Consider the following 72,089-nt stretch of genomic DNA (forward strand, 5'->3'; position numbering starts at 1 on the left):
CCTCTGCCCCTCCCCCTGCTCATGCTCTCTCTCTCTCTTTCTCTCAAATAAACAAATAAAATCTTAAAAAAAAACATTTTTGGAATTGATATATTTTGTATTTAGGAAAGAAAAATTTATTTTTTTTTCAAAATACTAGAAAAAAAAGTTTGACAAAATTAGCTTTGTCTGGGGTAAGCAGAATCAAGCAATGATTTACAACAGGTGCCATCAAGATTTCCCACGGCAGATATCTCTGGGTGTTTATCAATAGGGGGTGTGGGGTTCTACAAGATTGAGACCCACTGCTCTGTCCTTCCTGAGAAATCTCATCCATTAATCCGGCCTCGAATACCCCTGGTCTAGATCTAACTTTTTCCTTGGTTCCCGTATCCTTGAACGGTTCCCTAGTGCCTGTGCATTACCTGGCAGAATAGAAGCTAAATTCTTAGCTCAGTATTCAAGGCCCTCCTCCAACAAGGAAGGTGCTGTTCCCCACATGACCAAACTCTTCCCCATCCCACACCCATACATCATTTTTTCTACACAGCAGCACCAAACCGCAGTACTCTCAGAACACACTGCACACTTTCTCACCTTTAGTTCTGATCTCACTGTCCATCTGACAATGTCTTTCCGTCTCCCCTGCTTTCATTCAAATCTCATTCGAATGATTCACTTGAAGCTTCTTCAAAGCCCCACTCTCCACCCCTCACCCTCTTCAGGATGAATAGTCTCTCTTCTGCACTCTTATGGCATTTCTTTTTTTTTTTTTTCTTCTTTTAAGATTTTGTTTATTTATTTGAGAGAGAGAGAGCAATAGAGAGAGAGCACAAGCATGGAGGATAGGGATGCCCAGGTGGACCTCCGATCCCAGGACCCATAGCTCACGACCAAGCTGAAGGCAGCCACTTGACCGCCCTCCTACGACATTTCTAAGCGGAACTCTAGTGTCTCTAGTGTGGTACTTGTTTTCTGACACTTCACATTCCAGTTAACACGGATATTTTTCCCCACCCCAAAAGGAGCACCCAAAATATTTGATCACCCAAATAGGCAACCACAAGCATGTATACAAAGAAATTAACCAAGATTCATTTTTGTAATTGTAAATATCTCAAGCTAAAATTATACATCATTCGTATAAGAAATTATCTCTTATTTACCCACTGTCAGTCAGCTTCAGACCCATTCTTCTATCCTCTACTCTGTAACGCTGTGTGGCTGTGGGTCAAAAAACCATTTCCTAGACTTTTTTGCCAACTGTCTTCCAGTACATTCTGCAAATACGGCACACCACTAGCAAATCACAAGGCAGAGAGATAGGAGAAGCCAGTGTTTGTTCTCTCTACACCTATCTCTCCCCATCCTTCTTAGCTGCTCCTGGGGCTGAGTCCGTTCCAAGTAAGGCTGCCAGATTGAGTAAATAAATACAGGACACCCAACTCAGTTTTGAATTTAAGGTGAGTAAGCAATGAATAGTTTTTATACTATAGGTATATTTTACATAATATTTGGAATATACTAAAAAGTTATTTGTTGTTTATCTGAAGTTCACATTTAACTGGGTGTCCTGTATTTTCTCGGGCGTCACTAATTACAAGGTCTCAGCATTTTAATGACCTTCCCTTATGCCAGTGTCTGCTGGGTAGTGCCCATTTCTGAGTCTCTGAGGATTTGGCTGTGTCAATTAGGTTGATTTTTACTTCCCTGACTGACAGCTTAGGATTCAGCTTTCTCCAGTGTGCTGGTTACCACTTGCCGGATGCTTTTTGTTTAGTTTTGTTAAGTTTTGATTTAAATACCAGTTAGTTAACAGACAGTGTAATATTAGTTTCAGGTGCACTTGTTTCCAAAGTGTTGTTCCTGTTTTCTCTCTTTGCTCATTCCTGTCCCTGTGCTTTTATGGCTCAAACAATCAAAAACAATCCTATTGTCATGTTAATGCGGTTTTGAGAAGGAGCAAAAGCAGATGTGTATGTTCGATCAACCAACTTTAAAGAAGTCTATATACTCATTAAATACGTTCCCGCGAACTTTTTTTTTTCTATTTTGGCCATTTTTCTACATCAGCGTGTTCAAATTTACTGGGCTTTTTAAATGGCAACGTATTATTCCCTGTGCCACAGTATTCATGCACCATAACTTACTACTAAACTCATTTTTATTTAATAAATTATAAATTGTTGTCAGAGCTTGAGAACTGGAAGATAAAGACCAGCTTTTTTTTCATGAATGTGTCTGGATGTGAAACAGTGATGTATGGGTGAGGAAATAGCAAATAGATGTGATTAGCTGGGTGATATTTTCTATTTTGACTGCAAGTAGTTACTAGTTCCCAATGAAATGGAAAAGTAAAAGAGTTACTTTAACCTCTACCTTCATACTTGAGTCGGTATCCTTCTGGATCTGTATTAAAATAGATTTTTTTATTAAGATGATGCTATATATTCTGAATATTTTCCCCAATATTCTGTGGCTATCTTCCTACAGCAATGAAGTGTCTACTATATTCTTTTCAGAGAAGCATATTTTTACTGAAAAACATGTATCAACCAGTCCTCTATTCGTGGGGAGACGCTTTTATACCAAAAGGTGTACATTAAAAGGGTCTATCGTCTGGCATGATGATGGGATGATGGTGATAGTTTATACATATGAAGTGCTTAATATTCGTTGGGCACTGGAGTAAGCCTTTTTACATAGATTATGTCTTTTAATTCTCACAAGTATCTTATATATTAGGTAAATAATTTACACAAAGCCATATAGCTACTGTAACTGGGAACACAGAGACTGTGCCTTAACCAACATGCAGTACTACGTCTCTTAGAGAAGCCAATATATATGCAGAGTGAAAAGAACTATTAGCTCGATAATTTTCTCTTTTTTTTTAAGATTTTATTTATTTATTTGACAGTGATAGAGACAGCCAGCATAAGAGGGAACACAAGCAGGGGGAGTGGGAGAGGAAGAAGCAGGCACCCAGCAGAGGAGCCCGATGTGGGGCTCGATCCCAGGACTCTGGGATCACGCCCTGAGCTGAAGGCAGACGCTTAACGACTGAGCCACCCAGGCGCCCCAGCTCAATAATTTTCTGAAGTGGCTTTTGGCACGCATACAGCCAGCTCCTGTATCCTCAGAAATGTTTAGCCCTGGTGTACGACATAGCATTGCGTAGTAGCTTATTTCAGTTGTTTCTACTGGTTGGTTGGTTGGTTGGTTGGTTTTCTGTAATCACAGCCTAAAATAAAAATTTTAACCTATACCAAGGGGGTGAATTTTGCTTTCTTCGTAAAAATCATATCACAACCTAAATATTTGTAACAGTGATGAACTCTGATTAAATGCCAAATAGCATTTGCTCGTTTGCTGAATAATATTACCTCTCAGTTTAGTACCAGAATTTATCTGATAGGAGCTACATGAATTATGGTAAAGTGTCTAGAAGAATAAATCAGACTCTGTAAGGACTTTCTTTACCAAAATCATTAAATTGTTAGTTAGCCCCGAGAATTATGTATAGGTACCAAAGAATCTTTCCTAAGTAGTGGTTAAAGTCATTCTCTATAAAAACTTGTATGTTTTCCTTAATAAAGTTAGCCGTAGGCTTTAAAAATAAATAAATAATATAAAAGGGTCTATCACCTACCCAAGACCCTATCCCATTTCAAAGAGGTAGCAAGGTTATTTCTTATATGTCCTTCAACATACACCTACCCAGTGGTGTTTATACTGGTAAATTACACATTTAGATGAATCTAAATAAATGTTGCACTTAGACTAGCACACAGCTTTTCTATTTCAATATAATACTGAGATTTTCCATATCAGAGCCCAGACTAAATTTCCACATAATAACCATATCTGTTCCTGAGCTCTCTATTCTGTTCTGACTTAACTGTTTATCTCTACATGTACTTTATACCTGGTAGGATAGACACTTCCACCTCTCATGATTCTGCTTTCAAAGACTTCTTCAACATTTTGATATCTTTTATGATATAAATTTGATCACCAAATTGTAAACTTCTTCCGACAAAAGTCACTGAGAGTCTGATTGGGATGACATTAAACTTATATATTAATTTTTATGGAAATGGATATTTAAAATTTTGGTTTTTTTCTTCCAGGGGCACAGTGTGTCTTTCCATTTAATAAGACCTTGGATGGAGTTTTATGTATTTTGTTCATTTATATGGAGTTTGCGCATTTCCTTGTTTATACTATAGGCTGTGTTCATGGTGTGAAAGTAGTTGTTTTTTACACAACATACAACGTTTCCTTGCTGTTACCAAGGGAAACTATTAATTTTCGTGTACTTTATCTATCTTGTGTGGAATCATCTTACAGAGTACTTTCATTCGTGTCAACAGTTTTTCTGTTGCTTGTTTTATATGATTTATCTACATACCATTATTATTTGATTTTCCTTATTTCTTATTTTTTCTCATCCCATTAGTTCATTTAGTTCCCAGAACCACACTGAAATTTTAAAAATGAGTGCAGACATCCTTTGATTATTCCTGACTTTAATTATTCCTGTGCCTGCCTCTATGCTCCACTGTGAAGAATGATTTATTCTGCAAGAAATTATTGACGTATATCCTCCATTCTTTCTCTCAGAAGTCTGGCCTGACATTTTTCTTGAATTCTGTCAAATGATCTTTTGGCATATAATTAGCACGAGGATCTTGTTCATCTGAATTATTTGCAATAAAATGCTGCCTAACATTTAACCACTATTGCATTGCTGAAAATGGAATCATGCTAGGTCAAAGTCATGTTTTCCTATTTCTTTACAGGCAAATAATCTGAAATTTCCACATGTCCTGCTTCCTTTTCACACAGAGCTCAAGATTTCACTGCCACTGTGATGTCTAACCTTCGGCTCTGGGTCTGTGGGCAAGACGTGAGTCCCCACAGGCTGCAGGGAATGGCTGCCACTGCGTGAGCTCTCCCTCACGTAAGAGGCTAGCTCCGCAGTGAGGCGTGCGGAAGCTCCCAGCGCTTCTCATGCTTCCTTCACTCTGACTGGTCCTCATTTTGGGTGGGGATCTATTATGCAAAACCTTTTCATGATAAATGATCTTATCAAAATCATCTTGTCCAGGTTAACAGAAACCATTTTTTAAAAAGCTTATTTATATAAGTAATCTCTATACCCAGAGTGGGGCTCGAACCCAGGACCCGGAGATGAAGAGTCGCATGCTCTTCTGACTGAGCCAGCCAGGCGCACGTATTAGAAACCAAAGGGATCGAGTGTGTGCCTATACTATGTGCCCAGATGAAAATGATTGGTTTCTGGCTCTGAGCCAACTGCAGTCTCAGAGAATTTCACAGTATACCCTGGACTACGTTCTCCAGTTTCAGGTGCCGGACCAACCCTGTTGCAAGGTCAAGCCCTTTTTCATCTCCCGGAGTCCGAAGTAGGTGGGGTAACAGAAGCCTAAATTTAATTCCAGTCCGGCTTATCCAGTGACAACGTACGACCAGTTCGTCTATCCATTCCCCACTCGTCTGCCTAAATAGTCTCCACCCTTCCAAGGACAATCCAAAACTGAGTTCCTTCACAAAAATTGCCCTTCTGGAACACACTACCCTCCCCTTCCTGGAACATTCGCAGGATATAACACCCATTTAATACTTCATTTTATGATTCTGGTGGAAAGAAATCTCTTATGTTCTTATTCAGTCTTTCTATAAACATTTAATATTTTGTACCCTGATTATAATTCAGCTAGGAGAGTAGATACCACAACCATAATTTTGGTATTTTCTACACCACCTATGAAGTGTGTATGAACTAAAAAGAAAATGTTCAACAAATACGCAAGTATCCTCAAATCAGTAATTTTCTCTCCTCCTAAAATCTCCCAAACCTCCAAATCCTTAAAGACTTTAAGAATTTATAAGAATCCAAGTAACAGATATTAATCTATAAATATGCATTTCCTTAACTTTAAATTTAGACAGATGATGGATAGAAAAATGGAGGGCAGATGAATAGGTAGATACATAGATACATTTAAGAATATCTGCGTTAAGCACTGAATAGCCAGAAACGTATACTGACTGAGGCCACTGCTAGAACCAATGCTGTCAGTTCAGGAGAAACATAAATATTTGCTTTACTCTTACCCTAAAGTGCCCTTTAAATCAATGGAAAGTCAACCCCTATGGGAATTAATGAGAAATTATAAGCCAGTGTCATTTCCTAGCAAGAGAAATGGAACAGAGATTAAAAAAACCAAAACCAAAACCAAAACTAAAACAAAAAGAATCCTGGGCTCTCACACTGGCTTCCTGTTATCATGCTTTGAGCCCACTAGGCTGATTCTGCAACTGTAAAATGGGAATATTAGTCTAACTTACTTCTCCAAAGTCTTGAGGGATCATATGTAATCACAGAAAAGACAGCTCTGTGTAAAACATAAACATGCAAGGCGTCATTAACATGAGAGACTATGACTTTATCAGATCCACTTCTCTTCTTTAGCCTAGAGTTAAGTCCAGTAATGTCTCTGTTTTTCTATTGTAAACAATGCATACATACTTCTCACATACACGAGCACATTGATGGCATAAATTCTTAGAACTAGAATTTCTGGGTTAAAATTTGTGATTTTAAGTAGTATTGCTAATACTTAAAAAGTTCTCACCAATTATTCCTGTGGAATAATTCTGGACCAGCACAATAGAAAATTACTTCCTACACCACCTCTACATATATTATTACCACTTTTTTTTTTTAACTTTGACATTCTTATTGGTGAAAACCGTAGCTTTTATTGTAGTTTTAAACTTAAGTTTAAGTACGATTGAGCGTCTCATTTTAGGCTACCTGAATCATACATGTAATTATCATTTGTGTTTGGGTCTATTTCTGGACCCTTACTCCATTCCCTTGATCATGTAGCAATACAATATTAGTTCCCTCTCTCCCTTTTTGTGCTTTCAGGATTATCTTAGGTGTTGCTGCTTTTAAAATTTTCTATAAGACCTAAGAATCAGCTTGTCCAGTTCTGAAAAAACTACAATAGGTATATTGGGATTGAATAGAATTTAAAGGGAAAGGACACCATGAAGTTTCTAACCCAGTACTGTAATATGCTTTTCATTTAACCAAGGCTTCTTTTCTATCCCTAAAGGAGGATTTTGAAAATTTCTTCATACAGGACTTGCACACTTCTTTTTAATTTTATTCCAAGTCTTTTGGCCATTTTACATGAGGATTTTTTTAAATTTTTTCATTAGATCTCAGTGCTTATGGATTTCTGACTTGTCAGTTCTGTACCAAGCCCTTACTGAATATACCTACTGATTTTAATAGTCTTTCAATTCTCTTAAATTTTCCAGATGTATAATCAAATTATCTGTCAACAATGATCATGTTATTTCCCTGCTTTCCAATTATTATACCTCCACATCTTCTAAAAGACTTCCAGAAAAGTTAGAAAAGTCCAGAAGTCTTTAAAAACCTAGACACTGATTTGCACATCCCTGTCTTGTTTCTGATGTTAATAGGAATATCCCTAGTATTTCCCAATCAACAACTTACCATAGGGTAGAGTAGTTGTATTTAACCAAGTTTTAAAAATATCCATCTGTTCCTATGGTAATAGTTTTTGTTTTTATTTAATTAAGTATGGATTTCAAATTATATTGAAATGCCCTTTACCATCTATGAAGATGCTTTTTCTCCTCATATAAACCATTATGATGAATTATATTACTTCCTAATAATGAAACTTCCTTGCACTTTTAAACTTTAGATGAGTGATACTTGATTCTTTGCCTTTAGTAATGATTTTTCCATCAATATTCACAAGCAAGATGAAATCATTTCATTTGTGCATCATTGGACTTGGATATTTTTTATATACTCACATTTTAAAACACATAAAAGCTTTACTTAGACCCTATAAAAATTTATAGTGCATTGAAATTAGAATTCCACTTTGAAGTCTAATGCACTTAGTGATATGCGCGGGTGGTAGTGGTACGGGTTAATTCCTCTATGAACTATTTCATCTATGATATTTAACCTATTTAGGTTTTCTGTATCTTCTGGAATCTGCCATATATTTTTCTTTAAAATTAACCACTTTATTTTGCTTTTTAAATATAATGGCATGGAATTGGACATAATTGTCTCTACCCCTTTTGTTTTTGTTAGGACATTTATGATTCTTGTATTTGTTTCTTAATTTATCTACTTTCTATTTTTTGTACCAAAAAAAATCAACATTCAGGCTTACTATCATCTTTTTTATTGCATTAATTTATTTCCTATCAACTCCTTCATACTACTTAAATTTCTTCCATTTTTCTAAGAACAATGTTTAACATATCTATTTTTGGACTGAAATCAGTTGAGAGAATGGGAAGTGAGGAACATGGGAAGTTATGAACACTCGGAGTTTGTCTATAAAAGGGAATAGAGAAGTACGTGCATACTTAGAAGGGAACATTAGGTCCAGTGATACTGTACATTTGGAATTGTTTTTAGGTGGGTAGAGTTCACCCTTTGCAATAGGAGGCAGAGGCATTGACTGTACAAATATGTATTGGGTCACTACTAATGGCCCACTTGAGGTATGTGGTCATAAATAAAAAATGAGTCCCGTCAGCGCAGCGGTTTTCCTCTGGTAACATTCTAGAGCTTGAGTATGCATAAGACAGGCACAGTAAGAGAGCCGGGCTTATCCTGGGTTGGGGTTCTGTCAAGCAGGTTAAAAAAAAAAAAAAAAAGCATACACTTGAAATTCTGCCTAAAATTCCATGGGGTTCATGAACACATGGTAGATGAAATTTTTGCAAGAGAATCCAAGAACACCATAAAGAAGTTAGCATGAAGCAGGGAAACGGATTTCTTAAATGCTACTCAGAATCTGATGCTTGTGTATAATAAACAACAGCTGAAGCTCTGCTGGGCGGAATAAAAGCTGTCTTTCTCACCTCCTTGTACTAGCAGTAATTTCTCGTTGGCCTTTAGGAATGGGACCCTATTCACCTTTTTTTCCTCCTGTTAGAAGGTTGTATGAGAAGCTCTCAGGAATGCAAGTGCAGTGGATTTCTTTATTTAAGCTTACAAAATACATGCTTATAGAAAATTAAAACATTATAGAAATATATAAAGCCAATCATGAAAGTTCTCCCACAAGTTTACTCCCTCACAAAGCCACTGGTAACAACGTGGTACGACTATTCCGTTATTTTATAGCATTAACAAGTTATTCTACAAAAAAATGCTTCAACTTTTTTTTTTTACCTAAGAGCAAAGTTTGGACATCTTATTAGTCCAGAGACATTCCTCACTCTTAATGGATAGAAATAAATTGCATGAAGGTACCATAATCTATTAAACCAGTCCCTGACTGATAGGACATCTGAGCTAGTTTTCATAACTAAAGAACAAGGTGCAGTAACCTTGCTGGTGTACACTTGTCAGATGATCCCTAGTAGGCAATTTCCTAATCTTTTTAATGAAGAATCAGCCAAATGGTTTGAGCATTTTCATATACTCTGAAACCCCCCCCAAAAGGTTATAAAATTATACTCCCACCTACAGCATGCAAGATGGGATATGTGTGATTTAGAAATGCTTATTCAAAATTATGGTGTCATTTTTTAATTTGAAAAAAATCTGTATCAATTGTTCTTGTAACTGTGTTTTCTAACTACAGAAAGTGAAGGTGGACACATTTTCTTGACTGATAGGGAATCAAGATCAAGATCCTAAGGGCAGGGTTTAGAAAACTCATATTTACCACAAGGAATAGGTATCGGCAACTTAAATAACACTTTTCCAGAAAGTCTTCCAAGACCGCAGCCCTTCCTTGCCACAGCTTCAAATACCTCCACTGGTATCTCATTAATTCCTCCAGGTTTTGATGCCTTATGTTGGTACCCTACTGCTTGTGGAATAAAATCCGAACTCCAAATGAGCTTTCTCCACCACCAACCAGCTGTACACCTTAGTCCACTGCAGCAGACAGTTCTTGGCTCCCACAACACGTCCCAGTTTCACAGGTCTGGTTTCATTCACTGTATGCCTCATCCTAGAACACCAGTTTCCCTCTCTGCCCTCTCAAGCCTCAGCTCAAATACCCCGGGCTCTAGGAAGTCTTCCACAATGCTCTCTGGAAAAAAGCGATGGTCGTTCCCTCTGTACTATTTCAGCTCTTTGGCTGCGTCTCTATTACAGCATTTCCGTAATAAGCTACTTGGGTCCTGGAGGACAGAAACGTCTTGTTGGCAATCTCCTCAACAGTATCCAGTGCAGAACTCTGTAGGACATGCACTCAAACACTGTTTGTGGAATAACAAGACTTCAAATCCTTTAATCCCCAATTATTAGTCACAGATACTAGTTCTTAAAGGACTAAAACAAAAATAAAACAAAACCCCTTCAAAAATGCAATTGCTTCCCTTGAAACAAGTCCTTATTACAATAAGCAGTTTCATAAGTTTTTTTTTTTTTTTAAAGGTGTCTTTTAATAGAACTGCCATTCTATCTTTAGAATAGTCATGTTCAACAAACCTACATATGCTTGATATCTGCATCTAACTTCCTAGGATCTCTATTTATTTTGGAAATAACAACACGGGGGAGGCAGTTTATTGTAAAATATGAAGCAGGAATCAGGTAAGCATGTGAGTTTCTGCTTTATATTCCTAGCCTGAGCACAAAATGACTGGATATCCTCATCAACACCAAGCATTTTTTTTTTTTTTTAAAGGGGGGGTAGCCATCATGAAGATAATGCCATTAAAATCTCTTTCTCTTGATAATTTCTGGCTTCCAGCTGACTGGATGAGTTTCTTCTGTCTGGAAATAGAAAATTAAAGAAGTTAAAACAAAGTATTATTAATTTGCTTTATATTAATAATGCTCTTCCTAACAAAAATAAGGCATCTACTCTAAATTACATTGGTTGGCATTATGTATTTAGCAGTTCTTTAACAATTTTAGGAATAGCTGACAAACTTTTGACACCATCTGAACCTAATAAAGGATGAATGGGTTCACTACAAATTCAGCTCATGGTTTTTCAACTCAAGTAAAATTGCTATTTAGGTATCCTAATAATACCGAAGCTTATGATTGTAAAATTAATTTGCACAGCAATTTATTTGTTTGTGGTTATTCTTGATGTAAGATTTTCCCAATAACTGCAGTAAGTAGGGATAAAATTAAAACAGTCGATTTGCTGGCATCAATAAAACCTATACAGAAATCTATGAGGAGACATTATTTGAGATGAAAAATACTTTAATACTATGAAGATTATTTTCCCTTCTGATAATTTCAGTAACTTTAAAATAAGAACGCACTTGCAAAACTGGTATGGTTGATTTACTTTACTTCAAAATGTATGTGAAATAGAGAACTTACTGCTGTATCATCCTCTTTATATACTTTAATGGTTTTATCAGCTTCAGCTGTTAGTAACCGACTTTCAGATTGATCAAAAGCACAAGCAAATATTCCTGATTCACTGTCCAAAGATCCAGGCTGCACAGCTGCATGAACTCTCTGGAAATTGTAGCCAGTTCTCCAATCCCAAAGATGCATAGTGCCATTGTCAGCTTAAAGGAAAAAATCTAATTAAACGTGGTATCCTTTCAATAATTCAGCTTGGCAAAGATTTAAGCACCAACCATCAGTCAAGCACCGTGACCATAAAGACTAAACAAAGTTATAAAACACAGGCACTTAAGCTTCTCTTAATATTGGTTTGTCTAACTTTCATTTGTGCCTAATTCAGAATTTATTACAGAGCTCAAAAAGCACCACAAAATGCTATCTGGTTCCAGAATACACAAACCAAAATTTAGGTAATTCCCAGCATGAATAGGTTAGATTTATCATGTAGAAACTCAAAGACGACTCAACTATGAAATATGCTACATATATTACAAATATGCATTGAACACACATAGAACACCCAAATACACATTAATCAGGCAAGTTCTGCTATAATATTTAGGTGGGATGGCTTAGAAATTTTACAAATGACTCATTTACTAGAAGGAAAAATGACAGACTAAAACACATTTACTAAAATCTTATTTTACCTCCAGAAACAAGTACTCCATCAGAATTCACTGTCAATGTGTTAATAATAGCATTATGACCAGAAAGATTCTGAATAAAACTTCCATCAGGGAATTTCCACTGTTTTATATTATCTGGAGAGCCAGATGCAAACGTATAACTGAAATAAAATGAAAGAGAATTCGTGCCTAAGTAAACCAAGTTAAATAAAATGGTGAATTCAAAACAGCTTTTTATGGCTGTATCCTACATGTGTACTTATGGGTCTACAGAGTGGCAGCAAAATATTATTGTTGTACCAAGAGGTAGAAATATGAAGACATTTGTTCCAAGTCAAATCAGATCTTCAAATAATTTTCAATGTATTTTAAGTCCTAGATTAATGTTTCTCATTTCCCCAGTGCTCTCCACTGAGCTAAAAAACAAATGTACAAAGCCCTAAATTCACAGGAAGGGCAAGGGGTTATGAAACTATTCTGGACAGAGCAAGAGAGGGAGAGAGGGGGGACTATAGGAAGACAGGAAAAGAAGGAAAGAAAGAGAGGGCAAGAAGAAGATAGAGAAAAAGGCAGTGGCTGAGAGGAAGAAAGGGAGCGAGGAAGACAGAAAAAGGGAGGGAGGAGGAAGGAAATAATGGATAAGGGGGAGAGGGAGGACAGAAAAAAATATCCATGTGACCAGAAGTGTCAGGGAGATGTGATATAACAAACAGGTTGTGATCTTATGCTCCACCTCTATGAACACCCTGATTATAATGTTCAGAGTTCCTATTTTTTTTCTATGCATACTAACTTCCTCCTTAAGAATTAAACTATTCTATGTGCATCTCAGTATCCAGTAACATTTCTGTCAAACACTAAATCCATCTTCTATTAGCCTCTACTTTGATGTGCAGCTTTTAGCCATGGTTTATTCATATTGTCTCATCTGACACTATCATTTTTCACTGTGTGGAAAATTTTCCTCATCATATATATATAGGTCATGAAGCAAAATACTACATAGGGAAAATGAAAGAAATGCATGTTTGTAAGTGGCAAGGCCTAGAAATGACAATGGTTTAACAACTATCAAAGTAGCACTAATGTTGGTATTTCTATACTTATTCTAAAAATGGAAGAAAAAAGAGAAGTTAATTAAGAAAATACACTTACTGTCTTGGATGTAAAACCACAGCCCTGACTGATTTTTTGTGATTTGTTAATGTGACTCTTGTTTTTCCAGCCACCAAATCCCATAATCGTATTGTAGTATCATGGCTTCCTATAATGAAAACACGCATCCACAAAATACAGATCAGGAAAAATAATGCAAAAATTAAACATAACAATATAAAAATCAGTCTTCCATTGACACATATATAGTAAATGAAAGTCATACCAACTCCTGGCTAATTACTTTACAGCTCCAAACTTTTAGGTTGGTTTTAAATTAACGCTTAAAAAAATGCAGTAATGCCTGAAAGCACTGTCCACTGAACAGCCAGAACAAATGCTAAGAAATACAGCAAATACATGATGTTACCCCTCGTGGAGGGGAAGGAAAAAAACGAATGATTTTTAATTAACAAAATAGATCAAGTAAGGAAATTATTTTCTACTCTTAGAGTAAAGGTCCTTTATTAATCTTACCATTAGCAAAACAAGACTCAAACCAGCTCTAATGGTTATCGGTCTGCGGGTATTTTGCCTTTTGGCTTCAGTTTCCTAGACCAGTAATTTTGATACTATGAAACAATGTCTAGGGGCGCCTGGGTGGCACAGCGGTTAAGCGTCTGCCTTCGGCTCAGGGCGTGATCCCGGCCTTATGGGATCGAGCCCCACATCAGGCTCCTCTGCTATGAGCCTGCTTCTTCCTCTCCCACTCCCCCTGCTTGTGTTCCCTCTCTCGCTGGCTGTCTCTATCTCTGTCGAATAAATAAATAAAATCTTAAAAAAAAAAAAAACGAAACAATGTCTGAATGTATCTAACAGCACCATTTTCCAGTCAGACATTACATGATACACATGTGTATAATATATTCTATGATATGTAAATATATTCTATGATATGTAAAGAGTATAAGATAAAAACAGTCAAATGCAATGTTATCACACTAAGTTTCAAATGCACACAGAAACAATGTACCTCTGTAACAAAGCGAGAGTCATGGTGAATATGAAAAGTTTATGTAAAGTTCATGTATAATCATAATGCATTCTGCTCAAATATACTGTAAACTTAGGAAGTATCAATCATACCAGTAATAATTTGTGGTTCTGCAGCTTGACACCTCACTGTAGCAACCGCATTTGTATGTCCAGATAATGTATGTACACTGGCTTTAGTTCTCACATCCCAAATCTAGAAAAACATGAGACATACCGTCAGAGAGAACATGTATTCATCTCAGGCAGGTAACTAGACCAATTCGAGGCTGGGAATTTACCAGACAACTGTGCCTCAATAGAATGAAAAACTGTTTCAAAGAAAGAAAACGATCTGTAAACTGGATAGGGATTGTAGAGAGTAGGCAGCTAACAGGAAAAAAAAAACAAAAAAAAAATAAAAGATCAGGGTACTGAAAGTATAAGAATGGGTATAATGAGACTACTAAAGGAAACAGCTAATGGAAAATGTAGTGATGGAATGGAACGTGTGAGTGTCCCATTTCAGAGGCAGGGCACTCCCAATAATAAACGGGATGAGGCCACAGGACTGAAAATGAAGGTGAAAAAACATACAAGCCAAGAAACTGAGGGACTGGGCTATTGCTGGTCAAAGCAAGTATATTTAATTCTCTAACAAATAATATATAACTATTATCAAATATACATAGTATAAGAAACACACAGCTCTACTCCATTTACCCGGGCAGTTGAATCTCGACTACAGGTCACCAGCACATCAATTGTTGGGTGCAAATCCAAACCATACACTGCACTAAGATGTCCATGATAGTGCCTTATAACCTAAAAATAAAGCAGGAAAGTTAAAATCTCTCTAACTACAAAGAAAACCGGTGATTCATAATGTTTTAAGTCCTTAACTCCAAGCCTACCTTATTATATTCAAGATCCCAGCATTTGACTTGCTTGTCTTCTCCACAGGAGAACAGGTAAGGGCTCCGCGTGCTTACTATCACACCACGCACTGTACTAATGTGCCCAGTTAAGGACAGTTTTAATTTGCCACTAGCCAAGTCCCAGATCTGCAAAGAGTATTTAATTTTTCTTGATTATTCCAAAGCAAATTTTTAGATTCTTAATGTTAAAATTAAATATTCAAAAAGTGAAAGTTATAGAGATATTAAACTTTAAAAATGTGCAGAATAATCTCCCACCAATCTCCTCCCTTGTTAAGCAGGGAAAAATAGAACTAAAAAGCACGTTCCAACTCGGAAAATATTTGCAGTAAGTGACAAAATCTTAACGTATAAAAGGATATCACAGATAATTAAAGTATGAATATCATATTAACCCAGGCAAGGATGGCAACAACTTGGAAAAAAAACAAAAAAAACAAAACCCTACAGAAACTACCTAAATGTTCATCAACAGATGAATGGATTAAAAAAATGCGTATATATATATATATATATATATGTGTACACACACACACACACATACACACACACAAACACACTGGACTATCATTCAGCCTAGAAAAAGAATGAAATCTTGCCATTTATGATGATATGAATGAACCTCAAGTGCCTTATGCTATGTGAAGTCAGTCAGACGGAGAAAGACAAATACTATGATTTCACTGATATGTGAACTCTAAAAACAAACAAACCAAGCTCATAGATAGAACAGATCAGTGGTTGCCAGAGGTTGGGGTGAGGAGTGGGTGAAATGGGTAAAGAGTACAAACTTCCAGTTATAAAATAGGTAAGTCAGGGGGATATAATGTTTAGCATGGCAATTATAATTAATAATACTGCACTGCATATTTAAAAGTTAAGAGAGTAGATCTTAAAAGTTCTCACTATAAGGGAAAAAAATTCTGTTAACTATGTATGGTAACAGACGTTAACTAGATTTTTTGTGCTGATTTCACAATATATACACATATTGTATCATTATGTTGTAAACCGAAAACTAATACTGTATATCAATTATACCTCAATAAAAAATAAATACATACTGAAAAAAAACTAAGAACAGTTTTATTAGGTATCAAAAAGTTCAACCCCACTAGAAATTTTTTATGGACAGTTTTTAAAAGATTAGATAACCAATTCTCCTTAACATGTTAGTAGATATTTTTAAAGATACACAATCAGTGTGCTGAAAAGGATCCTCTCATACACTGCAAGTATCAATTCAGCCATTCTGGAAAATAATTTGTTCTTGGGTGTCAACTTCAAAAATGTTTGACCCGTTAATTCCATTTCTGGGAAACTATCATAACAATTTAAAACACAGCAAAAAGTTTTAGGCACAAAAATTACAGCATTACTTGTGATAGGGAAAATCAAGAAACTAAGAACTTTGATGTCTAACAAAAGGAAGATTATAGAGCATCTAAATGATGTATCATGAAACTAAAATAGGCCTCTGATACATTAACTGGAAAAAAAGCAGAGTACAAAATTACCTATCAATCATGATTTTTCATTTATGTATTTTTTTTAATATTTGAGAGACAGCGTGTGCGCACAGGGGAGAGATGGGTGGAGCAAAGGGAGGAGAGAGTCTCAAGTGGATTCCGTGCTGATTGCATAGCCTGATGTGGGGCCCAATCCCATAATCCTGAGATCAGGACCTGAGCTGAAACCAAGAGTCGGTCGCTTAATTGACTCAGCCACCCAGGCACCCTCATCATGATTTTTTAAAGATACACATTTATACACACAGGAAAAAAGCTCAGAAGGAAATGTAATGAAACATAGGCACAGAAATAAATCATAAAAAGAAATTGGTTCAAATTATCTGACAGTGTTGGATTATGTATGGGTCTGTGTTCTTTTATACTTTTCTGTATTTTAAACATTTTTTATATATAAGCATTCTTGAATTCTGTAATCAGAGGAGATACCAAGGAATTAGTGTTAGGTAGTCAGTATGTACTGCTTGGAAAAACCTGTTATTTAAATACCACTTTCCAAACATTTTTATTTGGAACACCGAACTGATAGAGTAATAAATTTTACTCCATACTCAGGTCTAAGAAATCAGAGTAACTCCAACAGCATTTCCCACCTAAGAAAATAAAAGATTACATTTGTGTAGCAAACACAAAATCATAATTTTTTTTTCTTTCTCTTTCCTATTACCTTTATAGTTCTGTCAGCAGATCCAGTTACAAACCACTGATTTCCAGGTTCTACAGCAATACAGCGAACCCAGCCAAGATGCCCACTGATCACCTGTGTAAAACAGAAGGTAGAATAAGCAGACTCATTACACGAATGTTAAAGTTTATTCAGTTTCAACTCATGACACATAAGTCAAGTTTGAATAGCCCCTCCTCGTATCTTCAAATACGTTTATAAAATTATTTGACAGATTTTAGAATGATAAATATTAAATTACCTTCAATCAGTAAATAGATACACACAAACTACGATGTATCTAGACAATGGAATACCACTCAGCGATAAAGAGGAATATATTAATACATGCGACAACTTGGAGGACTCTCAAAGGCATGAAGCTGAAGAAGGCAGTCAGTCTCAAAAGGGACATACTGTGTAATTCCATTACATGACAAAATTAAAAACAAACACAACTACAGTATGGAAAACAGATGAACAGTTGCCACGGGCACAGAAGGGTATGACTACAAAATAATAGCACAGGAGTGTTTTTTGAGTTGATAGAACTTCTGTATACTGATTGTGGCAGTGATTACCCAAATACCAAATTACCCAAACACATCTCTTAAAATTTATTAGGTCTGTACACCAAAAAAAGTCTATTTTAGTGTATAACTAGAGAACTAAAATTCAACATATATATATTAAATTATCTGTGGCTATGGTTTTCCTACTACATACATTTCATTTCAGATTTGGTACATTTTGAATCATTTTAATTTACTACAACTGAAAATATAAACAATAAAGCCAAAGAAATACCATTATATGTTGTTCTTCCTCCTGGCCTTCTTATTAAATACTTCAAACACTTAGAACATTTATTTCATCTGTTCTCCACATTTTAATAGCTTTCTGTCAACATTTTACTCTGTATTTTACAGGAAATATGTGCATGGCTTTTACTTAAATAAGTCTCTCTCCTAAGATGTCTTTTAAGATTGTGCCTAAAACCCTTCCCCCATCCCACCTCAGATCACTTTATTGGTTCTCATATTCACTCCTTTTCTTCCTTAGCTATTCCTTTTTTTTTTTAATGCATCTGTGGTTTTTTTTTTTTTTTTTTAAATTTTATTTATTTATTTGACAGAGAGAGAGAGACAGCCAGCGAGAGAGGGAACACAAGCAGGGGGAGTGGGAGAGGAAGCAGGCTTCCAGTGGAGGAGCCTGATGCAGGGCTTGATCCCAGAACGCCGGGATCACGCCCCGAGCTGAAGGCAGATGATTAATGACTGGGCCATCCAGGCACCCCCTTCCTTAGCTATTCGTGGGCTCTCAGTAAGTGGAAAGCAATCATCATTCCGGCAGTGGAATCACATACAGATTCACTCACCCTGTAGAGTTTCCATGGTGGGTGCCACTGGGGTTTCGGCATTGTAGGGGCTTTTTTAGCCATCAGTGCAGAGTTCTTGGCATTGCCAGCCTCCATAACGGCCTAGATATAGAACAGATTACATTATCATTAAAGACATTATACCTAACATTTCATGTTCATTCAAAAAAGAAAAATTCAGAAAAGGGGATTTTGAGTTTTTTTTTTTTTATTGAAGAGGAAAAGACAGTTAAAATATTTGCATAAATAGAAAATGTTGGCATAACTAAGACTTCTAATCAGAACTACATTTTCTGTTTGTTAATTTTAATTTTAAAAATCAATTAAAAAAATCTCAGAGGCAGAACATTAGAGTTAAGAGCACATATCACTGTGCACGGGTTCATAAACCCTGCTCTGCTAATTACTAGCTGACTGGCTTTAGGTAAAAATTATATAACCTCTACGACTGCTTTGTAAAATGGAAATAACAGTGCCTACCTCAGACAGTTACTGTGCAAACTGTGTTACTACTCTGTACCTGCTCTACGTAAGCTCCTATTATTATCTGAGTAATTGTAAGTGGATTAATGTCACTGCCTTTCATTGTTACATTTTAACATTATCGACTTCATAGTAAAAAAACCCCTATTTATATCCCCAAAATATAAGTAATATTTTACTTTTTTAATTTAAATTAATTAACATATAGTATTAGTTTCAGAGGTAGAGTTCAGTGACTCATCAGTCTTACGTAACACCCAGTGCTCACTGCATCACACACCCTCCTTAATGCCCACCACCAGTTACGCCATCCCCTCCAACTCCCTCCCCTCCAGCAACCCTTAGGTTTGTTTCCTATAAAGAGTCTCTTTTGGTTTGCCTCCCTCTCTGATCACGTTTTGCTTTATTTTCCCCTCCCTTCCTCTATGCTCCTCTCTCTCGTTTCTTAAATTCCACATGTGAGTGAAATTAGGTAATTTTCTCTGACTTATTTCGCTTAGCATGATACCCTCTAGTTCCATCCACGTCGTTGCAAATGGCAAGATTTCATTTTTTTGATGGCTGAGTAATATTCCATTGTATATATATCACTCTTCTTTACCCATTCATCTGTCGATGGGCTCTTTCCATAGTTTGGCTATTGTGGAGATTGCTGCTATAAACTTGGGGTGCAGGTGCCCCTTTGGATCACTACATTTGTATCTTTGGGTATACATCTAGTAGTGCAAATGCTGGGTCATAGGATAGCTCTATTTTTAACTTTTTGAGGAACCTCCATACTGTTTTCCAGAGTGGCTACACCAGCTTGCATTCCCACCAACAGTTTAAGAGGGTTCCCCTTTCTCCACATCCTCATCAATATCTGTTGTTTCCAGAGTTGTTAATTTTAGCCATTCTGACTGGTCTGACTGGTGTGAAGTGGTATCTCATTGTGGTTTTGATTTGTATTTCTCTGATGCCTAGTGATGTTGAGCATTTTTTCATGTGTCTGTTGGCCATTTGCATGTCTTCTTTGGAGAAATGTCTGTTCATGTCTTCTGCCCATTTCTTGATTGGATTATTTTTTCTTTGGGTGTTGAGTTTGATAAGTTCTTTATAGATCTTGGATACTAGCCCTTTATCTGATAGAATTTTTGCTAATATCTTCTCCCATTCTGTAGATTGTCTTTTGGTTTTGTCGACTGTTTCTTTTGCTGTGGAAAAGCTTTTTATCTTAATGAAGTCCTAATAGCTCATTTTTGCCTTTGCTTCCCTTGCCTTTGGAGAAGTTTAATATTTTAAAAGGTATTTTAGCTGATGTATCATCTACTGTTAGCATCCATCCATCCACCCAAAAAATACTGAAGTCCATAAGTTCCTACCACCAAAAACCTTATATTACCTCCTCCTCAGGAGACAGAAAGCCTGGGCAGAGCTCTATTAACAGAGGTGAAAGAAGAAATGTGGTGGGAAGACCACAAATTCATTCATTTAGCCTGCAGTTACTCAAGTGACAGCATGATAAAATAAACTAGATATTTTCAGTTACCCTTTTTATAATTACTTTCACCAGTAACATTAGCTGCCATTTACTTACAAACAAATAAACTCCCATATTTCCAAATGTTCATTTATAAGATACTACTTGTACAGCCTGTGAATATTACTAATAGCACTCAACTGAAAACTGTGTAAACCAACCTAGAGTTTAAAAAAAGAGATTTTCATACCTGACACATACTAATACAAGTTTCAGAACAGCATTCCTTTTATGTTTAATAGTGGACAATAAAGAATAACATCACACTATATCAAAATAAGTATTAGATACAATATGCAACAGACACAGAATTAAGATTTTAAATTCTAAAAAATATGCAAACTCACTAGCAACTTATATATTAGGGCTATGAAATATTAACTGGCTCAGTCACCTGCTATTTACTTTAACGACAAGCAAGGAAATTTTTCATGTATTTAATATTTAACCTAAGATTCTTGGGACAAAGGGAAATAAGGCAACAGGTTCCCCAAGTTGGAAACCTGCAGCGTGATCTGACACAGAGAAACTTACTGAAGTCATCCCTGTAGGCTGTGAACGGTCAGAAGCCCCCGGATGTCGGTATTCACCTCCAGCAGGTGCACTACGATTTGCATCAACCCTGAAGCAAAAGAAATATCACATTCTAAGTAATTAATTGTCTCCATTCATGTGTTGTGCAGAACCAACTCTTTAAATTTTTGTAAGCAGTGATAAAGGAAAATGTCACATAACACCTAATTATAAAGAAATCTTAAAATGAGAAAAAAATGCAAACAACGAGTTATACTTTCAAAACCTCTGTAATTATAAACATAATACTTCATACCTGGTCTGAGAAGAAGGTAATGCCACAGCTAATGACTGTGCGGCTGACTCACTTGGCATTCTTTGGATCTTAGTATCTGCTGTCAAAGCAACCCCTGTTTAAAAAAAAATTCGATTCCTTTTAGTAGCTACCTTTGATTTCATTTACATGAGTTTAAAATAAAATACTGGAAGAAAACATGTGATTATCTCCAGGTGGTGATATTACAAAAATTTCTCTTATGTTTTATGTGTCTTTTATTTCTAACTTTTTAATAATAAATATAACTTAAAACCACATAACTCAAATTTGATTTAATCACAAGCAGCTTGGTATTAACACAGCCAAGATAGTAAAGTTAAATTTTTAGTATCTTGGGACATTACTTTCAGATATAAAAATTAAGCAGTTCCCAAAATCTAACAGAATGTTTTCAAGAATAAATGTAAATTATTAAACAAGAAGCACCAATTTGTCTGTACTTTCAACATGGTAAATCCTATCTTCTAAAATTACTAGAACCTAGGTATATTAAGCTTTTTGTCCTCCACCCCATTATACTAGCCACTCCATTTATGTGCCAACTCTCTACACACACAGACATCTATTAGACATTTCTATCATACCTGCTTCTATACTAACACTTCTATCGCTTTTGTAAGTTTAATGATAATAACATGTCTGTTTAAACCTCCATATAAGCATGTTTTAGCTTGGAGCAGCCTTACTGTCTTTGAATTCCTAGCACTGCACCTGAAAAAATCTAGGTGCTTAAAAATGTTTGCTGAATGAATGCATATGAAACTGAGTATTAGTTAATGATCATCTAAAAAGCTCTGCTTGGATGCCTGGCTACTGAGCTTATCTTACATTTTATAGGCAATTACAATCATATTATTGGTTCATTCATGGAAATGTTTCTAAGATATTTTCAGTATGTAATAACTCACTTACCAGGTCCTGGTGGATATGGATGTGTACCCGTCACCAAATATTCAACTTCTTGTCCTTAAAAAAGGAAGAGGAATCATCATTACCATCAATGGCAAATTAATCATATATACAAGTATTATCTCTTTTAATGAATATTAAATTACCAACTGAATTTCTCAAATTTTCCCAATTAAACCCAAACTTCAGAACCAAGATATACTGATTTTTGTTTTGACTTCTGAGGACCATGCACACAGCTATTTCCTTGACCATTTACTAATATGATGTCAAGAAAGCTGTATAATTGTAATGGTGTGTAGAGAGATCATCTTATTAAGTCACAACCCACTCTCTGTTTTTTCTTCCAAGCAAATGATTTCTCTGTGGAATCTTAGACTATCTTTATTCACTGCAATTTCAGTGCTTAATATCACGTTTCTGAATGATAGCCAAAATAGATAGATGGTCTTTCCATGGGTTAGATATTTTTCCTTTAGTCTCCACTGTGATCTTTTCTATATCCTAAGAATTTCTGCCATTATTATTCTACCACTTTTTTATTTCCTATAAGAAAAAAACCCACCAACCAGTAATCTCAACTCACTACTCCAATGAGAAAATCAAGACTTCTGTTATAATACCGGTATAGTTGTTCAATAGGATACGGTGCTAATCAGTCCTTTTGGGACAGGCACTAAAACATTTTATTTTTCCATTATTAAAATATAAGTCCTGACGTTTCTGATAACGCATACTCACCTTGATTGGCAGGATACTGTTTATGACCATATGAATCTGATGCATTCTGAGGACATTTCTCTTTAAAATTTTCTTTTGAAGTAGGCATATGCAACACAGGACCATACTCATTACGCAGCTTGATTGCCATTTTCCGTTTGTGACTATTTAAAAATTATGAACATAAGAATGTATCTTTGAGTGCTTTAAATATTTTCACCAGTGGAAATATATTCATAGATAGCCAAGAAACACAAGCACTTAAATAGCTTAGGTTTGCCTAATCATGTAGAAAAAAATTCTATGAAGTCTTTAAAGTTAAATAGTATTTTAAAAAGCTCGAAATTTCCAAGTGCATTTCCACACTTTTGTTCACAATCCACCACATAGCATCCATTAAGTCTAAGTAACATTTTAGTTAACCAATAAATATAAAACCTTTCACTATAAATTATCAAGGGTCTAATTTAAAAATATATAAAAACGAACATACCCTTTTAAAAACCTCAAAGTCAATATACTTTCCTTCAAATGTGTAGATACAAAAATACAGAAAAGTTTCTATCATAACCTTTACTGGATGTATCTAAAAAGATTAATTAGAACTAATCAAAGTACTTAATTAGTCCAGTATTTTTTAAAAGAAATGCACTTATTATATTAATTTTAAGAAGAGCTCACTTTATAAATTAAATATAAATGCTTGTCTTAGGAATTAAGTAGATTTTAAAAGAAGGGTAAAGGACAAAGAAGGAACACTGCACATAATGCAATCCCAGACTGGAGCTGGAGATGTAGAACCAAAAATATGCCACCACTCAAAAATCTTCATCATACTAACGAGAAAAGATGGGAGTAGAGGTACTGGCCAGGTACAATTTCAGCTCAGCAAGGCTCTGAGAGCAGCGGGAAGCTGAAAGCACATACAAAGTGATTGATTATAAAATATAACACCTAAAAGGGACTCTCCTAATTACTGGGTATTTATAAATGCAATTAATTAATGGGTTTTTTTTTTACTGTGAAAGACAAGGCCAAAAAAAAGCTAAATCAGCTTAAATCATGCCCAAACACCATTCATTACTGAAGAGATATCCTATGTTAGTACCACTCACTAAACTTTAAAGGTCCCCCTCTCCCTGCTCTCTTCCCCCAAAATTAGACGTTTAAATATTCTAGCAACTGAAAAGGAACAATACCTACCTCTCTTCATCCAAAGGCACAGGTTTTCCATTATCAGCTACAAACATGTCATGGGTTCTCTTCAATGACCTGAACACAAGCGTGTGCACAGAATGTTTCTGTACCTCCTAGAAAGAAAGAATATAATCACATATCTAGCTACAAATTACACATATCATAACCTAAATTAGAGTCAAATTAGTTATATACTTCACGTGTTTGAATATGTAAAAAGCTTTGTACCACTCACCACAGCTACTGGTAGCAAGCTATAGGAGTCAAGTTCAGAGAAGAGGAGGAAACTCCTCATTAGCAAGAACCCCAGGTATACCAATTAGTGATGCCTGAGCTTAGTCATTTATCAACAAATATTTACTGAGCTCCTACTATGTATCTGGCAGGTACTGTGCTAGAAGCTAACAAAAAGAATGATGAAATAGCAACCATGGTCCCAGTTCTCAAGAGAAACCAAAAATAAGCAACACATCTTGATAAGTGCTATGAAGGAAACAAGGAGGGGCTGAGGCGGAGAAAGAACTTAGGATAGTTATGAAAGATCTCTCTGAGGTGTTAGTTAAGCAGAGAGTTAGCCTTGTGCAGAATGAGGTAAGAACAATCCAGGCAGAGAGAAAATGCCATGTACACAGGAGTTTGGTAGCTACAATGATGGCAGGAGCTGCAAGAGAGTTGTGTATGTTCCATACGAAGGTGGACTGTGATGCTGAGGTGAGGTTCCAAGAGCAAAGTCCAGATCAGGTTAAGGATTTTTTTTTTAAGATCATTGCAATAGTCTACACTTTTGCTCTAATAACATCAGGCCAATAAAGGATTTTAAGCAGGAAAAAACATGATCAACTTACATTTCTAAACAGATCAATTTATGGAGAGGGGGAGAGTGTAACAAAAATGGAAGCAAGAACACCAGCAGGGAGCCAGCTAATGCACTTGTCCAAATGAAAGATGATGTTGGTCTGAATTAAGGTGAAGACAGTGGATACGGACAAGAATCAAGAAATACTTCTTAGATAAGACAGACAAGATATTTCTTAGATAACAGAACAGCTGCTGCATAACTGGAAAATGTCAGGTTTTCCTGGGGAAGAGCTGAAGGAAGGCACAAAGTTAACACCAGAGAGGACTGCCAGTCTTTTAGGGCACACAACCACTGACACTACTCTGCAGACGGCGAATTCCAGGGGACCAGAAGCACTGCCTGCCGGGGCACTGTCGAGCTCAAGGGTCAAATAAGAACTGTAGAAATTCTCTCAGGCTTCTCGCCCGGGGGTAACCTCCAACTAGTGCTCCCAGCCGGCCTCCCTCTATCCCTGAAAACCTTACGAAGACGCTTCCCGGCCTCGGCCAGACAGCCTCCCTTCGTAGCCTCTACCCTCCCCAAACTCCAAACACTCTCGTTCCCCCACGCCAGCCGCCAAAAAAACCATTCTAGATGCGAACGACCCCTCAGCGCCCGAGTGCCATTTTACCTCGACCATGATGCTGCCGTGTAACGCGCCGCTCCAGGAGACAAGAAACGCTAGTCAGGAACACAGGAACCGCTGCCACAACTGTGCAGTCCCTTCCGGAACTGAGCGCCGCGCCGGATGTGACACAATCCGCGCACGCGTACTGGTCGCCCGGCGGCCTTCTGGGATCGAGGGGCGGGCCTTTTCCTCGGGGGCGTGGCTTCGGCCTGAGTTAGGAGGGTCTTAGCACCTCGTACCTTAAGGGTCTTGTTCACATCTCCAAAGAAGTCTTGGAATAACGTTTTCTGCCTTATTGTTAGACTTAAATAGTTTGATTTAGGGATGTGGTTGTTTGCGCTGTATTTCGCGAAGCTTAATCCTTTTTTTTTTTCCCCCAGCGAATCTAAGGAATCAGTTCTAGGGGGGATCTGGTGAGAGCGAATCCCGGTCAGCCCCCAAACCTTTCAATGGTCCTGTCCTCTTTGGGGCTCATCGATGTGATTTATGTCGCCTGCTTCCACTACTTGGCTAAACTTGTCTGGAAGGATTTTGACGCCTTTGTAGCCTTAGCTCCCGGAAGCAATTCCACTTATACTGTCCAGTTAACACTTGTTGAGGGAATATTGTGGAGTAGTTCCAATTTGAGAAAGTTTACAAGATTTTTGTTTTAGCATTATATGGCAAAACCCCAAATTTATTTTACGCTGCATATATTTTTTTTAATCTTTCAAAACTGCATAATTTTAGGCCATCTCCTAGTTGTCTGCTAATTAATGTGGCGCCAACAATGCCAGGGTACAGCTTTTCAAAGCTGGTGGAAGAGACACAACTGAAGACTTGAACCATTTTTATTTATATACATCCTGGTGCCAAAGTATTGGGTATTTTATCTTGTTTTTCACTCGGGTAAAATGCAGTTTTCTATCCGTCCTGCCCCATTACTTTTCTATGTAAAAAGAAAAATTGATGGAGGTGAACACTTGTAAACTTGATAGACAAACATTTCACTGGCATTGCTTGTTCCTTAACCTACTCTATTCCAGTGATCCCCCCAGAGCATACAGCATATGCTTTGAGAGGGGGAAAAAATCTTATCAAAAGTATAGCAATGTGAATTGATAATCTCATTAGAAATTCATTGAGTTTTAATTAATCAAAACCATTAAGGTCATGTTTCTACTTGAAAATACAATCAACTTTGAATTTGAGTGTGAGTTTGGCCTACAAATTAATTTTCTGTAACAGTGGCCACTCGTGGTAGGCCTTGCAAAGAAATTCCATAATTGTAAAAATATATACTTAGGAAGCTAGATCATCTTATAACTTCCCCATAGATAACTATACAAAAGAATATGATTTTAAAAAGCAATAAAATTCGGGAAATGTAAGCAATATTCTAATATTCCTATGGCAATATAATAACTGTCTTGTTGGGCCTATTGACATGTTAATTGTCCTGGAAAAATTTTATAAACCCAGACTCATAAAAACATTGTAATATTTGAGGTAAATTGCACTAGATTATGCTTCTTTTAAAAAGCTCTGTTGAATTTATAGAATTAAATTATCCACCTAAAAGTTTTAGATAGACAAATAGAGCTCAGTGACCCACTTATGTAGCTCATGGATCTATGAATTACCTGTGTTGTATGCAAATCTTATATTTATATCAGAGCCTGAGTTTTCTTTTTGTTTTTTGTTTTTTGTAAAAGAACCCATAGATTTCTCGGTTCATAAAAAGATCTAGGACCCAGGAAAGGTCAAGAATCTCCGTCCTGGTGGACTGCCAGGACTGCGTTATTTGAGCAGTAGGGGTCACTGCTGCTCTTTATAATAATAGGAGGATTGTCCCTAATAAGGATTTTTCCCTTATCTTCATAAGGATAAGAGGAGTTCACCACCTAAATTATGGTGAATAATTTATTAATGTAAATATGAGGTCTGTGTAAAACCAATAGCACAAATTTTAAAGAATGACCTCTCTTTATTAATCTAGTTTTTTAGCTCACCAGTATATGAGATCCCTTCATTCTCTTTCAGATACTTGCGTCCTTTGTTTGCCCTTAAGTAAGTGAGAAGAGGTCACATGAGTATAGATTTCAGTGTCCTTTTCAACTTTTTATCAGATTTTTCATTGAAAATGTTTTCTGATTTTTATACTCATAAAAAGATGGATATTATTTCTTGTTTCTTTCAGTTTAGAGGGTTAAATATATAATCTCTGTAGGCACAACTCTCTTTACATACAATATTCTTTAGACTTGTTTGACTCAATATGTCCTTTTCCCCATGAACTTCAGATTTATAGTTCTTCACTAATTCAAAAGGGAGGAATGGTGGAAGTTATCATTTCTTTTTTAATTTCTAAGGTCAGAACCAGTTAAGAAGAATACTTGGGCATTTATTCCAGGAGTTTGGTCTTCGTTTATTACAATGCTAAGAATGGGCCCAAATGCTGAGGTAGCGTTAGCAAGTGATTTCTAGTAACAGAGTTAAGAGGAAAGCTTCTGGGACCACAGGAAACAGTGAGAAAGGACTGGGACATAATAAAGCTGCACTGTCAATTATAAATATCTTGGCGAGGGGTGTGATTCGTGACAGAGAGAGAAGGGAAGTGTTGCTTATCAGAGTTTTTGCTCCTACTTTGTGAAGTCCCATCCCATGTCACAAAAACATGTGCCAAATTGAACATGATCATGACTCATAATTTATCTCTTCTTGTGTTTATATTTTGCAAAAATGTGTCAGTGTTTTTGCTGACACAGAAAATACAGCAACGTGACATTTCCAGATTTCTCAGCTGAGCGCATATACTACCATGTTTGATAGTAGTGTTTGTTTAATTATCTGTGTTCTCCAGTGGACATATGGGGGGAGTATGGGGTGATATTCATTATCACACACCCAATAATTGGATAACTTGCAACTGGTAGACTTTCAATATTTATTGAATGGTTGAATAAGTAAGGTGTTAAATTTTAGACACTTAAATGTAGGGATGGAAGGCACTGAGACCTTAATTTTGATGTGGGGTTGCAGGTATCAAATCTGTAATGAAAGACATTGTGTGTCATTGTATGTGTATATTATGTGCTCACTCATGAAAAGATGCACTATTTCAACAACAAATCATTTAATCTTAACCCTTTCCTAAATTTCCTGTATGTAAGGCAGAGAATTGCTTGTATGAGGACAGTCTGTCTTTCTGATCATTGTAAATTTTATGAAAATGAATTATTCTCCACTATCTTTAGGTAAGTTAGTGCCACATTTTATCTCGTTTATAGCTCTGACATTAAATTAAGAGATACTAATTTATTTGTAAAAATATATTCTTTTTCAAAAATGGGTTTAGTTGTCAGAAAACCTTCTTGACATCAATAATTAAGAAGATTAAGGCATTTTGATTGTTTGAATATATCCCTACTATAATTTAGGCATTTTTAAGCTTTCTTTTAAAAATAAACTATCAAAAACTAGCATTATGTTTATGGATAAACTTTAAAAACATTCTCTTAGTCACAAGACAACAATTCTTGCTATCACTATTATTATCCACACTTATTTTTTTCCTGAAAATATTAATCATGAAGTTAGACAACAGAAAGAAATAGATGTGTAACATGGGAAATAATAAAGTAAAGTTATCTGTATTTGCAAATGGCATGATTGTATACCTAAAACAAACAAACAAACAAACAAGAAATCAACTGGAAAAACAAGAGAACTACTGGAAACAACAAGAGAACTCACTAAGAGAGCGGAATACAAAGTAATATTAAAAAAATCAATAGCTTTCATATATACAGTTAAAATATAATGGGGGAGGTCATCTTATTTATAACAGCAATAAATGGAAAATGTGCAAGACATAGAAAGATATTTCAGGGTCATACCTCCCAAAAAAGATTTGCATCAAGGAAAATGGACAGTTATTCTTGGATTGGAAAAGTCAGAATTATAAATGTCTGCTATGCCATTAATATAATCCTGAGCATGTTTTATGGAAAATACTTTTAATTCAAGAAATAGTTACTAATTAGTGAAAGATTTTTTAAGTGAATGTTACTAAAATACTCCAAAATAAAATAAAAGTTTTTATTTTCTACAGATTTTACTGCTGGTACTATACACTTTAAGTATAAAAACCTTTAGTGATTTATTGCATTGTTTGAAAACACAGCTTTTCCATCTAATGTGAAATGTATGCTTAAAAAATAGTCTGATTCCTAAAAATTTGATTTTAATTTTCCCTTTGGATTAGTTCAGCAAGCTCCAGAAGCCATCTTACCAAAAGATAACAGGGGAATGGGTACTATTAGAAGGACATCAGGTATCTCACAAATTTGACAGAATAATCAAATAATCAAGGTTAGAGGTTTTGATTACTTCCGCTGCCAAAGTTGGTAGGCTCTCTCTCTGGAATACTGCTATGAATGCGACATCAGGTCAGTCAACCCAATTCTTTGCTTTTTTCCTTTGAAAACATTAAATTGGGGGAGAGAAGCTGATAGGGCTACCTTAGGGAAGAAATCTACCACCAGCTCAAGCATCTGCGGCTAGAGGGTCAGGGTATCACTATACTAACAGGATCACTGGAGCCCTGTGTTTCAAGGGTCATTCCAGGAGAAAGGAGCTGCACTCTAACAGGTGTTCATCATAGCCTTGTGGTTTTGAGTATCAATGTGGCAGGAGGAGAAGAGCATCTCTGTCTTTTCTCTGGCTCTTATGATTGGCATGGGGTGAAGAAAATGTGCTTGTTTTTCCCCTGTTGCCATGCTCTATACCAGCTTCCTTCAGGAAAGCAAACTGGTATCTTTCAAGTCAATAGAGGGAGACTCTCTCCAAGAGACAGTGCTAGCCCCTTCTCTTCGTCCCTGCAAGACGCTTTCCCATTGCAAATGGCTAACCAATTACAACTGTCATTGTGATACTGGTCTCAGGCTTGCCCATCAAAGCTCTGGTCCAAGTTAGCCTCCAGCTCTTGCATATTAATTTCCTCTTGGATAGTGGTTCTCAAACTGTAGCTCAGGATAAGATGAGAAAAATACATAGAGACTAATAATGATTTAGTATCGTTTCTCAAATGTTATGGCTATTTAGACAAAGAGAATCAGTATTTTATTCATTTAATCATTCACTCATTCATAAACTTGTTTCATAGATATTTATAAAATACTTAGCACGTGCCAAGGGTGTGACATAAACCACACAGTCATTCAAACAACGAGTTTCAAACCCAAAAGCCTTTTCCTTTCAAGTCCCTTTTCCCTCTGATGGAGGTTAGGTCCCTAAGTTACTATTCCCAAAGCCTCACCTTTCCCTGACTTAGGCTCAATGCATGTTATTACAAGTAGTTCTAATTTTCTGTCTTTCACTGTAGGCATAAAACTTCATGATTAGAGGGCACTTGTCTACCTTGTTCACCAAAATATCCTTGGCCCCCAGCATACTACTTCCACACAGTAAGAGCTCTATAAATATTTGATGAACACAGATTGCCTTGTGTTCTATAGACTGGGCCTGAAGAATTGTAAAGGTATCAGCAAGTGCATTGACAATCAGTGCCCACACGTCTGCCCCTCATGTCAGAGAGCTGCCGGGCAGGACAGATTATCTGTCATCTCTGTCACTGATTTACTGCCCTTGACTTATGTAACGGTTTCAGCTAATAGGAAGAACACTGCACTATTGACCTGAAAATTTAACTGAACAAATAGTACTCCCTTCCTCCTCCACCAATAGCATCAACATTTTAAAAAATTTAAGTGTTTTTATAAGCAGAGTATCTACAAATATATTTTTCTCTTTGAAAATATGGTAATTTACTTTGTAATATTAGGCACTTTAGAGTGTTAGTGTAGCTGTATATAACTCAGGAGGAAAAGATATCTCACAAGAACTGGAATTTTAAAAACTCATAGTTATTATCACTGCGTTGGTCATGCCTTTCACGCAAGCAAGAATAGCCACACCCACATGCATATATCAGGGTGCAAATAAAGGCTAAGAATGAGTGAGCTGGTCTGAGACAGTATAGCCCCGAGACATGGGATGGCCAAAATAACAACAACAACAAACACACAAAAAAGCTACTGATAAATTCTTTATAATGTTTATATTTTGTTGGGCAATATGACATAATGGGCAGCGAGCATGGACTATAGGCTCAGACAGTCCTGGGTCAAGTCCTGGTTCCCGCACTTACTACCTGAATGCCTTGGGGAGTTTGCTTAACCTCTCGGAGCCTCAGTTTCATCACCAAAGAACTTCGTGGTTTCAGGAATTAAGGACGATAAATGATTATCAGGACTTGGCTTCTGAGGCACGTTTCAGGGAAAGCTGGTTCACTCATTCATTCTCCAATTTTTTATTGAATGCTTGCCATGTCAATCTTGCTCACAAATGTGTCCCCAGCCTCTAGCATACTACCTGTCACAAAGGAGGTTTTCAAGAACTATTTGTAAAACAAACATTAAGTCTCTGCTCCTCTGGAACATACATTCTAGTAGTTTCCGTCCTCCACCTTTCTGTTGATGATGGGAAGAATGCCAGTCAGAGTAGAAAAAGGTGGGAATTTTAAAGGAATTTTTATTTTAATGTTGTACAAGATTCTATTAAATGCCAGAAGGAACTTGAACATCAACAAACTTCTGAAAATTAAATAATGGTTCTATTGCTAGTTTCAGTGCTTGAAAATGAATAGTCTGATAATGTTACCTTAAAAGAAAAAAAATTGTTTTAGTCTACTTATCAGATAGTCTTTTCAAATCAGCAAGAATCTGACATTAACATAAGACCCTGTCCAGATTATTAAAATGAGCTTTTGCTCAGTTTTACTTCAAAGAGAAATGTTCTTGCATCTCTTTTAAATTAATACACACATATATTTGCTTTTATGGTCGGGTGTGTATTCTTCTAAGAAAAATTAAAACTAAGCTGATCTTAAAATACAATATTTACTCAGTACTGATTAATGAGAGACAAATTTGGAAAAATCCAGCGAGGTATTTTACTTAATTTAAACTCAATACTTTGCTTCTGCAAATTTGAGTTAAAAGAATTTGGGGGTGCAATCTCTGCTGCCCAGAGAAGAAAATAATTTAGTGGGTCTCATACCATTATCAAGAACCTGCTTGCAAGCATGATTTATAGGTGAAGGGTTTAAGAGGTACAAATTTGCATTATAAACTAAGTCACGGGGATGAAAAGTACAGGTAAGAAATAAAGTCGATAACATTGTAATAACTGTGTATGGTGACTGGTGGTTACCTTGGTGAACATTTCCTAACATACATATAATTGTAGAATCACTATGTCGTATACCTGAAACTAATTTAATATTTTATGTCAACCCTACCTCGATTAAAAACATACTCTCCTGACTTAAACCTGGATAACCTGCTATCTTCCAAAACATTACTTTTTAAATGTCATGAGAATGTTTTACTTTCCCTACTAAACACAAACACACACATACGCATGCACACACAGAAAATGCTATAAAGCAACACACTTTCTGGGATTTGTGTTGTTGACTTTGAGTTCCCCATTGATTCTTGTAGGAGTTGCTAATCGTGATTGCAACAAATAAATAAAAAGATGAGAGCTGGGGATTTGGTGGCTTACAGGAAGTGATGATGGACCACATTAAGTGTCTGAGCCTCTATTTGAAATAGATGTATGAAGGCTTCACTAATGGTAAACTAACATTGTCTTTATAAACAATAAAATGCACTGTAAAATATATATAATGTGATATAAATATAAAATGTTAATTATGTGTCCAATCACAACAATAATGATTTTGATTTAGGAATCTGTGCTCCCTCAGTTATTTTAACAGTGTTTGGAATTTTTTTGAACACTTTAACTTGTATCACTAAAGGGCAAACTGTGGAAAGAAGTGAGAGCAAAAAGAGAAGTTGACATTTTCCTTTTGATGTCTCTCAGAGTATAAGGCATGGGTTGTAATTTTCCTATTCTGATTAACGTCTAAAAGAAAGGATAAATGCATGGTGCTATAATATTATTTTTAATGTATTGGCCTCTTAAAACTTAATTACATGATTGCCTCAAAGCATAAACATTTGTGCTATACTTTTTATGAACTCACAGTTTTAGTGGATTCCTTGTGAGTAGGTCCAGATTTTTGTGCTTAGATGAAAAATACTTATTTCTTCACACATTCCTTGTGAACTTCTACGCTAATTTACTGGAAAGATGATACACATTTCTTTGAGGAATGTCCTAATTTTCCCTCTTATTGTCCAATAAAGAACTGTGGTGTTTCTAAATTCAGCCAACAGAGACTAGTTATATGACAAGTAAATAAGTCTTACTGGGAAGATGTTGCTTAAGTGATAAAATGGTTCAGCCAACAAGTGAACCAAAACGTTAAATATTAACTAAGGAAGGTAACCATTTCTAAAGTGAGGCGTAACAAAGGACTCAGCTATATATAGGATTGAAGATCTCTCAGTGAAATCCACAAGCAAAGGACGGTTTCTTGGAACTTCCAAAAATTTAAAACCATGAAGAATCTGTTATTGCTACTATTGTGTGTTTTTATTGTTAAGTCACAAGCTCAATATTATGACGATTTGGTGACTATTTTAAACTTATTATATTATTACTAATATTATTAATATAAAATATAACAATGTAATCATATAAATATTTTAATGAAATTAACCTTGATTTTAGTTATGAAATTGAATTGTTAATCTCAGGGACCCATTTTACTTAAAGAATGTTACATAGTATTTCTATAGTATTTCTTACATAAAAACAAAATAATGATTTCTTGTTTTCTTGTTTCTTACCTTTATCTTCCCAGGATGAAGGAGACAAAGTTGTGGTAAGATTGCTTTTCTTACTTGTTATCCTGAGTACTGTGATTGTCATTTAATTCTAGCAATATGTTTTTACAGTTATGAGGACAAATCTGAGAATTTTGCAGACTATAAAATAATGAAAAATCAGTATTTTAAGAGAAAAAAGCTGTGGTAGATTACTCTTTGGTGAAGGAGAGTAATATATAGTTCCTGAAATTACTGGTGACTTATGAATGAAAATTGTAAACTAACTAATCTAAAAGTAGAATAGACCAAGTACAGTGATAGAAAATGAAATAATTGTTTTTTTTTAAGTGAGAAAAAGCTAAATCATAAGTAGTATTTATTGTTATTATTAATAGTTATGAAACACATAGTTCAGTATAAGTTATTCATCTGTAGAACAGTTCTTCCTCAACTACTCTCTTTGCAGATTTATTTCTCTTGGTTTGAAGAGAACAAAAATACAGAAATGCATTTAGGGTGATAAATACTTGAAGGATTTTAATTTTATTCTCAAATGAATCGTGATCAAATTTTTTGTATATAACACAGACAGTCACACTAGAAATAAGAGTATACGATAAAAAAAAAGTATACGATAATACTTTAAAGGAAGTGATTTGTTCAGATTATATGTTAAATTTGAAGGGAACTTAAGTTGTTTTGATTATCAAACCATACAGATAAAAAGATAGTTGTCTGGTTAATTGCATTAGGTAAAAAGAATGTAAAGAATGTGTAAGAGTACACTTTTGTAAATACTTGGCTAAGAACTTTTACATTTCTACTCACCAGCTAATCCTTACAGAGAGAGTTTACTAGTTTAGGCTCCCAAATGGATTTTCTAGTTTTTGTTATTTCACTAAGTGATCTTCATGAACCTAAATACCCATAGAATTTCTTTAAATAGTTTTAATTTCCCTTTCTCTGGTAAAGCTAGACCATCAATGCTACCTCTGTAACGGCACTATGAAATAGAAAGAAAATATTTTTCTTCTATTATAATTTCATTTGCAATAAAAGGTGAGTCACATTGCATAAAATTCCTGGTAGAACAGACCAGGACCACATGAAATATATATATTTTCCCCAACTCTTCACACGTTATTATTTTTATTACAATCACACATACCCCGATACTATAGTGATTCAGCAGGCGGATCTGGGGCCAACTTGCCTGGGTTGAAAGCACACTCTCATTAAATGTTAAATATCATTATAACTTAATGAATAAATGACAGTAAAATTCAAAATAGAGTCATGGCATGACATCTAGGCTCACAGAATCTCTAGAGGGTTTAGCCTCTGCTTCACATCTAGTCATTTGTTAACTTGTAATAAGCCCCAAAAGTGTGATTGCTGACAAAGACCACATGCCAATACAGTTAATCCCAGCCAACACTTTTACATTGCATTGCCTATTTTCCACTTCATTGTCTTTTAATGTACTATTTTTTAAGTTGGCAAATAATTTTAATCACGTACCTTGAGAATTATTTTAGGTATGAGAAAATTATGGTGTTTGATAAAGAAATCATGAAGGAAATTTCAAGAGAATGATTTAAGAAATCATTTCGTGGATATAAAACAGGAATAAGATTGGAATTAGTAGCGGAGAAGCCTTTTGAACTGTAGTATCTATTATGTGTTATTGCGATAGAAAGAGTGAGTACTTACTATGTGTCAGGTGCTCTCTGGAGGGTGTCACATGCAAAGTCGTTTAACCCTTACAATCGTCTTACACAGCAGATACTATTATTATCCCTATTTGAAAAGGGAACTAGAGCACATATATCATAACTTGCCCAAGATTTGGTAGCCAGTAAGTGGTAGGGTCAAGATTTGAACCCAAGCAGTCTGGCTCCAGAGTCCCTTATTCCTCTTCAAACATGCTTGAGTCAAAGATTGTCTTATTACAAATAAATCCCAAGTAAATGTCACTTGGAATAAATCTGTATTGGTTCTTAAATATTGTTACATAGGAGTGAGGCAAACTAATCAATTCATAAAAACTGAAAGCGGGAAAATCATGAACAATGATTACAGGAATTTAGTAATCCGGATGGCTTGAGAATATTTATTCCTCCTGACAGTGTAGATGCCTTATTATTCTATGTATTTCAGTGTATGAGTATCAGGAATCTGAGGTCATTACTATTCACGATCTGATGCAGCTTTATTTTCAGGCTTTTTAAAAACTCCTCCAGGACAATAGCTTTACATGCAGTTTTTCTTTCTATTGTTACTAAAGAGACCTAAGCAGCCTATTGATTTACCAACAGTGACTAGCCAGTTGATGGACCTTAAGAAAACCATGAATCATGTGATAACTAAATTATAAATTGAGTGTATTGGAATAGTTCCATGTCAAATCTTCGATAACACTTTACATTGTATTTCTGCCTGGTTTCCTGAAGGCCACTGTCGATGCCCGTGGTCACCGGCCCCTTGACAAGAAGAGGGAAGAGGTTCCCACCCTGAGACCTGCCCCACCTCCCATCAGTGGAGGTGGCTATCGGGCTCGTCCATCCAAAGCAGTGGCCGGCCAAAAGAAAGTAGAAAGAAAAGCCCCTGATGCTGGGGGCTGTCTTCATGCTGACCCAGACCTGGTGGGTACATTGATGTTTCTTGTCCTGATGGGTCTCCCATGCAGAGAATGCCAATCTTCATCATGGCTTCCTAATGTTGCCTTGACCCGCATCATCATCGTTATTTTGTTTCTTTATTTTGGAAATAACTACAAAACTTATTGGGCCTTTGGTTAAGGTTCCTTTTTAGTCTTCTTCAGTCTGAGCCCAAAACTGTAAAAAAATGTTCTTAATTTTGTATTTTGCCCACCTCATTTTTTCAGGTGGTAAAATTTTCATAGTCCCATTGTATTTATTCTATGGTAAGGACTAATTTTAATCTTCACAGGATTATGTTGAGGACTCTAGAATTTCTGGACTTACATACAGAAAATCAAATTACAAGTTTTTATATTGGCTAATGATATCATTGAATTTTCACCATGTACTATTTTCACAAATACCCATAATCTGAATCCTTTATCTAATGCTCACTATTTTCTTTGTTTGCAGGGAGTGTTGTGTCCTACAGGATGTCAGTTGCAAGATACTTTGGTAAAACAGGAAAGACCAATCAGAAAAAGCGTAGATGAGTTAAATAACAATGTGGAGTCTGTGTCCCAGTCCTCTTCTAGCACCTTTCAGTATATAACTCTGCTAAAAGAGATGTGGAAAGACAGGCAGAAACAAGTAATAGGTAGATATCCTGTGTTTTATGTTTGCTACTGCTATGAAATTGGAACTTCTTGAACTGCCATGGGAAAGCATGATTCTGAGAAGATCAACATTTCTAGATTATTATTATTATTATTGTTATTATTATTGCCTAAATAGCATCCTACTGCTTTCAGGATGAGCCTGATTACCCTAAGGTTCTCACTTAGCCACCTTTACCTGCCTCTTGCCATATAAGCACTATTCAGCAGTTCTCAGCTAGAATCATTTTCTATGAAAAATTCACCATGACGTCCTTATTTTCATTCTATAAGAAATGTGTGAATCAGAAGACAATATTCAGAGTCAACCTTAGCGCTTATAGACTTAATACTTCAGGTTTTGAACACAAGAAGGTGGTCTATGACATACTCAATTGTGCTGCAGATAGTGCTACCAAATCTTTGACTCTTGAGATCTGACTGTGAAGTGCTATTGGCTGGGTGGTTAGGAATCAGCTAGTGAGGGGCGCCTGGGTGGCGTAGTCGTTAAGCGTCTGCCTTCGGCTCAGGGCGTGATCCCGGAGTCCCGGGATCGAGCCCCACGTCAGGCTCCTCTCCTGGGAGCCTGCTTCTTCCTCTCCCACTCCCCCTGCTTGTGTTCCCTCTCTCGCTGGCTGTCTCTCTCTGTCAAATAAACAAATAAAATCTTAAAAAAAAAAAAAAAAAAGGAATCAGCTAGTGAGTAAGCCTAGCATAGGCATCTCAGTGAGTAGCTTATCCAAATTTGGACATTTTTCAAAGGCATCATGACATTCTTCTTGTAAATTTCAAGGCTCTACTGTACTTATGTGAGATGAATAAGTAAATCGAGTGTATCCACACGATGTTGAACTTCTGAGATGGGAGGCCTAAACACTGCTTTCTCCTCTTTTCCCCACCAGAGAAATAAAGAACTTTTTGTACTTATCACTAAGCATAATTTTTAGCTTACACCTAAGGTAAATTAGTAGCTAGACTTCATGTTAATTTGTATATGTCATGGACGAAATAATTTTCTCTAGTACAACTACATGTCATGACAGTAGCTCTGTGTCTGTTAACTTATTCTCAGAAAATTAAAATCACAACTGTATGGTTGAATACCTGTAGTTTTTTTGTTGGGAGAAAATGCTTACCATTCCTTCATAATTTCATTTTTGCAGATAATGAAAATGCAGTAAACGAGTACTCCTCTGAGCTGGAAAAGCACCAATTATATATAGAGGAGACTGTGAACAGCAATGTCCCAACTAACCTTCGTGTGCTCCGTTCAATCCTGGAAAACTTGAGAAGCAAAATACAAAAATTAGAATCTGATGTTTCAGCTCAGATGGAATACTGCCGCACCCCATGCACAGTCAGCTGCAATATTCCTGTGGTGTCTGGCAAAGGTAACCAGTTAATAAACATATTTCCAGAGGGTTCCAGAACAAATACTCTCTAAAGATAAGAGAACTGGAAAAATCTTAGTGGCTCTTCCCCAACCAATCCCAATGACATAAGAACACATCATGAAGACATCCCTAGCAAGCTGTGTTCTGACTTAGCCTAATGTATTCGCCAGTTTTTGATGAATTGGATGTAATATAATGATGGTGGTAGCTCCACCTGGCTAATGCGCATGTTTGCTTGGATAGGTGGCAGAAGCACGGGTAGGCGTAGGAGTTTCTCCATCCCGTGTGTTCTGGCCGGTTATGTATATCCTAGGACATAAAAGGTGGAGAAGGGCTTGTTTCATCCCCTTGGGAAATAGAACTCAAAACTGAGTTTGATTTTCAGGAAAAGGATGATTCAATTTCTATAATTCATTCTCAACTGTCTAATAAAACATTCCTCAGTAACCTGCGTCATCAGTTATCTTATAAAATTGATGACTAAAGACCAAGGAGTTATGCTGTAGTTCCCTGAGTATTTGTTCTCTTATGTTTGCAGAATGTGAGGAAATTATCAGGAATGGAGGTGAAACATCTGAAATGTATCTCATTCAGCCTCACAGTTCTATCACACCATACAGAGTATACTGTGACATGACCACAGAGAATGGAGGTAAGGATTTGATAGTTGTTCACCTATTATGCTATAATTATTTTGATGCCATAAAATGCCAAGAAATAAGACCTAGCTTCAACATAACTAACAATGAGCCATTTGACTTGGAACTTAACCCGATATTTTAAAGGTTATGAAATATCTATGATTCACGATGTGGGGTAAGATAAAGCACTTGAGGTCTCCAAAGATTTTAAGTTTTCCTTTCATATTTATTTCCTTATTGTATCTATTTTGAAGCACTAAACATAAGGGGACATAAAATAAATAGGTGAGGAATTCAGACATTCCCCCCAAGTGAGATTATTTGTTATTGGTTAATATGCGTCATTTTTGTTTCTTTCAACCAAAGGATGGACAGTAATTCAGAACCGTCAAGATGGTAGTGTTGACTTTGGCAGGAAATGGGATCCATATAAACAAGGATTTGGAAATATTGCAACCAATGCCGAAGGGAAAAAATACTGTGGTCTACCAGGTAAAAACTGGGAGTACAAAATAAATCATCCTGTTGAAAAATTTTTTTATTTCCATTTAAAAAATATAGTGCTGGGAGTCTGTTTTTAGGAGGTTAAGAAGAGTTTACAAAAATATTGTAAAACTAAAGATAAGGGAAGGAAGGCAGTTTTTAATTTCCAAAGGTGTCATTTTTGGTGAGATTTTATTTATTTTTTTTTTAGGTGAGTATTGGCTTGGAAATGATAAAATTAGCCAGCTTACCAACATGGGACCCACAGAACTTTTGATTGAAATGGAGGACTGGAAAGGCGACAAGGTGAAGGCCCTCTATGGAGGATTCACTATACAGAATGAGGCCAACAAATACCAACTGTCCGTGAGCAAATATAAGGGAACAGCTGGCAATGCCCTCATAGAAGGAGCTTCTCAACTGGTTGGAGAGAATCAAACCATGACCATTCACAACGGAATGTACTTCAGCACATACGACAGGGACAATGATGGCTGGTAAGTGTGATGTCTTTAACCCTGCTTTAAAAGCCACTATGAATGTTGTGATTGGGATCCTTAATGGAAGCTCGTGTTATCCATAACTATCATTTCTTGGGTGCCGCCTGGGCCTTAGCCGCCATACCAAGCTCTTCAGGTGTCACTCTAAACCATTTCTGCTGTAAGGTTGTCATTATTTTCCTCATTTGACAGATGAAGTTTAGAGAGACAAAGTAACTTAGCCAAGGTCATGCAATGACAAAAGACGGAACCAGAACTAGAGCACAGTTACCTTCTGAGTGGTGAGCATTTAGAAAAGTCTGTCTATTCTACTATGTGTATAGGAGTCTTCATTTCGTTTTCCATGGTTCTCTAATACTAAGGGAGCTGAAAGCTGACATGTCAGTTTAAAGAAACAAATGCAGATGAACTTGTCACCAGGCCTAGTTCTCTCTCTTTTTTGCTCTAGGGCAGAGAAGGCCTTTAGTGTTTTAGTTTCATTTTATTTTTAAAACCAGAGTGAAAGAGTACTGTGCCCAGTACCCTTCTGTGGGTATTTTGCAAAGAATTAACTCGACAGCACTGCAGTTCTAATAACCCCAAAAATTTCCTTTCAGGATAACTACAGATCCCAGAAAACAGTGTTCTAAAGAAGATGGCGGTGGATGGTGGTATAACAGATGTCACGCAGCCAATCCAAATGGCAGATACTACTGGGGTGGACATTACAGCTGGGACATGGCAAAGCATGGCACAGATGATGGAGTGGTATGGATGAACTGGAAGGGGTCCTGGTATTCAATGAAGAAGATGTCTATGAAGATCAGACCCTTCTTCCCACGGCAATAACCCCCAAAACATAAATTTTTATTCTTCTATATGTAACACATTTTTTTATATTATGTCATTGGAATATTCTTTCACACATTGTGTCCCTCTAAGACTATCAAATGTTGTGAGTGTGACTTTTTGGGAAAAGTATTTAGGCTAAATGACATTAAAAATGGCACATGACTTTCTTTTGTATTCTTCATTTATATTAACTCACTGAGAACTAATGAAACAATCATTGTGGACAGTGTTCATAATTTGTTTCAGTTGATTCTGGAAAGCTTCAAATTAGGAAGAGGAATTTTCTGTCCTTGTTGTTCAAAAGTCCACTTTAAAGACTATTTATTTATGTAAGACCTGCCATACACAAAAAAAACTTTCGAAAAGATTTATTAATTAAACCAGTCTCTGTTACAATAAATTAATGTATTCTTATTTTGTAACCCACATGACCAATGAGTTAGGCTTTGAACTTGGGAGAAAAGAGGAATAATCACAACTTTAAGTAGCTAATAAACTGGTACTGAACATATGAAGATTCAAAATCTCACTCTGCACCATGGGAAAACCACGTCTCTGCCATTTAGCTAGACTTTGGGATCAGAAAGCTCAGTAGGACAATGAGGGTCCAGTCTTCATCATTTGTTTTTTGGGAGGAATAGTAGGGTAGGAAGCAGCAGTTGCCTATTGCCCCTGGAAGTTAGGCCTATTGACCTCAATTAGATCTTTGTTTTTCACATGATAAAAATAGAACTAAAGTAATAGTGGGTTTTCTGTTCTTTCTACTTCTCCCGAGTAATGAGTATATCAATGCAATCGTTCCTTTACCTTCTGTTCTCCCATCATTTCATTCCAACTGCCCTGGGCAACCCTATGCCCCCAGACTTTCCTTCCCTAATGCAGCATCCTTGCCACTGATTTTCATAGAAACTTACTGTGTCGAAGCTTCATCCTCTTACCCTTGCATTAAGCAGAGGTTATTCATTTCTATCATAGAAATGCTGTCACTCTCTTAATTCCTCATCAAATCCAACTTCAACTTTTACCTGGTTTCCCTGCCATAGGTTCTGTCTCATGCTTACCTATACTCTGTTACTCTGCCATCGTATACATGGTCCTAAAAATAGGACATTCTGACCAAGTTACCTTCCTGCTTAATGTCAGCTTTTGTTACCTAAATGCTAAAATCCAATTTCCTTGACTGGGAGTGAGAATGATTTGCTACTTGGTCCCAGCACCGTCTCCTGCCCCCTTCACTACACATCTACGTTCTTGTCACAGTGAATTTTCCACCATCCCGGGGAACGTTAGGCCCTTTTATATGATGCTCCCATTGTTAATAGCATCTTTCCCTCAACACTATCTGAAATTACTGTTCATTTTTAAGCCTCAGTTTAACTGCAATTTCTCTGTTTTACATACTTTTCTCCTTTACTGATCATGAGCTCTTACTCATCTTTGATTCCAGAATTATCAGCCTGTCAGAAAATGTGATTTTCATAAGGTCATAAATATTGGACGACTAAATCCTGTGATTATCAAGATCTTGGATAGCACCCCCCTTCTTTTGCATAGAACCCATTTTCCAATAAAGTCCCACACAGAAACTTAACACACAAAATACTTGAATGTAGAACTTTTGCAGCAAGACTGAGTATAGCAGAGGCGCCTGGGTGCCTCAGATGTTTAAGCATCTGCCTTTGGCTCAGGTCATGATCTCAGGGTCCTGGGATGGAGCCCCACAACAGGCTCTCTGCTCAGCGGTGAGTCTGTTTCTCCCTCTTCCTCTGTGATCTCTCTTGCTTTTGCTCTCTCTCGAATAAAATAAAACAAAATCTTTAAAAAAGAAAAAAAAAAGAAGACTGAGTATAGCAAAAGCCCATGAAATCGAAGATGGGAAGAGGGCAGGAGCCCAACCGGAGGGCAGTATCCCTCAGACCTTTGCTCAACCCCTTAGGGACTCACAGAAGATCTAATGAGCTTAAAACAAAGCCACAGATAACAAGAACAACAACAAAAAACGTTAAAGTAGTCGATCTGATGGTCAATTCTTAGTTAATGTGCAAGTTACAGAAACACAGAGACCATTATTGGATGGTGTGTAATATCTAAGTCTATCTAGAAAAAAGTAAGCCTTCTTAAGTTATTATTTGGTAAGAAATCCTACCTATCTGATTTTGCGCATTCAAACATCACAACTTTGAATATAATATAAAGGTAGTGTCCCTGAATTAGAACACATAAAACAGTTTCAAAAAAGATTAACTCATGACTTTTATGAAGATAATAAAAAGATCAGCTGGAAACTATTAATCCCACACTGTGGCATGAGAATCATAATATATTTTATTATACGATTAAGACAAAGTATATAAAAAAACTAGAAAGGATATATGTACTTGGGTTGTAAACTTCCAGTTCCTCTGCATTTAGGAACCAAGGAAACCAGCTAACCAATGTGACTAAGGAATTGTCTTTTAAACTGAACACAGATTTTTCCCATGGACAAAAATGTAGGGTATGTGACACACTGCCAACCGCAGTAGCTGAGCTGACATTGTTGTTTAACCATTGCACACCAGACATCATGCACGTAGACCGTGTACATCTGCAGGGCTTATTTACAATACGGATATCCCGGTATCAACCCAGATTTATTACGTCAGAGGCTCCACATGGGAAAAGCCTCAGATTCTGCATTTTTTAAATAGATGTCCCCAAGAGACTCTGATCCGATTTGAGGTTAACGGAGTTCGCTGGGTGGGTCTTGATCTGATTCACCAGCTACCAGAGCCTAGATATTAGAATGACTGATACAAGCTGTATTTGCATTTGCCTGAGACTCCCATCATTCTCATCGAGCCTTTCTTTTATTCAAATGGTGACTATGAGGCAAGAGGCAACATTGAGGGCAAGGGGTCGTCTTCGAAATGATCATGATTTCATAGGTAGCCATCGCCTATGTTTTAAAACTTGACTTGGTTAAACAACACGGTCTTCAAAAGCCGGAACCATTATTACTACTCTGTTGTCTCTCAGTTCAAGTGATTCTCAGGGTTGGACTTTAAGTGTTTTTCAGTGTAGAAACAACTTAAAAATGTTACCTGCCATTTGTCCTTTGAGCTGAAATTGATTTCTGAATTGCATCCCTCCCCCTCCTGGGGCATATGGCTTGAGCTTCCACTGTTGCCCAACTCAGCTCGAACGCACAATGTGTTGATGCCTAATTACAGCTATGCCTGCAAATGGAATAATTGGTGTTTATTTTTAACAACATTAATTGTGGTTTTATTTTTTTTTTATTTTTTATTTTTTATTTTTTTAAAGATTTTATTTATTTATTTAACAGAGATAGAGATAGCCAGCGAGAGAGGGAACACAGCAGGGGGAGTGGGAGAGGAAGAAGCAGGCTCATAGTGGAGGAGCCTGATGTGGGGCTCGATCCCATAACACTGGGATCACGCCCTGAGCCGAAGGCAGACGCTTAACCGCTGTGCCACCCAGGCGCCCCTAATGTGGTTTTAAGTGATTAAAGTAGTACACATTATTTGAAGACATTTTGGGAAATACAGGAAAGTAGAACTGCTTATAATTTCGACACTAACAGGAAAGCAGCTACTATCCTCGTTTATGCTTTTCTTGTGATTCTGTATATGTGTTAGCACTTGAATTTTTCACATTGTGTCATGGAAATGTTTCCATGTTACTTAATATTCTTCTTTAATGGTATTTTCTGTAATATTCCTTTTAATGGCTATAAAATTTTCCATCACGTGAAAGTACTCTAATTTTTAAGCAAGTCCCTGTCACTTAAAATTTAGATTTTTCTGACCTTTTTCTAATAAAGGTAACACTGAAGTTAGCATCCTTCTACATAACCTTTCCTGTATGTATATAATCTGTATTATATGTAATATATATTGTTATCTACTTTTTCTAGAATAAATTTTTAGAAGCAGAATATCTGGAGGAAATAAAGGGGTTGGTGTTCTGAAGGTTTTTAAAATATATATATTGCCAAGTAACCCTCCAGAAAAATGGCACCAATTTACCTTTGGCAGACAGAATTACAGGTGTTTGTTTTTATTGTTCTTCTCCCTCATTAACGCTGAATGTTGTAATTAAAATTTTGACAATTGCTTTAATTTTCATATCTTAATTACTAGTGCAAGTAAGAGATTCTTAAAATGTTTAATGACCATTTGTCTATCTTCTCTTGAGAGTTACTTTTCATGTCCTTTCCCTACTGCTGCTTTTCTATTAGCACAAACCAACTTTTGTATGAATTCTTAACCATCCTTTGTGTGTGTAGGATAGCAATCGGGAACATGGTATTACCCTCTGTTTATTCAAAAATTTTATTTCCTAAGTGATTAGACTCAAAGAATCATATGCTTATCCAAATAGTCTTGACTGGAACCAATGTTAACCACTATACCCTTTTTCTCTTCCCAACCAAGCTGTGACCAATAGGCGATAAGTTTTTTGGTTTGTTTTTTGACTGAATTATATTCATTTACCTAACAAGTTTGTATTTTGAAAAGTTCTAGTCTTACAGATAAATTGCCAGAATAGTTTAATGAGTACCTCTATGTCCTTCACCTAGATTCATCAATTGTTTGCTACATTTGCTTTATCTCTCAAAAGGAGATACTTTAAGCAGTTTTGTAAGAGCTTATGTAGGCCTCTAGCCTTGAGGTCATAGCCCTATTGTAGACAGAATCAAAGGTGGATTTAGCAAATATTTTCCAGAATGCTATGTTGCAACCAGCACATAGCCACCTTCGGTGATGAGGTGAAGAGTAAGCTGATCATTGTTTAGTAACTGAGTATTCCTTAGCTCACACCTAGAATGTAATCTTAAATTTTCTTGCCTCCATGATTTTGAAGTGCTCCTTATACTATGCGGAAATGGAGGACATAATGTCCAGCTTTTGTATAAGAATTAATTTGAATCTCTACCCCAGGTGCAAATTCCCCACCGTACTACTCCCTTCCATGATATTTAAGGCCCTTGCCATCCCCATACCCAATTAATTAAGGATTTTTCTTCATAAATGAGATTTACAAGTACTTGAAATTCAATTAAAAAGAGGATATAGATGAATTAATAAACGTGTGAACAAATAGATAAAATATGATATCCCCAAAGTGCAAATTTTATTACCTACAGGCAACTTTCATAATATTCATGGCTACCAAAACCTAATGTTGCTACTTCTCAAGCTGTTTCAGCAAATAGTAAATGTTATACTACTTTACTCAAGTATAAAAAATATTTAGTTTATGATTTTCACATTCTGCATGTACTTCTACTAATATGGTATCATTTTCTCTCAGACTTTTCTAGATATGATTTGAGGTTACTGAAGTTCCCTGGGTGAGCCTTGTTCTGACTCACCAGCTACATCCCTAATGTCTGCTAACTAATTTGGAAATGTGTTTTATCGGTTGTAAGGAGAACCCATGACAGAGTGTAAATAGGTCAACGATAACACTGGGAAAATAATGAAAATTAAATGGTATGTGTAATACAGGTGACTCTTGAACAATGCAGGGGTTAGGATTTCCGACCCCTCCCCCCACAGAATAGAAAACCCAAGTTTAACTTTCGACTCCCCAAAAACTTAATTACTAATAGTTTACCGCTAATCAAAAGCCTTACTGGTAACACAATTAGCACATATTTGATATGTTACATGTGTTATACGCTCAAGTATACAATCAAGTAAGCTGAAGGAATTATTACTAAGAAAATCATAACAAAAATAAAATATATTTACAATACTGTAAAAGATCCGCGTATAAGTGGGCGGCTCAGTCCAAACCTGCGTTGTTCAAGGGTCAACTGTACTCTCACATTTATTAAAGCTGCGGTACCATCATCTAGAACTCATAATAAATGATGTGTGGAACTTACAGGGCTTGAGCCTGTAAGAATATAAGAAGTTGTGAGCTTCACCCCGACATGTGCTCCTTATCATCACATTATTTAACCTTCCTAAGCTGCTATTTTCTAGAAAAATCAACCTATAAAATGTTTTCAACTTTATTAATGAAACTCCAGGAATCATTGATCAAAAGTATTCTAATAATTTTTCCTGGAAATGTAATACTTTATTCCAAAGGGTTTCCAGAAACTAAAAGCAAATATATAAACAGAACACATGAATCAAAATGTGAATAATTTCTTTTAATAAAAATTGAACATGACATCAACAGATATAGAAGGGATTTATGCATTTAGTAAGAGGAGGTTGAACTGGATGACCTTTAAAGTTTCACCGAACACCTAGATTCCTTAATTCGCAGACATTTTATTGGGTTATCACTTTGCCCCAGACCTTGTGTGAAGTGGTAGAAATAAAATATAGGAATTTCAGTTAAGAAAAGAGCCATTAATTAAGATTCTTCATGTTTTCTTCATGTACCATTTCATGCTGAAGGACAGCTATGGGCTAAATGATGAAGGCCCATCCATGCCGATGTCAAATTAAAATGCAGTTGGACATTTATTCCATTCCTTACTCGGGGTCAAAATCCCAAATTCAGCGTTTTCCTCTCTGGCAGAAATATTTAAAAACCATGTGCTTTCATGGCAACACTTTCAGGTTCATCTCCATTTTATGCCTTCCTTTACCTATTCGTTCATTCAACAAGGGGTTATGTTCAGATGTCTAACCCAAGTAAAGCTTGCAGAGTAAGAGGGAATAGCATTAGAGGGGGAAAAGCACCATGAGGAATTCAGCAGAAGTTAAGGAAGGAAGAAACAAAAAAATGTTAAAGGTAAATATAAAATAAAAGTGGTTTTTAAAAAGTTCATTATTTATAAGAACAACTTCTAAATTAAGTAACTTCTAAATTAAGTAACTTCTAAATTAAGTAAGAAGTACAGTTTAAAAGTAAAAGAACCACAGGAAAAGAGTTAAAGAAAGGAGAAACTACAACAAAACAAAAAGTAAATCTAAAATAAAATTGTGTTTTAAAATAAAATCTATTACTTCAGGAAAGGCTTCTAAACAAAGTGACATGAAAAGATACAACGAAATTGGGAGTGATGACAATATTAACATTGGACAAGGTAGACTTCATTTCCAAAAGCATGAAATAAGTAAAAAAAAGGTGGGGGCATTATATAATGAAATACTTGGAAATTAATAATTAAAAGATGACTCACTAATTCCACACAAGTTCAGGCTTGTAGAGAAAAGAAAGATGACTCACCCTAATCCCCTAAAAAAGCAACTAATTAGAAATTAAGAAAGACTTTTCTAAAGCCCCTAGAACAAACAAAAGAAGTAAAACCTGGAAGGAACTTTTTTTTTTTTTTGGCTTAAAAAAAAGACAAAAGTGGAGGGCAAGAGGGAGCTTTTCACTGAAAAGCTATGCTTTAAAGATGAGCAAAGTGATAAAAGCACAGGTGAGAGCATATGTATAGATTTGTTTTATTCAATAAAATTGGCATTTTGATTCCACTGGCAAAGAATACTTTAATAGCTGATCCCAGCACAACTGGTTATCCTTCCACAAGAAAGTAAAAGTAGACCTTCTCCATAACATGTTAAAATAAATTCTAGGTTAATTCAATATTTAAATGTAAAAGAAAAAAAAATAAAAATATTTGAAGAAACTTTCAAAACTTACCTGTAGAATCCTGGGGTAGGTGAGACATTCTTGCAGGAAACACTATGTAACTGAGCTCTGGCCTCTGGAGGACACCTAATGACATAAATAAATACGTTACAGATAGGGATCCACAGCTGGGGATAAAAACAAGAATTCTGAGGGCCCAGAGAAAAATTCTTGGTTCTATGTCCTACGGCGGGCATTAGGGAAGGGTTCACAGAAGGAACACTACGGATCTGCATCCTCAAGGATGAAGGGGCAGTACTTCTAGGCAGTACTTGCGAAGGCACAAACTCAGTAAAGGATCTGGTATTCTGATACTAGTGCAAAATTCAGTGCAGTCCAAATGAAGTAAATGACCGTAGACGTTGGAAAGGGACCACTTTGTGAAAGAGCTTATATGCAAAGGTAGGAAGTTTTAATTCAACGTCAAGATAGGCCTTAAGCAGGAGAAGGACATGACTGCTTAATTTTTTAAAAGGTAACTTTGTGGAGAATAAATGAGCAAAAGAAGGGTGGTAGAGGGAGAGGTTAAGGGACTGTTAAAGTGCCTAAATTAGGGAAGATTAACTCAAGATATCATAAGAGCATAAAAGTGCTGTAAGAATGGCTATTTTTTAAAAAAAAAAACATTTTATTTATTTGACAGAGAGAGAGAGAGCTCAAGCAGGGGGAGCGGAAGAGGGAGAAGCAGGCTCCCCACTGAGCAGGGAGCCCGATGTGTGGCTGGATCCCAGGACCCTGGGATCATGACCTGAGCTAAAGGCAGATGCTTAACTGGCTGAGCCACCCTGGTGTCCCAAGAATGGCCATTTTTAGTACAGAAGAGGGCTTAGAGATAGATTGGACATGAGAATTAAAGAAGTAGAAGCTGAGAAGGAGCCCACATTTTCTAGATTAGGAGACTGGAGGCTAATGATGCCTCTGGCTGGGATAAGAAATACGGAAGATACAACAGATTTTGATGAGAAGGTAATTAGCTCAATCTTAGGCTAATGAGAAAGAGCTAATGGGATGTGTTCAGTATGAGTTGAAAATATGGACACGAAGATCAGGGCCAAAGTTGTAGATTAGGCCATCCCCATCCTACGGATGGTCATTGAAGCTATGGTGATGGTGAAATCAACCAAGGAGGAAATACACTCACTCACAGAGTGAGAAAGGATGGTCTGGTTAAGACTGCTAAGCCTACCTCAACATGTATTCTGCTTCTCCTTATTAACAGAATCCTAATTTTATTAGGATAGCCTTGTATTAACCTTGTATTGCCAAGATGTCTCAGCCTCTCCTGAAGCTAGGTATGTCCATGTGAGTAAGCTGTGGCTGATGACACATAAGTAAAAGTGCCATATGGAACATTTCAGAAAGTTCCTTAAAAGAGAGAAGATACTCCATTTCCCTTCTGTCTTTCCTCTATCTTCCAGATTGCCACAGGACATGGTGTTTGATAGGATGTGAGGTAAATTTGAAGATGAGCCTTTTTTTAGGATGCTGGCTTCCCAAAGACATGAAGGGGACATATTCCCCTTAGACTTTTTTGTGAACAAGAAGTAAGTTTCTGTCTTATTTAAGGCACATGAATCAAATCTCATCCCAACTGATAAAAATAAGTACTAATGTTACTTTAATGAGAAACTCCTATACTTAAGGAGTGATTTAAGGAGGAACTGCCAGTTAAAAAGACCAAGCAAGGTGAGACAAATGAGAATGGTTTACCAAAAACCAAGAGAAAAATGCAGATTGAAGAGGTAGGGTGGGGACCAAAGCAGCCGATTTTAAAAGAAGTCAACCAGGAGGAGGCTTCAATGCAGGACATTTAATTTAGAACTATGAAGTTCTTATTGACTTTAAAAAGAAAACTTTCAAGAGGGTAATAACCAAGTGAAAATCAAGTGAAAGTGGGCTTCCATTGTGAATGAGAATCCAAGAAGTTAAATTAATATTTAATTTCAGGAATAAGGGAAATAGAGCAACAGGTTAAAGGTAAAATGGAAAAAAGAGATGTTTGGTGTCTTTTCTCGCAACTAAACTGTATCTCCAACGATCATGATCCTGTTAATATTGGCTTTTGTTTATTAAATGAAAAGAGGTTAACCATTCTTTGCCAAGAAACTCAAAGCCTTCAAAATAAATGAGAAATGAATGGCCTTTCACATTCAGAGTCACTTTCATTTGGGGACCTGACTCTGTCCATAATAGTGCGACACTCTGGAAAATAAAATACTTCCTACTCCCAACTTAAATTCTGTGGAGGCGTATGTATGAGTGTAAATGAGGCAGGCATAGTGATAACAGGGAACTCCCAGGTCTGAAATAAATGGAACTTCTTTTAATTCTGAAGAAGTTCTTATCCAATTATTCAAAGATTTAGAGGTGTATTTGTATCAAGGATTTAAAAAAAAATTTTTTTTTAAGATTTTATTTATTTGTCAGAGAGAGTGAGAGCACATGCAGGGGGAGTGGCAGAGGCAAAGAGAGAAGCAGGCTCCTTGCTCAGCAGGGACCCCGATGCAGGGCTCGATCCCAGGACCCCAAGATCACGACCTGAGCTAAAGGTAGGCGCTTAACCAACTCAGCCACCCAGGCGTCCCTATCAAGGATTTTTAATTGTACATAAGGAAATGAAAGAATGCTGGGGCTTCCTATGTGACTCATTTGGAAGCCTTTGTGTCCATCTTCTGTCTGCTCCCCCTGCTCTGGCCCCTATCCCTAGAGCCTGCTTGCTTCCTTCTTTCTTTCCTTCTTTGTTTCTTTTGTAGGTTAAAGGATGCAGTTAAACTGGGGTAAAGACCACACAAATGAGAGCAATGTACCAGGAGCCCAGTGTGCTTGGGATATCTTAATACATTTTCAAGTGTAAATAGCAGGTAGTTCTCACTAACAAGAAATATGAGTTAAAAATTGGAGGCAGGAGCCAAGGTCAAAGATGCAACATACATCAAATAAAATACTGACCAATGTAAATATATTGAATTTATGAATCCAATATATAGTAGTAGAATTTTTTAAATACTTGAAAATAAAGGATTTTAAATGCATTTTTTCATGCCATGTGTTTTTGAAAGAAATTCTTTAGACTCTGGGGGAAAAATTTAGTGTGCATCTTGATCTTCACTGAAAGCTTAAAGAATAGAATCTATTTCTATTAGGAAAGAATGCTTCTCCTGCCTTGCTGGCTTTGCTTGCTAACAGAAGAGATGAACGTATTTCATAATTTGTTAAGTTCCTCTATGAAGGCCAGCCATTGTTCAATTCAGTTATTTGTAACTTAAAATACTGGCTGCAACCCATTCAACTTTACAACGGCCCTATGACTTTGAGCGGTGTGGGGACAGAAGTGCTCAAAACAACACCTGCAAGGATTATAGAGAGGGGCATCCATCAGACTCCTTCCGCCTGATGTACTGAATATTCCCTGGTGTAGCCTTATAGAAATTTGAAAACCCAGAGAGCTACTTTCAAGATAAAAAACTCACATCACTTTATTCTTTAAAGCAGTAATATGTCTCAGTTACATTTAGATACAGTACAAAGAATAATAAAATAGCACCTGTGAATTTCTTAGTAGATGGTAAAGACTGTTAACTTCTTTGTCTTCCTCATTTTTTCCCCCTCCACTTCACTAAACGAAGAAAACAGATTACTGTCCCTTCCAGTCCTGTTGGGTCACCAGGGGCCTGATTTTCATGCGAACAACCTTGAGGGAATAATCTGCACCCCGGAAGGGGATCCAGACCACTCCATTCTCAATCTCATAAGGACTGTTGTTCCTTGGATCATAGGAGCCCCCAGGATAGTAAATGCCATTGAGATTGGCCGCTTGACAGCTGTTGTACCACCAGCCTCCTCCGTAGACTTCCGCACAGTTCTCTTCCCACTGGTCTGCATCCCTGTCATAGGTGCTGAACTGCATGCCCGCGTGAGAAGTGTACTCTGTTCCTTCCTCTGCGGAACCCTCAATCAGAGCGTCACCTGCTGTGCCCTCATACGAAGAGACCTGCAGGGTGTAGCCTTCCGCCTCAGAGCCTACCCTCAAGTGATATTCTGCATAAGCCTGGTTTCCAGCCCAGTCCTCTAACTCAACCCGAAGGACAGAGCCCCTCAGGGTTAGTAAGTGGAGGTATTCATTGCCTAGCCAGAATTCTCCATCCCCCTTGTCATCCAGGCTGCCGAAACCTTTCTTGTAGTCTTGCCAGGTCCGGTTAAAATTCAGTGATCCATCCATTCTTTGCTGGATCAAAAGCCATCCTCCCAAACTGGTCTCTTGATCACAATAAACAGAAAAAATCTTACTGGATCCCGGTAGCTTGATATTGAAAATACCACTTTGGGCACCTGAAGGATGTGTTTGGAGGACATCATCACAGTCTAAAAAAAAAATTAAGCTGGTTGGAAGAAGTTATTCTCATTTAACTTTACAAAGATAGGCATGGCCCAGATTAAAAGAAGGCAGATACTGGCTTCCTTTTCCTTCTTTCCTTCCATCCTTCCTTCCTTCCCTCCCTCCATGGGGAAAGGGTGCACTTACACAGGGATGAAACTTAAAAGCAAGTAAGTGACATTTATACCTACAAATTACAGAGGGCATTTTCCTCAATGGATTTGAAATTTTACTTGCATGTACTGATAACAGCAAGTAACCAGCAAAGATTTCTAAACATCATTTAGTGCTAATATAACTTGTTTTTAACCTGATCTCAATGTCAACTGAGACACACACTAAAAATATGATTAATAAATTAGGTGACAATTCCAAGAGCACACATTTTGAGTGGTGAAAGAATTTGGTTAAACAAACTTAAAGTTGAGTTTCAGAGGGATTCATTCATTTAACATGTATTTATTGAGTGACGGTTCCCTGCACTGTTAGGCATTTAGGAATACAGAGATGAACGTGAGAGACAAAGTCCCCACCCTCATGGAACTTACAGTCTAGTGCCCAAAGACAAACAAACACAAGGTGTAATTTCTGTAACGTGTAATAGAGGACTAGGAAAGAAGTTCAAGGTGCTAGGGGAGGCATTGCAAGGATAGCAAACTTAGTCTAGGGAGTCAGGGAAGTCTTCCCCAAAGGAGAAGTGTGGATACCTCTGGCAGAGCGAACTTTAGCATGGCCTCTTTTGGTGGTATATCCTCCTTTGAGGGTTTCATGTTCCACTTCAGTTCCGGCCTCACCTGCCGCTTTATAGCCCTTGCTTTCAAATGTGGAGTCTCCTCTGTTGTAGGTCGTACTACTGCTCGAAAATTGTTTGCTGTGAGTTGAAGTTTTACCACCGGAAGAGAGCTCAGGTACCCTCAAGTGTGTGAAAATGTCCGATTCTGAGCCCAGAGCGTGGGTCCTACTCTCAAACTCTCTGTGCGAGGGTGAAAGCCCACCTGGAAATATGTTTCCTGTTGAGGCAGTGCCAAAGAAACTCTCTAGATCAGGGTGCCTAGAACGGATATCGTCTAGGCTACCACCAAAAGTATGGGGTAAGTCACCACAGTCAGATCCATCTTCGGAGTTTACCACTTCTTTGGTCACTTCTTTGCGACCATCAGGCCCTATAATGGTCTTAGTAATGGTTTTAGAGCATGAACGACGAGTGGTGGTTGTACTTCCAGAGGAGACCTTCTCATTACCAATGAGAAGTTCTTTATCTCCTTTAGAAGTGACCAGTTTGCTTGTGTGGTACTCTTTCTTTGTCCCTGGAGTTACACTTCCTGACACCTCTTCAAATTTGCCCCACTCTGGGTTGGTAGGCCTGTTCCCATGCCCTAAGCTATCTGGCCTAAAGCTTCCAGACTCAGAACTTTCAGGGTTCCAAGTGCCAGCGCTGCCAGTCCCGGTGCTCCCAGAGCTCCAAGTGCCAGTGCTCCCAGAGCTCCAAGAGCTGGTGCTGCCAGTCCCGGTGCTCCCAGAGCTCCAAGTGCCGGTGCTGCCAGTCCCAGTGCTCCCAGAGCTCCAAGTGCCATCACTGCCAGGTTCGGGGCTCCCAGGCCTGGTACTCCCAGGCCCGGTGCTCCCAGAGCTCCAAGTGCCGGTGCTGCCAGTCCCAGTGCTCCCAGAGCTCCAAGTGCTTGTGCTGCCAGTCCCAGTGCTCCCAGAGCTCCAAGTGCCTTCACTGCCAGGCTCGGTGCTCCCAGGCCTGGTGCTCCCAGAGCTCCAACTGCCACTGCTGCCAGTGCCAGTGCTCCCAGGGTTCCAAGGGCCAGAACTTCCGGGTCCGGAGCTATCAGGATTCCAAGGGCCAGAACTTCCAGGTGTGGAGCTCCCAGGATTCCTGGGGCTTTCAGGCCCTGATCCTGTTCCACGAGATACAGTGTCTCCTCGGGTATTCCCATCTCTACCAGACCCCTCTAACATTATTTTCATCTGTTGCATTTCCAGGAGTGCCTGCCACCCTGGAGGGGCTTTCTGAAGCTGACTCTTGAAGTCCCCAGGAAGTACATTTGGAGCTGTGGTCATTGTCAGCTGTGGTAAGTATTGCCTATCTTTAGGTGGAAGTAAGTCTTTGGCAATGACTTGTTCAAGTTGCTTTTGCTGATCTTCATAGTACTTTAGATCTGTCCTACGTTCTAAAGCCCTACTGCATGACCCTTGGCAAGATCGGATCTTGATATCAATGTCCACCTAAGAGAGGGGGAGAAAGAGAAAGAAAAGAAGTTGCTATAAATAAAGAGATGATGCCTATTCAGTACTAAGCAGTCAATTTATTTTTTGGAAACTGGATTCATTTCTTTGAGGTGGAGACCTACCAATCAATATTCTATTTTTCATTATGTCATACCCTCAGTGGAAGAGACCTGAGATATTGTAAGGTTAGCCTGGAGAGGCAATAGGAGCTATTTGGAATCATTTCAGTCTTAAAACACATCAATAAGATGCTGTTCCCTCTGAAAGGAAACACCAATGAATTGACCCTTAGTGAGACTGAGATCGAAGATCCCGAGGCATGGTGGTGTCAGAGCTTTGGAACAAGACAAGCAGGGACTTCATATTTGCTTTTGAAATTTACTAACTATGTATCCTTGGAAAATTTGCTTAATATCATTGAGCTTTTTTTCTTCATCTGTAGAGTGGGGGAAATAATACCTACTTTGTAGCTGAATAATGGATATAACACTTTCCTCTATGTATAGTAGGTCTTCAGTGAATGACTACTGCCCTTCTTTTCGCTGCTATTCGAAACCAAGGAAATCTGGTGTCAGAGCCAAACACATACTTACCTCCAGTCGTTTCATATCTACCAGCTGATCCCTGACATTTTTCTGCAGAAGGCGGATTTGCTGTACTTGTTCTATGACTTTGCGCCTCAGGATCTCAATTTTGCTTCTCAGATCTTCTGACACTTGGCTATATGTATTATCATTATCTGAAAAAAAAGAAAGTATGGAGAATGAAGGAGCTGCTAAGTGATTTGCTTATCATAGCCACCAAAAGAAGGAAATTTGTTTATAAATATCCTTTCCCTTTTAATAACGATTTGTTCTCTGGACATTTTATTTGTGTGTTCCAAATCTATTAGGCATTTGGTGTTTGGACAATGTCATGTCCTTTAGTCATCCGTAGCTGTTTACTAAGATGCTCTATTAGTAGCTAGTAATCCAAATAAACTCAGAAGAAATGTCTTTGGAATTTTAAAGGTATAATTAGGAGATTAAATTTGATCACATTTCAATTATTTCATCATATCCTTAACTAAGGGACTTAAACATAAAGTTAAACAATATGGTAACATACTTAAACATATTCTTGGATTTTCATACTGAGAAGTTTTCCCTCCGCCTGTAGTTTTGAAATTGTTCCTAAGTTTTTTTTTTTTTAGGTCAACAGGATCACTCAGTTGCCATTACTGTTGTACTGTTGACTTTACATTAGTTAAGTGTCTCCTAAAGATATAAAGAGTCCAAGCAAGGCTTCAAGAACTAGGGCCTCGCTAAACTTGTTTCCCATGCCAGAGCAAATCCGATGTTTCCTAGTCCTAATGAAACTTAGTCCTAGTCCTATGAGAAATAAAGAACATGGCTCTATATTTAAATTAAAACATAAACAGCTTGGGGGAGTCTGTGGATGGAACTACCAGCTCCATCACATGATAGCCTTGTGTCTTTGGGTAAGTCTCTTGATCTCTCAGTTTCCTCCCTCCTCTGTAAGACCGAAATCATATCTCCTCAAAAGGTTATGCTCACCTTATTTTCAGCATATACTCTTAAAAAAAAGAACACACTTAAATTCTAGTCTTCAATACAAAAGTCTGACTTACTCTGTGACTTTAAACAATTCTAAGCTAACCTTTTTAATGTTACTTTTATAAAAAGCAAGCCCCTCCTTAAAATTCAGGGATATCATAACGGCATGCGTTTCTATCTTAAGTACTTTGGAGTAAAATTGGAAGTTGCTGTAAGGAGACAGCATATTTACGTAGGGCTTTCGTTGTGTTGTCGTGTGCCATACAAAGTACCGAATACGTAATGCTTACTGTTAGCGTTGGCAAAATCCCCTCTCACAATTTCCATTATATTTCCTGTCAATGAGTTAGAGTCCTTATTGTTCTTCTGATACTCAAATAGTGAATTTTTGAGCTTATTTATTCTGTTTGTAAAATCTTGATTGACTTCATCAATTAACCCTTTCATCCTGCAGCCAGAAGGGCATTTGTAGTTCTGAAAGTGAAGAGGAAAAATTATTTTAAGGGTCTATATCTTGGATCCAGTACAATTCGAAGGTTTCCTTGCAGCCCCCATTGCCCCTCCCTTCCCTAATATCCTCAGGTCATCTATTGACCTAAGAGTAGTTTGAGAGAACTGGTCAGAGGTCATAGAGAAATTCTGGAACGAGCATCCACTTAACCATAAATTAGGCCCCACAAAATCTTGAGGCCATAATACTCAGGTTCCTGGGATTTGTCTGAGCCTGCAACTAAAATCCAAACTATTAATCCCACTAATGACCCAGACTTTGGGAGGTAATTTAAATAGTGCTCTCAGGGTGAGGCTGCTTTCCATTTGTCTTCTTGAATTTGGCATGTCATGAGTTATTAGATTATTTCCCAATGGAAAATTTTCTGTGACCTACTGGGGCAGCCCGTGCACAATTCTAGCACCACAGGGAAGGCTTCTCCCACTCCCTCTGCCCCTCTGCCCACCGCTCACCCAGTCTTCATCGGCGCAGAAGGGCCAGTCTGTCTCCTTGCAGGCAGACTGCTGTCTTTCCACGATTCTTGGGCCACGCACACCTCCTCCTTCGGCTATAAATTCACCCTCCTTGCCATCTATGGTCTTTATGGATTCATTCGAACACAAAAGAGAACAACATTAGGCAGATAAGAAGATACTGGCATGCCTGCAAACCCCAAGGAGGGGGAGGGCTCTCACAGAGATTAGGAGCACCGCTTTGGGGTCTCTGCAAGCTTCGGCTTTCTGACATTTTTATTGAAAATCCTAATACCTATATCATGGAGTTGTACGAATTAAAGGAAATATGGTATATACGTTTTTAACTCTGTTGGAGGCAAAATGCTAGGAGTTTTAAAGGATTTATTATATATGGAAAATTATTTGAATCAACAAAATTAGTTAAAATTTACCTTTTCATTTTCAGTAATGTGTGGAGATAGAAAGGTAATTGAAAAATTCAGAGTTCCTTCTCTTACAGTTTCAGTAGGAAAAAACCTACACTATCTTAGCTTAATTTCTCTCTCCTTCAAGTTTCTACTTTGATCTGATGGGTCCATAATTTGAGCAAGTACATACCAAGGGCACAAATGTGGCCAGATCAGACTGGGAAATGCTTTTTAGGTTACCCACTCAGTAATAATTTCCTTTTATTTGCAATGCAAAAGAGTAGACTGAAAGCAAAAATAATGGCCCGTGACTGACAACTTTTTTGAACACCTTCTAATTAGAAATACAGATTTTTAAAAAAAATTTCTATTATGACCTGTGAAGTGAAATAGGACATAAAAATATTCTTCCAACAAAACTTTATATCCTAATAAATCAAGATGGGTATAAGTTTTAGCTATTTTTATTTTACACTACTAACTTACAAGGATTTTGCTATGACTATTTTAATCTCAGATAGTTTCTTCTTCTTCTTCTTCTTTTTTTTTAAGCAATCTCTATGCCCAGTGTGGGGCTCGAACTCAAAACCCTGAGATCAAGAGTCACATACTTTACCAACTGAGCCAGCCATGTGCTTCCTTGGATCATTTATTCTTATAATTAGCTAATATTCATTGTCTCATTTTTTAAAAAGGATCCTAATAATAATAATTGTAATTATTATTATTATTATTCAAGAAATTAAGGACAGTTTATTTAAAGGAACAAGTACAATCTCCTTAAGAAATAAAATTACAAATTCAAACATACTTCAGAATAAAATGGCACAATATTAAAAACAGGCAAAATTTAATATTTATGCCAATAAGGGAGAGATAACTGAACACTTATGCATTATCCAAAATATATATGCTAATATATGTTAGCAAATGATGTTAGTCTAATTTTCCATAAAATTTTTTTACTTATTAGTTTACTATGAGAAAAAAAATTAAGTCAGAAACCCTCTTCAGCTTTTTTTGCTATGGTAGTAGGGTTTATGAGTGGTAAAGGGAAAGAAATAAATTGGAATAATTCATATCCTGGAAGTAACTGAGTTTCTTAAACATGTTTGTCATATTTTTATAAGATCTAAGTGTTTCTAAGTGTTGAATGAAGTTCCTCTTCTTTTCTATAGGTCTCTGAAGTCAAACTTTAGAAATTATTGCAGTATTTAGTAATTATTTTAAAAGATTGCTTCCCAAAAAGAATATTGCCTTCTCAATTAATCTTTCCTGACTATGTAATATATAATAAAATATCCTATGTTATATGTTTTAAAGACAGCTAATTTGCTTTTCTTTAAAAAAACAACAACAACAAAAAAAACCCCACGCAAAAACAACCTTTTAGGAAAACTGCATTAAACCACTATTCTGCGTACTCTGGACAACTAGCAATAAATTAATAATCAGATTTTTAAAATTCTTAGCAGAAGAATGCTTTGTTCCGTTAACTAGCATGAACTATCCTGAGGCTTTATTGGAACAAAGATGGCAAAGATTTCTTCCCTTAAAACAAATACACAAACGATGTTGTAAGGCTGAATTACAGACAGCGAAGCTTCCCCTGTGAATTTCTATACTTTGGTCCAGCTAAGTCTCCCTCCTACTCTTGAGGTGTCAGGCTCATCTAGGAACTTGCCTCCACGGCCTAGAGCTTACAAAGCTCACAGTGTGTGAGGACATAGATAAGACTGACTCTTGCAGAATAAACACCAGAGAGAAAGCAAAAAGAGAAAATAAAGGCGACCATACCCAGACTGTGCCCACCACACTCAGGACGAGGCAAAAGATCTTCACAGAAAACATCTTTCTAAGGGTGGGAGCTGGCTCTTGAGGAGCGCTCCCGCTGAAAGAGAGGAAGACTGCCTCCACGCCTAGTGCCCATCCCATTTAAATCCGCAAGGAGGTTTGATTAATCATTATCTTTGTGCTGTTTGGACGGTCAATAGGCGTCTTACAACCCTTGCTGCTTCTGGAAGGTTGGTGTCCCAGAAGTACTTGCTCAATCCCCCAAGCTTGTTTGCTTTTGATAAGCTGTTGCAGGGGTAGCGGCAATTCCAGGACGATCTCACATTCCCGGAACAGGATGACTTTAGAAGGGCAAAAGGAAACACAGGAAGACAGACGTCTGCTTGAGGACGTGCGACGATATGGAGAGGGGCTGAGGCAGGCTAGCAGCAGCCCACTGCCAACAGAGACTGGCAGATGGTATTTCAGTTCATGAAGAAATCATGGTTGGATGATCGGACTTCTAAAAAATAACTTGGCGGGGGCCCCTGGGGTGCTCAGTAGGTTCAGCATGGGACTCCAGATTTCCGCTCAAGTTGTGGTCTCAGGGTCCTGGGATGGAGCCCTGCCTCTGGTTCCCCCGCTTGGTGGAGAGTGTGCTTCTCCTTTTCCCTCTGCTCCTCCCCCCTACCCCTGCTCACTTTCTCTCTGTCTGTCTGTCTCTCTTCCTTAAATAAATAAATAAATAAATAAATAAATAAATAAATAAACTCTTAAAGAAATAAATCTTTTTAAAAAAAGGACCGTGATAGGCTGACCCTGAAGTCCTTCTATACGTTACCTCGAACAGACTCTTTTCCTCTCTCCAAAATAGTTAAGACAGCAGCCCCTGGAGCCAAGCATCTGAGGTTCATAATCTCAGGTACCCCATTTCCCCATGCTGTGCTTTTGGACAACTGACATGTTTTTATGAAGAATCAATGTGTGAATCCTTGTAAAGCCCTCAGCGTGGTGATTGCCACATAGTGAGTGCTCAGTAAGTGTTAACTATTATTGGAGAACAGAAAGTGCCATGAAAAATACCATTTCTTTCTTTGGACATGCCAGTTTACTTTCCCTGCTCTTCATCTTCATATGAAAATTTTCCTTGGCCAGATCTAGCAGACAAAAAACAGGACGCCCGGTTAAATTCGAATTTTGGATAAACAACAAACACATTTTAATGTAAGTATGTCCCATGCAATATTTGGGACATACTTACACTAAAAATTTTTGTTGTGTGTCAGAAATGCATATTTAACTGGGCACCTTGTAATTTGTCTGGCCAACCTACCTTGCCTCAAATTCTTCTTCCTGTGTGAAGACAATTCTGATAATAGTTGGTATTTATTGAGTGTTTGCTAAGACACTTTCCATCATCCCTGATTCCATCTCTCCAATTAAAAGCCCTCTCTGGTTCTTTCATACTTCTTTAGACCATGTACTACTCATGGTAGAAGTGTTGTCCATCCCCTTCACTGGATCACAACCTTGAGAACTGACATATTTTATTGTTCTTTATGTGGTCCCAAAGGAGGGCACGGGCCCTCACTGAGCAAGAAGCATGAGTGTAAAGTTAAAGTTGACCTGCTGCTGCCTCAGGCATCGTAGGCCTCATAGGCATATGAAGCTTGCTATGAATGAATGGTTGAAAGCCCGGGTACAAGACAGTACCCTCCTTCACTGCTTGCTCTCTGGAAGTTTCTTGGATGAAGCCACTCCTGATGTTGCTTTCTTGGATTTCTAGAGGCACCTGCAAAACTCAGAGGGAATCCTAGAGTCCAGCCAGGCTCTGCAAGGCAGTGATTCCATGGAGAGTTGAGTTATACTCTATAGGCAGTGACTAAACTGACAAAATGCCAGGCATGGATAGGAACTTGAGGCTTGACCTCCTCAGGTGATTTTGTCTGCTCACAGGAAGTGTTCCTCTTGGGAAGTGAACACCGTATATGGAAGATGTTTCTAGGGAGTAACCTAGGGGGCTTCAGGGGATTCAGTTGAACATAATCTAATTGAAAGTAAGTTAATGGAAAACAGTTTGAACACAAAACATTCATTTGCCTGAATGCCTCAGCTCTGGTGCCACATTGAGGCATTTCCAGGGCACCACCTTTAGCCTCTAGCCTTGCTGTTCCATGGTTCCCTCAAGAATGTGCACATCCAAGGCTTTTCTCAGATGGTGTCTCCTCAGAGAGGCCTTCTTTGACCAGCGTACCTACAGAGCAGCCGTACCATGAACCCAGTTTTGTTTTTCTTCATATTTTATCATTACAAGATAATGTCCATTTGGGAAGTTATTTGTTCATGTCCCTCTACACTAAGCTTCAGGAGGCCAAGGCACACTGCCTCGTACAAGATCAGGCATAGAGTAAATACTAGTAAGTATTTGTTGGAAGAATGAAAGGCTGTCACAGTGGCAACACAGTATGGGGGAGGAATCATGGCCTTTACAGAGAGTGAGATCTGGATTCTAGCTAAGGTACATGGATTTAGTCGAACTCAGGTCTCTGAGCAAGTTTCCTTCTCTGTCAAATGGGGATGGCAATAATTATCTTGCAGGGTTCTTGTGAGGATTATACAATATGGCCTATACAACCTGTTGGATGTACACAGGAGGAGATCCACAAATGGTCGCTTTTATTGTTCCTAGAATGTCCCAGAGCCACAAAATTGGAAGTTGCCATGTTATCTCTCCAGTGCCAGAATTCCATAACCAGACACTTTTGTGGGCCATTCTTTTGGCCCGGAACTGCAGGACCGAGCACCCAGGCTGGGATCCCCCACCCCACGAACAAGCTGTATTATTACTTATGGAGAAGCAGGTTTTGTTTAGCCAGGAAGCCATGCAGATGAACAGGTGACAACTAATACAAGGTGTATCATTTTTTAAAAGCATGTGACCATAAGGATATTTTTACAAGTATAAAAATGGGGGGAGGGAGTCTGAGAAATTTCCAGTTTCTTAAACTACAACCTCTGTAAAATATTGTATTTTTCCCAGAGATGACTATATCCTAATTTTTTAGCTCTAATGAGATATTTCATTCGTCTTTTTGAAATTAATAAAATATTCCACAAATTAAAATTATCTAACTGCAGGGCTCCCTATATTTGGTATGCTGTGATATCTGGCAGGACTGGAATGGTATGTAATGTATGTAAAAAGAATAGAAATTCTGTAGCTATAATTATGCAAGATGTTTCTGGAAAATATTCACTGTGTCTTCTAGCATAGATCTATGTGAATCTGCAATTTTATTATTGTCCTAAGAACAAGAAGATAAGGATGCTTTGACAGGACATAGTTTATCAAAATAATATTAAATGCACAGTTAGAAAGTACTAAAATTGATTTCTAAAAATTGGAATGCCTGAATTATGAAAATCTAGGCAGTTCTGGTACTTAACTGGTCTCTTTCAGGGCCTCTGCCTCAGGTTTTACAGCACAGACTGATCTAGAAAGGATTCACTAGAAAACAATGGCAAGGCTACTTAGCTTTGTGTATCTGATTCTCTCTACTGGTCTCCTACATTTCAATGGTATTGCAAAAGTTGGTTTTCCACCAAGCTGTTTACTGTGAAAGCTGAATGAGATGTTGATGATATGTGTAAGAATAACTAATGGGACTTTTACTTTCAGAGCTCATCAGTACCCTGATGGTTCCAGATGGTTTCCCTGGAAGTTACAGCTCAAGAGAAAAGATGGGGTTTCCTTAAACATACAGAAGCGATTCTGAATAGGATTTATGAAACCAAGGAGGGGGGAAAAAGCTTTTCTGGGTCTTGTTTGCTTCTGTCACACTGCATTTCTCTTTAATCTACTTATGCAGGAAAGAAATCTACTTTGTTTTAATTGAATGATCTCCAAATGAACAGCCATCTAATGGAATAATTTTTTAGTAATTTTAGAATAATTCTATAATGTTCCAATAATATATTGATAGTTTTCTCTCTCTCTTTCTCTTTTTCTCTCTCTTTGTCCTGATGCATTATTTTCATGGTCTTCTGCTTAAGCATTTATTTTTTCTTTCTTTCTTTCTTTTTCTTTCTTTCTTTCTTTCTTTCTTTCTTTCTTTCTTTCTTTCTTTCCTTTCTTTCTTTTTCTCTCTCCCTTTCTTTCTTTCTTTCTTTCTTTCTTTCTTTCTTTCTTCCTTCCTTCCTTCCTTCCTTCCTTCCTTCCTTCCTTTCTTTCTTTCTTTCTTTCTTTCTTTCTTTTTTTCTTTCTTTTTCTTCTTCTTTTTTTTTTAAGTAGGCTCCATGCCCAACATGGGGCTTGAACCCACGACCCTGAGATCAAGAGTTGGATGCTGTAGCAACTGAGCCAGCCAGGTGCCCCCGTTTCAGCACTTTTAATCAAGTTTCCACTAAGTTCTGAGTATGTGTATATGTGACATGTGTGTATGTGTGAGAGAAACAGAGAGGGAGGAAGGAAGAGAGAGGGAGGGAGGGATGGGGGAGGGAGAGGGAGAAAGATGGGTGAAAGTGAGGTCCCTGAGTTTTTCCCACTGCTTTACTTCTTGTCATTTTTTTGACCGTGTCGTCAATTAAATAATTCATTTTCAAGATAAATTAATTTTTCTTATGTGCTTTACTAAATTTATCAGATTGTTTGTTTTGAACATGCATGAAAGAATTAATGTTATTTTTGAAAAGTAAAACCATTTTACAGATGAATAGTCAATTGATGCGTTAATATCAACAACATGGATTCATTCTAACATCATATACCTTAAGTCCGTTAAAGCTGGCACACGTCTCTGCTGGTTTCACTGTGGTTCTATTAAAGATTAGCAAACAAGATATATTAGTTGGTACTAATTTAATAATGATATATTGAGATCTGGGGAATTAGCATTTTTTTTTAAAGATTTTATTTATTTATTTGACAGAGATAGAGACAGCCAGCGAGAGAGGGAACACAAGCAGGGGGAGTGGGAGAGGAAGAAGCAGGCTCATAGCGGAGGAGCCTGATGTGGGGCTCGATCCCATAACGCCGGGATCACGCCCTGAGCCGAAGGCAGACGCTTAACTGCTGTGCCACCCAGGCGCCCCGGGAATTAGCATTTTTAAGTAACTTAGACTTTCGCAGCAAGAAAGTATATTTAAAGTATGAGTTAATTTAATTATCAAAATAAATTAATTCTTTGTGATTCTTATTGGAAACTTTTTAAAAAGTATTTGTTTATTTATTTTTTGAGAGAGAGAGAGAGAGCTGGTGCAAGTGAGGGAGGGGCAGAGGGAGACTCTCAAGCAGACTCCCTGTTGAGCGTGGAGCCAGAGCTGGGGCTTGACTTCACGACCCTCAGCCGATACCCAGTCAGACACTTAATTGACTGAGCCACCGAGGCGCCCCTGGAAACTATTTTAAATGGGTCATTCCATAATAAAACCAAGGCAGTTTAAAGAACACATTTGTGTAAAATTTTGCTTAGATAAACAAAAAATTATTGAGAATAGCAGCAGAGAAACCCCAGTTGGGCTCTTTACAAATATTTCACCTGTATTCCAGAAGATATGCCTCTTCAGCTGTCAGTGTCATGAAAAACAAGGACGGACTAAGAAACTGTTATGGATGTTGAGGAAGAAGATGTGACAACTAAATATAATATTGTACCCTGGGTAGGATCCTGGAACAGAAAAAAGACATTGGTGTAAAAACTGGTGAACGGGAATAAAGTGTGCTGGTTAGGGAACAGTAACTACTAGAGTGTGTTCCTTGGTCTTGACAAATGAAGCATGGTAGTATAAGGTGTTAGCAGGAGAGGAAACTGGGTGGCAGGTAGAGGGAAATTTCTGTAGTATCTTTATAACTCTTCTGCAAAAAAAAATTTATAAAAACTATTAAAAAATCAAACTGAAGTTTTAAAATTATGTTGCCAAACTTAACTGACATTGGATTCAAATCCCACGAAGCAATGCCAATCTTAACAGCAAAAAAACAATTTATTTTTGTTTTTATTTCTGAAGCAATTTCATATGTTCTCTTTGACCCTTACCAGAGCTTTGTGATGTAAGGAGAGCAAATTAGGAAGGAAAACATTGCCAGTCCAAGGTCTCTTAAAGTTAGGTCAAATTTTTTAAAGTCACAATTTAACTATTTGCCCCTGAGGATTTGAAAGAGGCTACTTTCATCACAGAGTGGAATCTGTCCTATTGTGTTTATTTAGGGGGAGTAAGCATTTAGATTTATTTAGGGAGGTTTCCAGTCTACCAGAGGTCGTTTTGTGCTTTTGAAGTTGCCAGTAAAAGAAAACCTGGCTGAGGACCTGGGAAATGGGAGTGAGGGCCAAGAATATTGGATTTGGGATTTGGGAAACACACTTTTGACCCAGTTGTAAATCCGATTAAATGTCATGATCCAGAATTCATCTCCGTTTGTACCTTCAGCTATTTCCCAATTAAATTGAAATAAGCAAGAACTTGAAATTATGCCAGCTAGCCTTCCCAAAAGTCTTTCAAACCTGATACTGATGAGTGTTCCACAAGTCAATGGTCAAGCCTATTATCAGTACTTGTAAGGGGCCATGGCTATGGGACCATTTGGAACAAAGCTTATGTTTATTACCGTTTATCTTTAGTTTCTTTGTTTTCCTTCCCGAGGGAAAAAAATATTAATTGTCTTCTGGTATATAGATCTTGTTGCCGAGTGATTATGATTTATGTGCACTTTTATGGGCTCGATTAATTCTCTGATAATTCCTCTGTCCCAGAATATCTTGTGAAATCTCTCTCTCAAGAACCAATATCAAGGGGCACCTGGCTGGCTCATTAGGAAGAGCTTGCAACTTTTGATCTTGGGGTTGTAAATTCAAGCCCCACGTTGGGTGTAGAGATTACTTAAAAAAAAAAAAAAAAGAACCAATATCAAGATTATGTTCTCTGACCATAATGCAATACATTTAAATTTAATTAAAAATAGTTTTAAAAATCACAAACTTTGGGGGCGCCTGGGTAGCGCAGTCGTTAAAGCGTCTGCCTTCGGCTCAGGGCGAGATCCCGGCGTGCCGGGATCGAGTCCCACATCGGGCTCCTCTGCTGTGAGCCTGCTTCTTCCTCTCCCACTCCCCCTGCTGTGTTCCCTCTCTCGCTGGCTGTCTCTCTGTCACATAAATAAATAAAATCTTAAAAAAAAAAAAATCACAAGCTTTGGAACCAGGTAACATTCACTTTCTTTTTTAAAAATAATATTCATTTTATAACCCTTGGATTAAAAAAAAATCAAGGGAAGTTATAACGTACTCAAATTGTGGATAGATCTTAACGTAGTGTTGAATGAAAAAAGTAATAACCACAATGAAGAACTTAGCAGTGTTTCTCAAAGTATTTGTGGTAAAGAACCAGTTTTTTAAAATTTCTAAGCAATTACAGACCTATAGATCATAACATGAGATAAAAATAATTACTAGAAAAGTGAAATTTTTTAAAAAATAAGGATGTATCAAATGTAGGCCCTAATATTTATTATTAGATTCCAAAGACATAAAATTACGTTTCAGTGAATATAATTCGAGCAAAGATAATATAGGAAAAAAAGTTTCTACATGCTAATCCTCAATTTTTCTACCGATCTTCACACAGACCAGTAACAAAGAATTTGGGAACCAGTCAGATCTGATTTATAACACAATGCCTTTAATATAACTTAAAAATACATAACACAACAGGTCGACTTGTGATTTATAAGAATGCATACAAATAAACACATCAAATCTATTGGAATGACTGTTTGTTAAGGAGATAGAAGAAAGAAAAGGAAGTTTGAATAAAAGAGAATCAATCAATCAAGAGAGCACCCAGCACAGATGAATGAGAACGGTGTTACCAGGATTATGATTAACTCAACCCCTGCCTCTGAGGAAGACACACACACACACACACACACACACACACACACACAGATATACAAAGTCTTTTCAATATTCTTTGTCTCTTTATTGACCACTTATTATTACCCATCTACTTTATCTCCTCTTACTATCTTTAACTCTTTCCCCGTACTCTTTTCAAGCTACACCAAAATGATAAGAAATCATCAAGGAGGGTGCCGGGGGGGGGGGCAGTTGGTAGTTAAGCATGTGCCTTTGCCTCAGGTCAAGATCCCAGATTCGTAGTCCGGAGCCCTGTGTTGGGGTTGGGGTGGGGGAGGGGGGGTTCCTGCTCAGCGGGGAGCCTGCTTCTCCCTTTCCTTCTGCCCCTTCCCCCAATTGTGCTCTCTCTCTCTCTCTCTCCTCTCTCTCTCAAATAAATAAATAAGATCTTTAAAGAAAGGAAAAGAAATCATAAGGGAGAGATATTTTCTCCAGGGTTAAGTGTGTACTTTGTTTTTCACTCTTATCAACTGAATAAACTAAAGATATGTACCACAAATACCTTGGTTAGTTTATACTAGTTAGAGGGAGTCAAAAAATTTTAGCTCTTGTAATGTTCTCAAGTGTGTTGTCTATACTTATATTCTTCATTTCTCACTCACTTTCAACCCACCCACAAATCTGAAACATAATCTTTATAACTACTAAGCATAAAGGGAATTGGAAAAAAAGCTACAGCCCTTCAGAGGTATATTTTAAAATCTTGATATTTGCTCAGTAAGTGATTACTCCAGCCTGTTGATTAAAGAACTCTGCCTTGTGTTGCATGACCTGAAGTCATGGCGTCAGTACCCCTGTACAAGGACCGTCCTCCCTGGAAGCTCCGCTCCATAGGTTTTTCGAACTGTGGGACCATGCACATCTGCTTTGCGCTTAGCCTTCCTATTCTGCAGTGACCTTAGGTCTTGTTTATCTGGGAAAGGGTTGAGTGAGTTATCTGTGGCTTGAGCTGTGAAGAAAAATAATCTCTCTATGAAGACTCAAACTCTGTTTCACTTAAAAGTAGATTTTTTTAAGTTTATCAAGATAATCCTTTCTATTTTTTTTTTTTTTTTTTTTTTTGTGGAGACACGATCCAACTGGGTCTGGAAGTATTTCTCATGCTTTATTTCTTAAACTGTAGCCCTTTGATATTTACCCCTGAATATTAGTAACTAAACAAATAGGTTTTTGTAGCTCATCTGTTTTTCTCTATCTCATTGGGTTTCAAATTTAATACGTACTCATTATAGCAAATCAAATAATACAGAGGTACATAAAGAGACAGTCAGAAGCTCCTCTCTACCAGTCAGCCCCCTGTAGCAATCAGTGCTGGATTATCCAACATGCAGACCACACACATATTCAGGACCCTCACAAAAACAGGGAGCCCCAAAACGTTTTTGAAAAAATGTTATAATTAATATTTTAGAAGAAGCACTGGGCAAGTGATCATGGGAAAAATCAGAAATTTTTGGATTTCTTTGTATTTATTTTGTCGTTTAGTATTAAATTTTACATTAGATTAGTTGGGGGGAATAATCATGTACAAAGAATGTATACATGCCAAGATTGCATTTTATTCAAAATGTATATGCATAAATACTTTTTACATAATTATCACTGTAAAATTGTTTTTATCTCAAAATTTCACTTATTTTGTAATGCTTCCATGTTCATATAGAGATACTATACTCATTACATAATCACTGGATTCGATTCCATTGTACTAATAAATCATCTTGTTTTTCTGTTCTTCCGCTGTTAAATATTTTCTAAATTTTTCACATACTAGACATATGGCTATATTATATTTCTGTACATAGCTGTTTTCTTTTTCAAAAATAATTTTCTTGGGATAAATTACTGAAGTGATCTTATCACAACAGAACTTATGAATATTAATACAACTCTTATCTATAACCAAATTGCTCACCCAGAGGATTTTAAAGATTCACAAAGGGTAGACTGTATGCATTCTGAGTTTAAAAGTAGTTTGAAGCATGATGAGTGGGAGCCGGTAAGGTTGAAGGCAACATGGAGGACAAGGAGATGATTGCCATTATCCTGACAGGAGATGCTGTATGTCCCAACAAAAATGGTGGCCGTGGATACAGAGAAGGAGAAGAATATAACAAATATTTAGCAGCTGACTTTGGCAGGCTTGATGATATGGAGAAGGAAGAATAAGGAAGACTGGAAGATGAGCTGCTGGGTTGTTTGGAACTTGAGAACTGGGTGGACTAGAACAGGCTTGGGAGGAAGGAGGGTACTACTATAGGCAACACAGCCACTATCCAGCACAGTATCTAGTCCAATGAAGGCATTCAGTAAGTGTTAGTTGAATGAATGCTTCATGCATATATAAATGAATGAGTACTACAGTGAATCAAACGTTCTTATCCCAGACCCTCACAGGTATTTGGTTGTATACCTAAGAAGTTGATTTGATGCTTTTAACTCCTTATTAGGGTATTTTAAAATCAGGACTCATGACAACAAGGAAGTGAGAGAATTAGGGAAAAAATTGTGGAAAAGAAGACAATCCAGAGCCAGAGCCGAGGACTATACAATGACCAGATCCTCTGCTCATGAAACCAGTCAATTTCTTTACATGTTTGACGTTGTGCCAACTTACATAGACTTTGCTACTCCTTACAGAAAATTGCCAATTCCTATCCCTGGCTGCTAAAATCTCAATATCCCTGTGTTCAGAATGAAGTTATGGTTCCATTCCGTTCACCTCATCAGTTACCGGGGAGAGACAGAGTGGATTGTTTTCTAAAGCTCACTGTTCTGAATTGCATACAGTCCTCTCAGGGTGCCCACGTCTGGCTACAGGGGTCTGGAGCTAAAAGCTTTTTCTGAGAGAATCCCCAAACAACCTTATAGGTCTGGTTGTACTTTGGGTACTGTGAACCTTGGCTATGTGATTGTGACTTGTGCTTATGTTCTTATACCAAATTTTGTCTCTTAGGTCTAAACCATCTTCTCCTGTATTTGTCTTATATCCCCTGGAGGACAAAAGCCATGATTTCCATTTTCTTTGTAACTCCTTCAGAGTCAAGTATAAGGCTCAGCATAAACTAAGAACTCAGCAACTACTGATGATTGCCCAACTGGAATTACTGAATTGAAGGAAAATGATGGTTTTTAATGATCAAGAAAAAGTACCATGTATCTAGTTTTAGGAAACAAAATGTTTATTGAAATGGCATGTAGATAAATTATCATCAGCATAAAACTGTTAGTGGAGTTCTCAACACTTTACTCTTAAAATGAAGTGAAGCTGTGTTAAGTCCATTGTCCCAAAGGAAAAATATTACATTTCTCTGTTCAGATAAAGTCCTTTAAAAAAAGCAGATCACTTTTGAAATGGTCTTTTAAATGTCTCCAGCCTATGACCAAAACAAAAATAAAAAGATATAATTCTTTCCGTTTAAAAAGAAGAATTAAAGATGAATGACTTGGGGGCAATAAACATGAAAAAAATGCTTAGGCATTTGAAATGCTAGAATTTACTCT

At 37.3% G+C, this 72,089-nt stretch overlaps 3 protein-coding genes across 4 annotated transcripts; 1 reads left to right on the forward strand and 2 right to left on the reverse strand.

Moving 5' to 3' along the window:
* Window positions 1-9,040: 9,040 nt before the first annotated feature.
* PLRG1 (pleiotropic regulator 1) lies at window positions 9,041-25,947 on the reverse strand. Of its 2 annotated transcripts, none has more exons than XM_008685501.2 (15): window positions 25,826-25,947; window positions 24,363-24,469; window positions 23,181-23,323; window positions 22,443-22,496; window positions 21,510-21,603; window positions 21,215-21,302; window positions 18,679-18,780; window positions 17,304-17,396; window positions 15,084-15,233; window positions 14,893-14,994; window positions 14,284-14,386; window positions 13,198-13,306; window positions 12,064-12,203; window positions 11,381-11,574; window positions 9,041-10,813 (listed from the first exon to the last, which is right to left on the reverse strand). In XM_008685501.2, the coding sequence occupies exons 1-15, from the start codon at window positions 25,832-25,834 to the stop codon at window positions 10,754-10,756; spliced, it is 1,548 nt and encodes a 515-aa protein (XP_008683723.1). In that variant the 5' UTR covers window positions 25,835-25,947; the 3' UTR covers window positions 9,041-10,753. The 2 variants fall into 2 exon arrangements, with proteins under 2 accessions (XP_008683723.1, XP_008683724.1); XM_008685502.2 differs by lacking the exon at window positions 25,826-25,947 and adding an exon at window positions 24,001-24,072.
* FGB (fibrinogen beta chain) lies at window positions 25,833-41,752 on the forward strand. The gene is made up of 10 exons (XM_040625497.1): window positions 25,833-26,035; window positions 34,278-34,410; window positions 34,644-34,664; window positions 37,062-37,253; window positions 37,725-37,908; window positions 39,070-39,297; window positions 39,839-39,952; window positions 40,308-40,433; window positions 40,636-40,921; window positions 41,521-41,752. The coding sequence occupies exons 1-10, from the start codon at window positions 25,833-25,835 to the stop codon at window positions 41,750-41,752; spliced, it is 1,719 nt and encodes a 572-aa protein (XP_040481431.1).
* Window positions 41,753-54,404: 12,652 nt separating this feature from the next.
* FGA (fibrinogen alpha chain) lies at window positions 54,405-60,756 on the reverse strand. The gene is made up of 6 exons (XM_008685504.2): window positions 60,703-60,756; window positions 58,496-58,621; window positions 57,823-58,006; window positions 56,570-56,715; window positions 55,357-55,973; window positions 54,405-55,224 (listed from the first exon to the last, which is right to left on the reverse strand). Exons 1-6 carry the CDS (start codon window positions 60,754-60,756, stop codon window positions 54,405-54,407), a joined length of 1,947 nt encoding a protein of 648 aa, XP_008683726.2.
* Between the last annotated feature and the right edge of the window lie 11,333 nt (window positions 60,757-72,089).

This window comes from Ursus maritimus, unplaced genomic scaffold (genome assembly GCF_017311325.1).
Source record: "Ursus maritimus isolate PB19 unplaced genomic scaffold, ASM1731132v1 scaffold_11, whole genome shotgun sequence".
In the NCBI taxonomy this organism is placed as follows: domain Eukaryota; kingdom Metazoa; phylum Chordata; class Mammalia; order Carnivora; family Ursidae; genus Ursus; species Ursus maritimus.

Bases quoted from the DNA above. Each gene is read 5' to 3' on its own strand.
- PLRG1 (XM_008685501.2), bottom strand. The intron at 22,497-23,180 runs GTGAGTATGCGT...TCCTTTTTTAAG, and splicing joins ACAGTATCCTGCCAATCAAG to GACAAGAAGTTGAATATTTG. The intron at 21,303-21,509 runs GTATGAAGTATT...CTTTTGCTTCAG, and splicing joins TTACCTTCTTCTCAGACCAG to GGTTGATGCAAATCGTAGTG.
- FGA (XM_008685504.2), bottom strand. From the start codon at position 60,756: ATGTTTTCTGTGAAGATCTTTTGCCTCGTCCTGAGTGTGGTGGGCACA. The intron at 58,622-60,702 runs GTATGGTCGCCT...GAATCCATAAAG, and splicing joins GTGTGGTGGGCACAGTCTGG to ACCATAGATGGCAAGGAGGG. The intron at 56,716-57,822 runs GTAAGCATTACG...CTTTTTTTTCAG, and splicing joins GGATTTTGCCAACGCTAACA to ATAATGATAATACATATAGC.
- FGB (XM_040625497.1), top strand. From the start codon at position 25,833: ATGATGCTGCCGTGTAACGCGCCGCTCCAGGAGACAAGAAACGCTAGT. The intron at 39,953-40,307 runs GTAAGGATTTGA...TTTCAACCAAAG, and splicing joins CATGACCACAGAGAATGGAG to GATGGACAGTAATTCAGAAC. The intron at 40,434-40,635 runs GTAAAAACTGGG...TTTTTTTTTTAG, and splicing joins AAAATACTGTGGTCTACCAG to GTGAGTATTGGCTTGGAAAT.